We start from the raw sequence: 72089 nt of genomic DNA, 5'->3' as shown, positions 1-72089 counted from the left end.
TGCCTCACAACTCTCTCTCTCTCTCTCTCTCCCTCTCTCTCTTTCTCTTTCTCTCTCTCTCTCTCTCTTTCTCTCTCTCTCTGTCTTATGCTCATGCAAACTGATTTAACAAAACTAAAGTACTGTATTAATATAATTTATTATATTTTTATTATGTATTCAGTATTTATTATATATCAACCCTGTCACAGAAAAAAATAACTTCTAAAAGTATCTCCTTAAAGTATCTCCTAAAGGGCAACTTTACTGAAGAAGGGAAAAAAACTTTCAATGGAAGTCAATGTAAAAAAATTGTGATAGAAAAAATAAGTATTTTGGAGCATTTCTATTGGTCCATTCAGTATGATTTTTTTTACAACTTTTTACAACAATATCAACTGCCAGACTTTACACACATACACACACGTGTATATATATATATATATATATATATATATATATATATATATATATATATATATATATATATATATATAATATAAGGGTGTGACATCTAGATTACAATAATATATATGAAGTAATCAGTAATCCTGTTACTATATATATATATATATATATTACTTTTTTTAACTATATAACACATTAAAGTCTAAATAAATTATATAAATTAATTGAATTTCAGCATCATTCTTTCATTTTCAGTTTGTTACACTCCCCTCCTTTCTGACCCGTACAGAGGTGAACGACAGAGAGAGAGAGAGAGAGAGAGAGAGAGAGAGAGAGAGAGAGAGAGAGAGAGCAGAAGAAGGGAGTCTATTCTTTCTTATAAAGAGTAAACCCGCGCGCCACTAGCCTCCATTTCACTTCAATCAGGGCGAGAGAGGAAAACCGCGGAAGGAAATCACAGCACGCGCACAAAGACACAGGCGCGGTAATTTCAGCACAGACAAACACTGCAATAAAATTACACACATTACACGCGCGCGCGCGCGGACCCCCGAAGCGCCGACGCCGCAGCCGTCGCCGGAGACAGCAGGAGCGCGAGCCGCAAGTGCCCCTCTACCTTTACCAGACACCTGTCTTACAGTGAGGTGAACGCACTGCGGGCCCTTCATCAGGCTGAGCCCCAACACTGCAGTACAGCAGCTGCAACACTGGGCTCATTAACGGAGCCGAGGACCGTCTTCATTATCAGAGTACAGCTAGAAACACCCTTTACTACTTAACATGGCGTTTAGATCTACAATCAGAATGTTAAAAATGAACAAAAAATACTGTTCAAATATATATTTTTACAAATCTAACATGAACTCTACGTACCAAAAGAAAAAAAAAACATGCATTAGAAATAGAAATAGTGGTTAAGAAGAAGAACACCAAAATTACAAATCAGATCAACAGTTTAAAAGAGGGGAAATGTAATCTGGAAAACTACTAAAATAGATACTACAGCCTGTCAGTGAAAACAGCACATTCCCTCAAACATCCAACATCACTTGAGAATAACATGTTCTAAACTTAAACCTGTCTGTCTCATGACTGCAGCTGTCAGTCAGAAGCTCTTTTAAATAACCAATAAACTGAAATTCTGGCAAATCTGTTTCTAAATTCCATCAATTAATGAAACAAATTCCTAGTTAAATTGCTGTCTTAAACTCAATGCACTCAAAGTGTTTCTTTTCAAAGCTATAGACTCAGCCCACACTGTAATAAATACTGTAATACTATAACTGATGCCTATGTTTCAGGTAAAGCCTTCGTTTCTACTGACACCTGAAAAACACATCAACCTGGAAATGTCCAGTTTCCAGTGTATCTGAGGTGATTGAATTTACTGTTTGTTCAGTTTATAAAAATATCTGTGTAGTTCTCTCAACACAGACATCCTCCTGCGCTGCTTCAGAACCCGCAGAGATAGAGATCAGACCGGAACAAAAGAAGATCCTCTTCCCTGAAATGCTATTTGGTAAGATGGCACCGAAGCTGGCGTGGGAATGCTCGCCTCAGGTCCCGATTACTATATGGATTTCAGCTCTAGTAGCCAACAAACAATAGACAACCTCAAAACTGTGCTCGAACTTTTTCAAGATATGAGTGCATGTCAACTTCCAACACAAACTTCTGAAAAGGATTTTGATCTGTAATAGAAACTCAAGGGGTTTCTGCTGTTTTAAAGTTTAAAATAAAAAGTTTCATAGAAATTATTATTTAGTGTTTTGTTTCTTCTTTCCTCCCATCTCATCATTTTTTCTAAAATGATCAGGTACCATTTTTAGGTTGCTTTCTCCATCTTCTGGCCTTAGGTGAGCTCTGGAGAATGAAGGCTAAGATGAACGTAGTATGGAGGCTTCAGAAAGATGAAAAAGCAAAAAAAAAAAAAAAAAAAAGATCAAGGTGGTTCTTTTCAGAATTGTAGCAGGTAAGGCACATATGCTCAGCACAACATTAAAGCCATAAGATAATCACCTCAATGACTCATTCTGCTGCCGTATAATTGTGTTTCTTCCTTGTTAAATGTACCACAAAAAAGGTTAATACAGCATGTTTCGCTTATTTCATGCCAATAAGAGTCTGGAGAAAAAAAAGCTACACTTGAACTTAAAGCGGAGGTGAAACAACTCCATTTCATTTAGCGACTGATGCCTTGGCTCTGAAAGAAGCAGTGAAGATTCCTAAACATTCATTTTCATTATCAAGACTGGAATTAAGCCTTTCTCTCTCCACACGCTGATTTCAGTCAGAGTTGAACCCAGTAAATGAATTACGATATTCTGCACAGGAAGAATAGGTGAAATCCTAAATACGCTTCCCTTCTACTACAAAACAACAAGAAGACAAGGAGGTACAAGATCAAGCCTGGCACCATCCATCACATCCCCCACATCCTTCACCTTCTCAGAAAAAAGAATCGCCTCTTCCCACCCACCCTCAGTCCTGAATCTGTGGGACATGTTCAACATTTCCGTTGTCTATACCTCTTCCTGCTGGGGACCAGGATGTGTTCCAGTCGCCTACAGCAAGAGTGTACAGTAAAGTTTCAATGACAAACCGCACAAAGGAGCAAGCTACAGAAACAGGTTCCACTGACACCATCTCCCCACCCCAGTATCTCATCCAGCTGTCTCACACTGAACAGCCGCTGAAGACTCTAACGGCTCCAGCATGTTCTGAGAGGACACCAAGCTCAGATTAGAGGGATGAGGTTGTACAGTACATGTGTTTGTCTTATTATGCAGTGGTCAGAATGGAGTGTAGCTCACTGCCAGCAGAGACAGTCTGTGTTAAAGGTATAACACATGTAATGTCATATAATTTCACATTTGAAATGTGTTGGTCTGTAAACAGAGTGGTTCATGACTGCAGTGTTGATGTAGGCAGTGGGTCTTACTTTTGATCATGATTTTATAAGAACTGTGTGGCCAGGAATATGTCCAGGTCCAGATATATGAGTAACTTACAGCTCTCTACACTCGTCACATCTATTAATGATGGCTTGAAAGAAGAACCCTAAAAATATGTTCTAGGGAGAAATTAAAATGGGGTTTTAACATGACGGTGCTTTTTGACATCCCAGTCAGTGCTGTGTGGATAGCTTCTAAAACAAAAATATTATATTACACTCTACACTATGGATGTGTTATATGATCAGCCCAGTAAACAATGTATGGATTGGGTTTTCACTTTCCTTCCCATCCCTTAAGGTACATACTATTGGGCATGCTCCCAGAATGTGTGCTTCAGTTCATGGTCTTAGCTGTCTGGTATTCACAATGGCTCTTTCAGCACAGAAATGTACTTTATTTGAACTGTAAGGCATTTCTTACAGCAACACAATGTCCACTCTACTGCTGCAGCAGAAACTGTTAGCTTCAGGATGTGCCCAAATATTTAGTTACGACATCAATAATATACCATAATACTGACAGCGATTTAAAATGATTTAAAATGAATGGTGTATAGTCAATACAAATGGTTTAGGTATTGGGAGGCACAGTTTAGCTTCATTTAATTTATTCTAAAACTTTAATATTTATTTTGTATTAGTGAAAAAGCAGAGATTTGGAAGTAGTTAAGCTGACACACTCATACACATCAAATTGCAATGTATTTATTCCAATGTTGTTTTTGAATAAATAATGCCCAAATAATGAGCTTCATATTTTATTTTTTTAGACGCCTTTTAAAAGAAAACTTGTGCACACATAGTACATTTCTGAGAGTGCAGAGATGTTATGATTATTATTTTATTTTATTTTATTTTTTGCATTCTTCATTTGTTTATTTCTTCATGTTTTTTTTTTCAAAACTCTCTATACCCCCAATTATTACAACATTTTTGGAATTAATTTCTCTGACTGTACATATACAGCATTTAATACCACTATGTTTACATTATTTATTAAATATTTCTTTCCTCCCTACTACTCGACTGCGTACATTTGATATCGCCCAAGCTGTAGTTCACAGTAATATCGTTTATAGCACAGTTAGTGTGTTGTCTAGCGTTAGCTGGGTGTGACAAAGGGGGTGAGTAATTGGATTGTGTGTATGTGAGTGTGTATGTGTGTGTGTGTGTGAGTGTGAGTGTGTGTGAATGTGTGAGTATGTGTGTGTGAACTCATGCCCAAGGCCTCAGTGGCTGGCTGCAGGCTGGGTTTATTTGTTGGGGAGATACTGCAGAGCTGCACTAAGAGAGCTAATCACCAGGAGGGGGAGAGACCATGACACACACTGTGATTGACACACAATAGCCGCGGATTCTCTCGCTCTGCTCATCTCCTCTCGCTCTTTCTAAAGAAAAGGGAGAATGAAGAGACAGCGGAGGGAGGGAGGGAGGGAGGGAGGAAAGGGAGGGAGGGGTGGTGTGATGGAGGGAGGGTGGAAACGATGGAGGGCAGAAGGGTGGAAGAGATGGAGGAAGAGTTGAGATCAGCCAAACCTGTAACTTAACCATGGTATGATACTGATGTCATTGTTGTAAACACATACACACACACAAGCAAACTCAGCAGACTCAAACAAGTGTTCCTAATACTCACACCAACAGAGCAACATCTAAATGAAGGCACTTTCTTGACACAACTACACATTTAAAAAAAAAAAGCTTCCTGAGAGGTTTCAGTTCCCTACAGAACCGCTAAATGTAATGGGTTTTTAAGCTTTTAACCACTAAAAGGTTCTTCAGGGAACCAAAAACTGTTCCTCTATTCCTTTCTTTATTTTTAGCGTTAATTTTTTTTTTTTTTACTGGAAGTTATAAAAGCTAATGGTTTGTGAAAGCTAGAAATCAGAGAAGAGCTTGGCAGCCCTGCTACTTCTCCATCTCTATCACCCCTCAATCTGCGGCAGCACCGACTCCGTGTCAGATCTCTAGCCGAGCTTAAGAAGATCACAGGCCCATCAGAAATGAGCCGGTAATGATATAGGAGAACTCCTCTGGATCTCTCTCATCTTGATCATGCTGTATAAGAGAGGGAGGCTAGAGTCAATCTGATGAAGATTACAGAGTACTTGAACAGGTGCCCCTCATGGTGCCGTATTTCCGAGATGTACTCTAATGCAGGCTAAAAGGTGACCGGACTGAAAGGGGCCCTTCCCACTGTGACCTGAATGACAAGGCTAAAGGCTCTCAGAAACTCAGTGCACTACGGAAACACTGAAATTTAGCAGAGCCAATATCAAGCTCACAGCAAACACACACACACACACACACATATGTCCAGCCATCTACAGTCATGGTGTAAAGTTTCAGTGGTAAACCACACAAAAGTCAGAGCTATAGAAACAGGTTTGACTGTCACCATCTGCACGGTTCTTACAGAAAAGCCACTGCAGGCATGCAGCTCTCACCACAGGGCTATGTATGGGCTGTGAGCACATCAACAGGACTTCCATGCCTTATAGGCAAAACACTTCTTGCTGTTCTGATGGAAAAGCACACAACGTAAATTTACACTTAATATCACCATTTAGTCAAAAAAAAACAAAACAAAAAAAAACACTAAAATTACTTTCAAAATCGGTACAAACACCTAAGCTCAAAATGCACAGAGTGACTTCCTAAACTCACATTGCTGCAACAAAGTGCTCCAAAATATCATCTAATGTGGTTCCCAATCAAATCAGTTATTTCAATGGGAGCTGAAAGTTGCAGGGTTGTAGAGCTCCCCCTGTTGACCAGTTTGACCAGTTTTCATTGCTATCCACACACTTGGTCATTTTGTAAGAAAACACGCAACAATTTGGAGTGCACTAGTAAACACATTTTATAAGCTCAATACTCTTTTTCGGCTCTGAGGTCAAGATTTAATTAGATTCTTGATATTTCAGGTGATCGCCAGAGCTGACATTAATTAGTTTTGACATTATTGGCATTTTTTTTAACTAAATTGTGCAAAACAGTGATCTTACAAATCAAGCAGATGAACTACAAGCAATGCAAGAACAAACAGAATGTACCTAGATGCCTAGATTTGATCAATGTCAGAGGTTTCCAAAAACGTTGGGGGGTCCCTCAGGAAAGACAGAGAGGTTAAGAGGATGTACAGATTTATGTTTTGAAGTTCGGTATTAAGATCATTGAGACCCACCTAATAAATGACCAAAATATGAATACATAAGTAAACAAACAAAAAATGACTGCACTGCCCCAATGTTGGTCTCAAAGCAGGTGGTCTCCTCATCATCCCCACCATCAGGAAAGCCATTATAAAAAACTTACTCTGGAATAAATACAGATGTCCATTTCTTCTCCTTCTAGATTCTCTCTCTCTCTCTCTCTCTCTCTCTCTCTCTCTCTCTCTCTCTCTCTCTCTCTCTCTCTCTCTCTCCCTCTTTCCCCCTCTCTCACTCTTTCTCTCTCTCTCTGAGCTAATTAACCTGGTTGCTCTGTAGTAATGAGTTCTCTCTGGTGGCAGGCTAGCTCTGAAAAGGGAAGGCGCAGGCTAGCGATCCTCTCTGGCCGTATCATCAGGACATTGTCAGGCCAAACAATGGCCTTATCTGCCTGCTTTTCAGACCCCCCTGATTAACGGGGAGGAATGGGGGAGACGGAGAAAAGGGCATGTCCTTGCACAGGCCCAATAAATGTCAGGGAAAAGGCCATGGGACCAGCCATACCCTTATATACATTAAAATTTAGAACAAAGAATCCAGGTCAGGACCAACGAGGGCAATGGCAGGACAAAACATGACCACAGACATACTCCATCAGTTATCAATGAGAATACAGGTTAGGGCACTGGAATCATAAGGCAGACCCAGATATTACCCTGATGTTGCTTATTTATACATAAATACATTAAAACTACTGGAAATATTCAGATATAATAAGCTTGGCTCTTATCATATAAAGGCTGTTATTGAGTCTCTACAAGGCTCTGTATGTGGGCCCACACTTCCATTCCTCTACATAATGTATACATTAGGTCACTGCCACACGAAAAACTTGTAACTGTTTTTTTGTTGTTGTTGTTGTTGTTTTTTAACTAAATTTGAACCTGGTTGTTCTTTATATTGTGTCAAGATGTATGATGAGTGGGCCAATAGAAATGCTTTGAAATGGCTAGGAATAAAACTTACATTGACTTCCATTGAAATTTAAAAAGTTTTTTTCCTCCTGTAAAATTGTAAATGATAAGCTTTGTGGTAGATACCAAATATTATATAATAGTGGAAACTGAATAACACATCTTAAGATTAATAATTGAATAACAAGCCTGTGGTTTATGAGATTGACATCAAATCATTTGCAATAAAAGCTCAAGAGCTTAAAGCCAAACTGCTGAAATATTTAACTGAGAGGAAAACAACCAGGGAGAAACATTTACAAATTGTATTGAAACACTTTTGGTTGAACTTAGCCTCAGACCTCCTCAGGACATAACATCCATCATTCTTTAGAAAATGGGAAAATGAATGAAGAGTGGCTTTTGAACCAAAAGCAGGGGGCACATTCTGAACACAAATGACATCACACTAAATATAGAAAATCATACATTCTCGTCCTTGAAGGACGCGACAGCCCTCTGGATTGGGCACCCTAAATCAATTCTGAATCTTTCTCTCTCTCTCATTCCCTCTTTTTTATTACTAGAGTAAGAATGAAGTAATGAGAGGGCAGGTCAGTGTAAAGAGCCGGAGCTCACCTCACTTCCTTCCTTCTCTACATGAGAGGCCACTTAGCACTGCAATGGGCGGGGGACAGAGGAGGGAGAAAAGAGAGAGAGGGAGAGAGAGAGAGAGAGAGAGAGAGAGAGAGAGAGAGAGAGAGAGAGAAAAGCAGGCACAAGAAAGACAAAAGATGAGAAAGAATGTGTAAGCAAAGTGGAAAGACGAGTGAGAAAACAGAGTGAGGAGTAAAGGGATGAGGGGGAATTTATTTGTGGACAGGTGCCTTTCACTTACAGTCTGGATGGAGGGGGGTGGGGGTGACAGCATTTTAGACAGACCCTCATAACACAGGTCTATTGGAAGGTCTACTAGAGTAGAAGAAAAAGAGAGAGAGAGAGAGTGTGTGGGGGATATGAGTGCAGGGGGTTGTAGTCAGTGAGGGCATGAGGGAGGACAGCCTGTTTAATAGATTCTGTTTATTTCATTATCTGCTTGGAAACAAATGTGTCTTTCTCAGTGCAGCGGGGCCACCCACAGAACCACAAACCAAACAAAGATGCTTCTGTCTGGACCCCCAGGACCCCCTCAAGTGGCTCAAGGCCTGCAAGAAACCTGCAGGTTTCTCCATTCACTCATTCATTCATTTATTCACTCGAACACACACACACATACACCCCAACAAACGCACACACATACAGATTCACAGCACAGCAACACTAATTAATCCTGAGATTACCAAGCCAATTACTATCACACTTGTTCTAATTAGAAATTATTTAAAGCATTTTCCAATTAGCCTGCACATGCTCGTTTGGGTAGACCACCAGGCATAACGTACCGTGGGAGTGTGCATGTGTGTGTGTGTCTGTACAGTCATAGAGGGGGTCATAATCAAGTTGGTTGCAAGTGCTTTATTGAAATCCAATTTCATGCCTGCATTGGCCAGCGCTCTTAAATCCACCAGCCTCTTCCCCAGCAATACATCTGCCCACAATCCACAAATAAGGATAAACAAGTAAACATTTAGCAGAAAATGAGTTTGTTTTGTTGGCCAATGGGATGTGCATAAGGTGTGTGTTTGTGTGTGGGTGTGTTTTCATACTTTTTTGGACAGAAGTGTCCTGACCTTTTTTTAGAAAAGCTAGAGCCAACTTACACCATCGTACACTAATCAGATCAATACTTTACACCAAAGCTACATACTCATTTCTTAAAACTGCAACACACTGCAGTCCTCTCCTTTGAGGTACTGGGAATAAAGTCCCAGGTTTAGGTTTAGGATTAGAATATTTGTATATCAAATAAAGATGCAAATAAATTAAATTAATTAATACATATGAGATGCATGAGACACTAGTTTGCTCTAACAGCAATGATATAAAAAAATACATTTGGACATACAGTCATATGCAAATGTTTGGGCACCTCTGGTCAGAATACCTTTTTTATCTTTAAAGAGAACATAAGTACACATCATCCACAGAGAACACACCCCTGCACTTTTTTACCACACACTACCACACTAATTTAACAAAACAGGTGTAAACAATAAAGAAACAGAAAAACGTGACATGCACAAAGGTGAAGGTCCTGGAACATCTGATCCAAATCCAACGTATTGAGTAAATAAACAGAAATCATGCTGTAAAGGGTGCAGAACAATTGGCTATTTAGGGTCCTGTTTTCTGGACCCTAGGATTTGATCCTAGACCATTATTTGTATTAATGTCATCTGAACAGGGGTGTCCAAACTTTCGCATATGATGGTAATACATTCAGACATCTTTACAACCCAATATCCTCACACTGTATAAAAAAAACAGACCTCTGAATGAGTGTTTCTGTTTGTGTGCGGGTGTGTATGTGTGTGTGTGTGAAGGCCCAAATATTCTCAGTCTAAATGGACGTGTGCCAGACACAACACTAACACTGCAACAATGCCACAGTGAGGCACTAGTAAAGACAAATGCTTAATGTCTTTCAGTCAAAAATAATCTTGTCAAATACTACAGCTTGTGGCTCTGTATCCCTCATCCCACTATCCCTGCCTCTGTTCCTCCCTGCGTCTCCATGACACGCTCTTCGCGTACACACTCACATGCTCTCTCTCTCTTCACCTATTCGAAATTGAGTGTGCCTCTGAGGGATTGCTGTTCAGCGCTTGTCAGGCTAAATTGAAAAGATGATCCACTGAGCCATGGGGTAAACACTGAAGCCTTTTAATCTGAAGAGTCCACAGTTAAATAAATAGCGGCGTGTTCGCTCGCTGCCACCCAGCCCCTCTGGGCTTCATTAGGCTCCAATTACAGGTTCATTCAGCTGTGAAACGCAGAAATGCAACAGCTATATAAACCGCTTATGGAGTAGCAATTTGCCCGCTATCCATAAGACTGATGTTATCAGGCCCTAATACGACATAGCATTTATCATTACATAATGTTAACTGTACTGTCTACAACAATTCAGGTAATTAATTTCAGTTCCTTTCTTTTTTCTTCTCAAGCACTGCTGCACGGATACCTGTTACACTGTTCATGTGAGCAGTGTGTATTTAGACAATCGACAATGTAGATATTCTGTTTACACATATGTGTATATTTGTATATTGTCACTGTTACCCACAACAATTGGGTCTCCAAATGGGTCTCTAAACCTACAAAATGACAACTTTACAGGAGAAGGAAAAACCTTTTTATTTTTTTTTCTATTGGTCTGTTCTTTATGAAATGATTTGACATAATGTAAAGAACAACTGTCAGATTCAGATGCACTGTAGAGCTGTCCCAATCGCTTAAATTACTAAGTGATCCACACTTTGGTTTCAGGAATAAGGTTTAAGTCATTTCAGTTTTGTAAAAAAAAAATAATAATAATAATGAAATAATAAAACTAGACTGAAGTGGCCAAAAAGAATGTGACACTGTTCAGTGATTGCAAATAATTTTACTGGGAAAAAATGTAAAAAAATGAATTTTGTCATTTGGAAAATTAGTGGTATAGATAGTTGTCCAAGTGTCCAAGTTCAGTATACTCAGTATGATCCATACTCAGAATCAGCTGTTTTTAGTGTGGTTATGATGGACACAAGTATCACAATGCAATGTGAAACAGAAAGGGAGGAGCTTCTCACGTCCGGAACAATAATTATAAACAACGGTGGATGGAGAACTTGTAGTGACGTATATTGGCTGAGCAACCCTTCCTCACTTGTTTTAAAGAAAACTGGTTAGTATGTTAATATTTTGTTTACTAACCTGACAAACATACAATATTAACACTAGTCTATAGTCCTTATAGTATAAATAGTATATAGTATTAAACACAATTGGGATGCAGCAAGGTGGCCCTTAGGAGGCCTTTTAAAAAATGTGGCAAAATTTGACCACCAGACAAAGACCAACAGGAAACTAATCACTGCCTTCATCATGAAGATATTTTTTTTAATTATTTATTCATTCTTTTTTATTTATTTCTAATTTTATCCAGGCCAATTACCTAATCCTTCATGTGAACTCCCACCATCACTAGCAGATGTCTGTGCTGACCAACATCACACTGAGAGTGATGTGGGGAGGAAATGCCATCAACCCACCCCTGAGAGAGCAAGGCCAATTGTGCTCTCTCCGACTCTGGCTGCTGATGGCAAGCAGAATGACCCGGGATTTGTACCAGCGATCCTCAGATCATAGTGAAAACACCATAGTCCACTGAACTACTCAGTGCCCTCAACCATTTTTATTTGAACTGAAAAATCACAGTCACCCGGCTGCACGGCACTGTGCATATACACACATATTTTGAGCTTATGTTTTCAATAGGCAACTCTCTGCCTTTGAAATACAGGTGAAGACTATGTACACATACTGTATGTGGAGGGAAATGAAAAGTATTGATCTGCAGAATGAATAGAGAAAGACAAATAGAGAAAGCGCTGAAGGAGGTTTGAAGGACAACATGTAGAAGAGCTGGAACACTGAAGAGGGTTACTCAGAAACTTGTTGAAGACAGTGGGAAGGAGGCAGCAGTGCGTGATGGGGGAGGGGACTCAATGAGGCACCCCCAGTATTTCTCCCCACTTCAAAATGCACAAACGCTAGTATGATTACCATACATACAAACACACACACACGTCCACACACACATCCCCTCGGACTCAGGCATAATGGCTGCATGAAAGTCATCAGCCGCATCCTTCTAAAAAGCGTCCCTCTGCCCCCCCTCTGGAGTCTGTTTCATCATTTTAATTAATTTCTAATCAGGCGACAGTAAACTAATCAGTGGCTGCGTGAAAACAGGGACGGTGGAGCTCAGCTGTGGAAACACCGCCATTCTGACAGAGCACACACTGCGCCCTGTGGTCTGCAGGGACACAAACGCACAACTCTATTCTCTTATTGAGACTTAAGTGCAAATTGCATTATTTCCTATCCCAGGTTTAGAATTACAGGATTGCATTAATTACCTGTTAAAGAATGATCTTCAGGAGTGTACTAACAACACTGTAACAAAGAGACTGCACCATTCCTATAGAGTTGTCACCTTAAATAGCACAATTATTATTAACCTACTAATGTCCATATCTGATATTACATTTCTACTGGTCTTTTGGTGTATCTTTTGCCTGAGCGCAAATCTGAGCATGCTTTTCACATTGAGCCAGTCATATGGCTTTACAGTGAGCTTTTAATCCATATATTATTACTACGTATTCAGTGTTTTGGTCAAACAGAAATACTGATTTGAACAAAATCAAAAAATATAACTAATCCCATTTGTAAGAACAAGGTCCTCTTATGAGCTTATACAGAATTGCATAATTTTAGTCCAATTATATTGTATTTCTATATATATATAATATATTCTATATTTATAATTATTAACAACATTAATAATATGAAGAACATTAAAAATCAACAATCCATATCATGTACTTATACAATATTGTTTTTTTTTATTATAAATGATACCACATTCAAACTGTTCTGAAGTTAAATATAAGCAAGCACTCTACGTATCAGAGCCAGTGTGCTATTGAAGAGGGGTATTTTAGATTGCTCCACATCCAAAGAAAATGTCCTGATCTAGTGGAAATGGCACTGCATCAAATAGTGCCACATGAGATCAACTCTGAACTTCCGGCCTCCATTTACAGTGACCAATGTTCTTAAAAAATACAGATGTTTTTAATTAGTTGTTACCTCAGTAATTGTTATAAATAATACAGTAAACCTTTACGTTTAGTAGGTCAACACTTATACTCAAGTTTCCTACTTCCCAAACATGGCCAGCAGCTGGGGGTTTAGTTCACTACATTACGCTCCATTATGATGTTTCCTAAACTTTCCAAACATAACTTCACTGTCTCAGCTCTCTGTATATCTGTTAATCAGAGGAATTCTTTTCATTTCACAGCACACTTTATGTTGTGAAGTCTGTCAACTATCTGTTTGTATCACACAATGCCAACTGAATGCAATTCCAGGTATTATCAGTGAAGACTATCTATACCTTATGTCCTGCCGCTAAGTGTAAAATGTCAGAGGCAAAATACGAAGCAGAAGAGCTCCTTTCCCTGTAAGGAATAAAGAACAACATGACAAGCAGCACAGGCCCTCCTCTGTTCGAGCCAACCTGAAGGAGGAGGAGAGTGGATTATAAATGAAAATCTCTAATCTCTCTCAGGCCTCTAGGATTATTTTGCTCTCTCTCAGTGTGAGCGGACATGTTTACCCACGGTGAGTATATTTAGACTCTAAATTCCCCTGATGCCTCCTCTTCCCACTAGCTGGCACCGGCAGAAGCAGAGGAAGGACGCCAAGCAGCAGATAATAATGCGGAGAGAGAGAGAGAGAGAGAGAGAGAGAGAGAGAGAGAGAGAGAGAGAGAGAGAGAGAGAGAGAGAGGGACAGAAAGAGGGACAGAGAGGGAGAGAGAATGAGAAAGAGTTAGTTAGTTATTTCCCTGAAGCAAAATGAGAGAGAGAGAGCAAGAGGGGGAGAGAGAGAGAGAGAGAGAGAGAGAGAGAGAGAGAGAGAGAGAAAGGATTAGGCCTCTCATCTCCCTATGGATCATCCACTCTCTCCACTGATGGTGTTCTCTGATATCCAACAGCACAGAGGGATGATCTCATTACACGCCAATAAACAACCCAACGCCAATACACACAAACGCTGCAGTGCACCATTACAACACACAATGCGACAATACACAACCCCTACAGAACTGATTTATAACACACACTACAGTCCACAACGGAACTGCAAACACACTCCGCTGCACAATACCAGCACAGCATTTACACACTACAAGCCCATTCACTTTCATTGCACAGTACTAACCAAACCTTTCACAGTATACACACAAAAAACAAACACACTTCACTAGAAAATAGTTTCATAATTCTGCTGAACTTCATAGTCATGGCATTTACTATAAATGTAATTATATTCAAGGTAATAAATAAATAATACAACATCCATATGAATAAAGATGTTAACATATATGTACACTTCCATTGATTTCAGATATATGACATATATGATACAATTAATTTTGTTAAGCAATTGAGTATTTGTGAAGTAATTATTTTAATAATTTAGTAATTAGATTAAATGGTATGCTTTCAGTAATGGTTTTGACAAAACAAACTTTACTCAGTTGCTTTTGAAACAGTAGGTTTTAGGTGGTTATTAAACCACCATACTGCACTATAAGGCCATACAACAATAAATACACTCAGGGATCCTCAGAGGTCCAATCCAACCAGCAACACACTGGAAAGATCAAACAATGACCAGTTTCAGAAGCACTGATAAAGGCATCTCTGACTTGTAACAACAGTGGCACCCAGTACTGCAGTTCTGGTTAGTGGTTAATCAGCTGAGAAGGTGTGTGTGCAGAATTTGTTGATAACATGCCTGTAAGTCCAACTGTTTGGAAACATTACATGAAAAAAAAATCCACATTGGATTCTATAATATGCATAAGTATGGCAGCATGCTTTTCTAAAGAATTTGTGATGTTAATCAAATAAGCAAAAAAAGAGTAAAAGAGTAACACACAGCACAACCCCTATAACAGCAACATGTGTAACTCTACCTGATCTGTCTCATCTACCATAATACTCACTCTCTGGTGGACCTTCAGGTAACTGCTGACCTTAGACATGAACTTGAGGGGGATCACATATCAGCTTTACACCCATCTGCTAGAGATAAAAGGAAAATACTTGGTTAAGGTGTCTGGTATTGGAAAAAGGGCATCTGTGGCATTCAGAAAGATTCAGAGAAGCCCTAAAATATAGCCAGAACTACCTTGAAAAGACCATCTGTCAAATGTGATGAACTCTGTCAACTCTCATTCTTGTACCTTTTTGAAAACACACAGGTGCATATAGAAACATGGCTATGAAATTCCAATTGTTTATTAGATCAAAATCTACCATGAAAAGTACTGCCCATTTATCTTCAAAAATTAGATCATATGTATAAATGTGATCAACTTCTAAGTTCTAACTTCTATCTAAGGGGTTTAACAAATAATTACATCAACCATTTAGGAATTACAGGATGTATTAGAAATACATTTATACACAATAAACCCAGTTCCACTGGCTGTTCTGCAGTGAACAGCTACATCCAAAGATGATGTGTGAGCTGCCCTGCAATGGTAGCTCCAAATACTGTAATACTGCAAGTTGTACAATGTCTTAACGTGTATAAAGTTCCTTTTTAACAGCCATAACGTTCCCATGATGAAGTTAACGCACTACTCATTTGTATTTTTAAACAGTTCTATTTTAGCAAGCTTTAATTTTATTTTATACATGGTTGCATACACCAGTTACTAGACTGTATGACAGAGAGAGAGAGAGAGAGAGAGAGAGAGAGAGAGAGAGAGAGAGAGAGAGAGAGAACATGTGCAAAAAAAAAATGCTTTTCGTATTCATTTTGAAACTAAACCTAAAAACACTCATTAGATTAAAACCAATTCCCAGCCTGACACAAGCCTAGGACATGTGTGTAAAATTGTCCAGAAACCCATCATTTGGCCCCATTGGCGTCAGATCAGGTAGCAGACCTCTTGTGCAGTCTGAGGCCTGTAGGGCGCTGTTTTACTTCTAAAGACCATCGGCTTCTCAGCGTAATTATGCAGCGAGAAGTCAAGGGTGGTTCTTCTCTGTTTTTCCAGTGTTGAGTGAAGGGGATGCCCTGGGCTACTGTTGCAGCCAGTGGCATGGGGAATATTTCACTGGTAGCGAGAAGAATGGATTGAATTAAATACCAGCATATTCTGTGGGCAAACATCACACTGTCTGTGAAAACTTAAGATGAGGAGGAAAATGAGGACGAAATCTAAGGTGGACAAGAGACGCAAGCTTTCGCCACAGCCCTCACAGTCCTCCTTAAACTTAAACATTGATGAAAATCTATTGACAGACCTCAAAAGGTTCCCATCTCGAATCTTTTTGCCAGGAAGAAAATCCCCCAAACAAAAGCTTGAAGACTATAAAAGAGTTGGTATAAAATAAGTTTACAAGCTATGATTCCTGTCAAAGTGGGTGTTCCTAAATACTCACCATGCAGGGTTCCTAAACACTATTTTGTTCATTTAAAATTGTAAAAGACATCTTGCTTAAAATATTAAAGAAATGTGTCATCTTTAACTTACAGAAACAGTAATTGTGACCAGTGGAAATTATTAGAATTTGTGAAAAGCACTACAGATGTGAGGTAAAAAGTGGAATTAAGAAATGTAATTACACAAATGTATGAAGCTGTAGGATTCTGTAAAGCAATCACAAATTTGTGAAATTCTGATATGTAATTACACAAATATAAATATATACATTGTAAAATTCCAACATCCAATAATACAAGTGTAACTACATTATATAGTTCGTTTTCCATATGCAGAACCATGTAACTTATCTTTATTCAGTAATTAATTAATTGTAATAAGATCTCCTTGGAGCTCCCTGTAATAACAGCATTGCCAAATGGAGTATTGTCATTTTTTTCTCAGGTTTCTGAGCACATAAAATGATCATTATCCAGCAATTTTGATCATATTACACATGACGGTCATTTTGGAGGATTCACAGCTGGAAAAGGGGCTCTTATTCAATATAAAAGTGGATTTGAGAAAAGTGACAAAAAAGAATAAAGCAAACACATACACAGGCTGTTTAACCAGCTGACCACCGGGACCATAGAGAGCTGTGCTATTCCCTGTACAAAGGGGAAAGTGGAAATTCTGAGGCGGAAAATGATGGCAGGCCACACTGGAATCCCTGAATGTCTAAATGGAAAATGAAGCTGCTGGTTGAAAAAGTGATAAATGTAGGCTGTTGATGTGTGTTAGAGGGTGTTGCGTCGGAAGGCTTTGGGAAGGGGGTGCATCTTGTAACCAACATGTGGGGGCAGAATTTGGACACCCCTAATCATGCCTCCAGCAGTGTGGAGAGACAGAGGGAGAGGAAGAGAAGCAGAGATATGGGAAGCTGACCAAGGAAATCCTGTTCTTGAGATTGGCAAGCGTAGAATCGGCATTGGATAAAAAAAAAAATCTTAAGGGATTTGGGTTTTTACCAAAAACAGCAAACCCAGGAGGAAGAGTATTTGTATTTTTTTTCCATTCTTTTAAATAATTTTCTTGTGCTTTTGCACTGAGGGGAGCCTGCGGGGCTGTGTATCTGCTAGAGGTGAGCATGTCACAGATTCAGTTCAGAGGAAGAAACAGTGAGCCACAGGAGACAGCACCCAAACGATTTTACAGTCTGAGTCCAAAGAAAGCGCAGCTCAAAGAACAGTCATGCATTGATTCGGGATCAAACAACCTTAATTATTTTTCATATTCACTATAACATCCTTTACAATACCCTCACCACTAAATATATCAGTTCCTCAGGCCAAGATTACATGTTGCTTGCAGTGTACCACCACATTACCTAATAAAGACGTGTGATATAAAACAAAAACGGCTCCTCATAAGCTTAGATAAATGACAAATTAATTAAAAATTAGCAATGCGACAGAGTGAAATTTGTCAATGGCTGAGTCACTCGTGTGCGCTATAACAACATAATTGCAAATTATTGCATCAAATCTCCTGTTTTGCCAGCATCATCAAGCATATAAGCCATTTAAGGTCAAACGGGTTGCCAAGTTATTTAAGGCTCTAAGCGTTTTAATGGAAGCAACAAATGGAAGAAACTTATTTCACACCCACACTCATCAAGATCAGTTGACCTCATTCCCTAATTACATACTTACACACACACACAGACAAACAACACAGAGCACTGAAAAGGATTGTATTCCACCCTCATTCTAACCCAAAATGGAGAAGAGATGAGGGGATCATGGACCACCTCAGAAGAAATGACTCAAGCTTGATCACAACTACAATTCCAACTCAGCTTGAAGAAAATACTGAGCAAATTTACAGCACATTTTCCATCAAATACACACTGTCTCTGCAGCATGATGCCACTTGGTTTATCTGAGTAGCCAATTTCAGCTTCTTTGGTGAGGTTCAGCATCAGCCCAGCAGATGAGTCTTGGTCTCTGTAAAGCCAAAATGAAAAAGAGCAGAAGATTCTCGCTTATTTCTTTGAGCAGTTTTGCTCATTTACTTTTGTATGCTTCTCTATCAGCTTCATTAATGAGAGAAATTAATTAAGTGCTACTTGCTTTATTGAGCTACATGGCATGAATCTCTAGCGAATTTCCATAGAAATAATACAGCTATAAAGTGGCTCTAATAAAAGCTTATTCAAGTAGTTCATCTCACATATTCATTTTTGGATTTAGTGCATGCATTGTGTTGGTATCAGCACTTTCTCTGCGTATTATGTCTATACTCAAATCATTAGAATAATCTTAATAAAATATTACAGCATTTGCTTGCATAATGCCTTCACTGCCATTTCAATTATGTTATTTCAATTATGGTCAGCGTTAGAGGGGACCTATTCATTCAAGATGGAGCAAAATAACTTTTTTTTCTCAACCCCGTTAAGAAATCCGGTCATGGAAGTAGGATGCTGCACTTCAGCATTCAGGGTTCTGTTATTGTGTGTGTTCAGAATGTTGACTGTCTTATGTGATTAAAAAACTACTGCTGATTTTTTGTCCTAAATCTGTTAGGAGGATCAAATTCATTTGCAACAATTGTTTAGAACAACAAAGTATGAATCTGTCAATCTAGCTTAAGAGTCATCACGCTAATTAAGGACTAATGCCTCTATAGCCATTACTGATAAACATATCTACATAGAAACACAAAGAGCAAAATGTGAGCGGTGATAGTATTTCAACAACCCATCCATGGTATCCATGTTGGAAAGCACCTTTGGCCATCTATTGCACCAATCCACCAGTTTACACACTATATTCTAACCTTGGCACTATTGAATAGTAGACATGCTGATAGTTAATCATATGGCGTGATATTTTACAAACCTAATATTGTTATTGTGGCTGATCTGAAATACTGTCCCTGTGTTTTAATCACAAGTTGTATTTAGATACACAGCCAAACAAAAATGTCATAAATAATTTAAACAATATAGGAATCCAGAAGACAGTTAATGTAAACTGCTGTATCATTTTACAAAGTACCATAATTAATGTTTTTTTTTTTATAGAAAGCCTTCAAATATATATCCACCAGTATATGATTCCAATAAAAAAATGTATTATGTATGTACATGCATTTTCTCTTACATGCTGGATTTTACCTAAAACAACAAACAGAAGATCTCTTAAACCCTGATAAATGCCCAGGTAATTATCATGATATTCAATTATCTATTCAATTCTATATTGGCACACATACTGCATACTTCACACACAATCTGACAACTGGAAACTCACTCTAAACAAAAAAGGGTTCCGCTGTTGTTAAAGTCAAATAATAACCTCTTATGGATCCTATAAGAACCTTTTAAAGAACTAAAAGTGTACAACAATAAATTCTGAACATTTGCACAAAGATATTTCTCTTATGAATCACGCTACAGCTCCCCGTCCACTGGTGGTGCTGTTTTGCCAAATGCACCCAAGCTGTCTGTTTAATGGATGGAAAAAGTCTAAGTTAAGTTAGATTAAGGTAGGTTAGGCTTAAGTTGAGGTGTAGGTTCAGGAAACACATTACATGGGTTAGGGTAAGGAATAGGTTAAGTTTAGGTTAGATTCAGGTTAGAATTAGTTTTAGGTGAAGTTGGTAATATAATTACTATAATTAATAATATAATTACAGGGGTTAGGGTAAGAGATTTAACTTTAGGTGTGGCAGGTTAGGTTTAGATTTAGGTTCATGTAAGAATTAAGTTTAGGTTTAGTAGGTTTAGGTTTAGATTTAGGTTGAGGTTAGAATTAGGTTTAGGTGTAGTAGGTTTAGGTTTAGATGTAGGTTGAGGTTAAAATTAGGTTTAGGTGTAGTAGGTTTAGGGTTAGATGTAGGTTGAAGTTAGAATTAGGTTTAGGTGCAGTAGGTTAGGTTTAGGTTTAGATTTAGGTTGAGGTTAGGTTTATGTTGAGGTTAGAATTAGGTTTAGGTGTTGTAGTTTAGGTTTATATGTAGGTTGAGGTTAGAATTAGGTTAACTTTAGGTTGAGGTGTAGGCTCAGGTAATAATTTATTTCTGATTGCTGACTAACATTCTCTGATCAAACTGTTGGATTTCTGCGTGTCTGGGTTGTGTCTGTAATTTGTGTACATGTATAAGGAAGGTTTGATCTATATTTAATTCACATTGTACGAATCCCAAAATAGGATTTTAATCACGTGTCCATTCCTCTTGACACCAGGTAGACACCAGAACCATTGTTGCACAAGGGTTGTCCATTTACAGAGACTCAATCCCAAGTAAGAATTATTATCAAAGTATATGTGCTATTTGGTTCCTTGAGGACTAAAATAGGGTTCTCAGACTTATAACTATAGGGGAACCCATTTTGGTGCTATATAGAAGTGTTAAAAAAAAAAAAAAAAAAAAATATATATATATATATATATATATATATATATATATATATATATAAATATGTATGTATATTACATATAATATACAAGTTTAACCAGGTAAAGAACCCTATAAGCATCCAAATGGTTATTCTGGTTGTCCTGGTTCTATATGTGGTTCTATACTGAATCATTGCCCTTACCAAAGAACTCATTAAAAACCTTTTTAAGAGTTGTTTAGACTGTCATGCAGTGACAAATGGCTGTCAGTGGCATTTTGTAAAGACAAAAAAGACAAAAATATGTAAAGACAATTCTCTTTTTTCTCTTAAATTCTGAGATCATCTGGCTTGAAAAGGTGGTACAGATCAGGTTCAAAAGTGCTAAATGTGAATCAACACCTCTGTCAAATAAACCTCACACATGCACAATTCTATGCACAATTCTATAAGGATTAGAACATTTCAGATCATCCTTCAGCTCTGTGTGATCCTCTTTTTAAGGCACGGCCCTACTGGCCTTTTCTTTATGAAGTAGACATACATACCCCACTTCCACTGCTGTGTGGCGGCGAGCCTCAGAGATATCACAGAGGAAGCTCCTCGCCACCTGTCAATCTTCCATCTACCTCCCCCTGGACTACCCACCCATCACTGCTAAATTGCAGTTTAAAAGATGGGGGAGTGGGAGAGTGAGTGTGTGTGTATGCCTGTGCGTGTGTGTTAGAGGGGCTCGAGGGACAGCACACAAAAGAGCGGAGAGCTGACCAGCGCTCAGGTGAAATTGAATTGGAAATCTTCCACGACTCGTTAGCATAAGAAAGGAGCGTGTGGCTTTAGACAAAGACTCCTTTTCTCATGCAGAAAATCAATCTCTCCTGGGGCCCGGCTATTGTTCGCCGCCACAGTACAGGTGTCCCTTCAATGGTCCTTAATCAAAAGTGTCAAAACAAAGTTAGAAGTTATCTCACCACTGCTGTCTTTGAGCGTGTGCGGTGTGCGTTCACGTGCCTATACGTGCCTGTGAGAGGAAAAGTTTCCACACAGGCAGGAATGGCAGGGTACGAGCTCCAGGTCTGCATGCTACACTGTCTCTGATCACACACACAGCAAGTAACTTCATAACTTCTCTAAAATCTTCATAAAAGTCGCTGTATCTTAAGGCTGGCACAGCATAATAGAGCCAGACGTGGAAGCGGAAGTGTGCTCTCGCACAATAAACCCAAGGTCCTTCAGAAACAGCTTCAGCACAATGCCACTGCTGCATTCAGCCTCACACACACCTTAAAAAAACACACTGATGGTGGACTTAATCATTTCTCTCATATTGATCTTTCTCAATAAGCCCATGTAAGGAGTCAGCTGTGCTGTTTCAATCATATACAGTGACCTTTGTTTGTGCAATACAACCTCTTTTAGTAAAAAATACACCTTTCCTATTGGCTCCTGGCATATTTTATTAGCATTTTGGGCATATTCTCCCCCCTCATTCACAGTAAGTATGTAGTCATTCCCCCATGCTACATTCTCTTAGGTATTCAGTTATATTTTATGGCTGCTTGGCCTCAGTATTGTGGGCTGCAGCGCAATACTGGTGTGTGGGAATAACTTGTGGCTGTGTATATTCAATATGTATTTTATATTCAGTCAGTGGCTTCAAATTGCAATGTAAAGAACCCCCATGCCCCCTCTATCAGTAGCAGTGCTGGTGTTGTAACAGATAATAAAGTGCATTGTTGCTGTCCAATGAAAAACATGTATCTACAAAATGGCGACTTTACAGAAGAAGCCAGAAACAGTCTTATTAACTCTGAATGGACGTCAAAGTAAAATGAGATTTAATTCCGAACAATTTAGAGCATTTCTATTGGTCAATTTGTCCAGAATTATTCACATAGTGTACAGAGCAGCTACAGGGCTTAAACCATGTAGAAAACTAAAAATGTACAAAAATGGAGATACATGTTTTGTTTTGTTTTTTGGACAGCAGCAATATCTAAAATGCTTGCTAACTGTGATACTGTGAACTGACTGATGTTTTCAAATATTGCCTTAAAGAAATGAACACAATAAACTGTGCCTCAAAATAACTCCAGCATCACTGTTTTGGCGAATAATAAAGAAATGACATCACAGGGGTGTATATTGAGCACAGAGCTTAAACAAGAAAGCATGTGGCCAGTATGACTGGCAAATGTATGTTAAGTAATGTTTTCCTGTGCTTTAGGGACGTGCTGTGTGCTGGAGAGAAGCAGGTTAAATGAACTAGTGGAATTATCTAGTGGAATTGAGGTAGGTGACATAAACATATTGCAAACTCTGATTGGTTCTTTAGCTGAGCTAATGCCAGATGAGCCAAATTTAGTCCTTCCCAACTTAAATGCAACAGAGCCATAGATAACAGAACTAGATCATAGAACCATCGCAACCATGTATAATAACTAGGAGAGAATCATGCAAATGAGTAGACAGGGGCTTAATGGTAAACCAGCTCACTACTGCTGGCAAACTCACAAGGAGGAGATTAACCCACCAATACTATAAGCGAACTCATGATTATGCTCTCAACCAGCAAGTCACTTCAGTCATGGCCTGGCAATCTTTTCTAATAAATCACTCTACTAACACCACTCTGATGTTACTAGGAGAATCAAGGAATTGTGACTGATCAACAGTCATTTTAATACTGGAATATAAACCACCAGAAAACGTAAAAAAAAAAAATACTGCCTAGCCCTTTCTGATGCTGAAAATATAGAAGTCGTGTTTGTAGTAATTTAGTTGAGATAGTCTAACAATTCAACATTAAACATTTTTTAGGTAGACCTAGTATATCATATATATATATATATATATATATATATATATATATATTTTTTTTTTTTTTTTTTTTTTTTTTTTATAGAATGTAGGAGCTTCTGATATACATATCTGATCGTCTCTGAGCGGGTGGGGCATGTGGGCTTGGTCAGCTGAGTGTATTCAGGCTGCGACACAATAGAGTGAGACGAAAAAGCGATGACCCTCATCTCCTCTCACTCTCACCCACATGCCTACACACACAAACACACACACAGGCACTTGACAGTGCCTGCCTGTGTGTTTAACTACTGTCGATTTGAAAAAAAAAAGAAATACAGCAACCTTCTCTTTGACACAGAGCTCATGTTTGTCTCTCTAAGGTCATTGTGTGCATGTGAGAATAGCATCCATCCACCTTTCAAGGTCTTTCAAGAGTAGAAACCTACCAGACATCAACCAGTGCTCTGACCCTGTCCTTCCAAACAGAGCATTGTTGAATTTAACATCAACTGTACTTGAACTAAAGCTCAACTCCTTTTTATGTTTTATGGTTTAGCTGAGATTAGCTTTTATAGGCTGGTCTATAAATGTACTCTATCTGTTTGTGGACACCCCTTCTAATAATTGCAGTCAGCTACTTCACCATTACTGACACAGATGTGCAAATGCACACAAAGAAGTACTGAAGGGAAGTACTGCCAATAGAATAGGACTCTCTGGAGCAGATAAACATGAACCTATAGGCATCATGCCTAATGCCAGGCATAGAGTAGAGGGGTAGAAGCTCCCCAGCATTTGAGCTGTAGAGCAGTGACTTCTGACTCCTGGCATCCTCTGTTGTTGTGTTAGTCATTTTTTCTTGTTTTACTTACCCCTTTCAAGTTGTAACATCTCTTATGCCATTTTGTTTGCTCTATATTCAAGGTACTCCGCTGTGGTATGTTACATTCTGCAACTTAACAAAACTACATAGTTCTACTTTAAACTGGTGACTTGTTTTGTTTGTTCTAGTCACAACTGAACCTAACTATACCAAGATGAATGTAAGAGTAATGCACAAAATCAAACTGGGCCCAATTTCCCAAGAGCATCTTTTTTTAAGCTTTAGCTTAGCTTAGAAAGAGCGTTCAGTGTGATACTTGCTCATTCGTTTAAAAACCATCTTTGTGCCAAGATGCTTTTGGAAAACACAGCCCAGCCCAGTTTATTACAATTTACTCAAATCCCTGTGGTGTGCTTCACTTGAATTCATTAAGTGTATATTGCTTAATCAAGCTGCTTAGCATTTGTGTGGAACCACTTGGACACATTTTCTTTTTTTTTTTTGGTGTGGAACTGCTTTATAGCATTAATGTCATAACACAAGTTCATAACTTTAAAATTGTTTGTTTTTATAATAAAAAAACAGCATGGTGTGCTGATAGAAAAGGCTGGGAAGAAAAACGCATTACAGTACTTTACATCAAAGCTAGAAACGGTTCCCCCGTCTTGAGAATTTTAAAGATTTAAGGTAAGTCCTTATTTTCATAGTAAATATTCATTTCAACATGAAACCTTAAGCTTTTGAACAAGGTCTACTGCCATTTTCAGACTGTTTCAAATGTTAAAAAAACAGCAACAGCTATACCTTGCTCTCCACCACAAGCCTGAGTAAACCCCTCCTCCAACAGGCAACAGCGTCTCAAACATAGCCCCCCAACCCAATCCCCAGGGCCATCCCAATGCAAACAGAGGGTTGATTAAATATGACTTAGCAGGCCAGAGAAACAAGTCGTCTCATCTGCTCAACAGCCCCGTACGGAAGCCCAGAGGACATCAGTGCAAAACAACCCAGCAATTTAACAGATTATGCAGATATACCATTCAGTGTTTAAGCAACAGATCCTTCAGCTCCTCTGCTATGGACTGTTCTGCAGAAAAACTGAAATATGTCTCACATATAGATAGAATAGAGAGTACCAGTCTGACTGTTCAGTGTTTCAACAGTGCAATTCAAAAGTCTGCAAGAGCAACAGAAATGTCCCTAAATGACTTTAAATAAAATATTTTATCTTTTAATAAGGGTTTTCAAGGTTTTTCGAGGCTGAATGCATCAAGTTCTGCCCCAATTTGGCACTGCTGACCAGGTCAGACAACTGCAATGAGTGTAGAACACACTTCAGTTATATATAATACGGTATACAGAGCAGCTAAAGTTAAAGACACCGGCTCTGTTTACAGCAATCAGCAGTGTCCTCGTTCATCACTTGGCAGCGTTTGATAAGCATAGCTTTCAAAGCTCACAACTACAAGGCAGAAATGGATGAGCATATCTTATTGTAAGTGCTGACTACTGTTTAGCTTGCAAATAGTGCTAGATAAATAGAAAATAGAGTTCCTTTAGCACTAGGGGTGGGAGAAATTGATTCTTAGAAGCATCTCGATGCAGACTTGGATGAATCTAAATCAATTAACAAAATGTGAAAAATCAAAAATGTTAATTGAAAACAATGTTGATGGAATGCTAAAGCCAGAACTCAGAAGTGCGGAAGTGATGGATAGCGATGAGCTTCCACTCAACATTTTATTGCCAAAGATTTACGTCTGCATTCAGTCATTGAAATCCAGATATGGCTGAGCTGTTAAATAATGTAGTAGAGAAATGGCAGATCTCTAAGAAAGATTTAGCGCTAGGTACTGATGACGCTCCAACATGGTTGTTGCTGCCTACACACTAAAACTGGACTCTCAGCGAGCACTCAGTGTTGCCCACAGTGTCAGTGCTGCTAGGGAGGTGTAAGACATATTATCCATCGCAGCCTTACTGCAAAACCATCGAGTTAACACGCTACATCACTTGCATTTGTTTTATGAATAAGAGATATTTGAAGTAAATTCATTATGGATCATACAAAATACATTGATGCATGGATAATCATTTTATAATCACATCACAGCTCTCTGGATTATATCTAATTGTGAGATGCCTAGTAATTCCTACTACTTTTCCTCAGTTCTTGTTCGTGTTTAGTGAGTGTTTTATCTACACACTTTTGACTCTCAGAAGTCCTGCAATTGTTTGTTCACTGTCCAATATTAGACTAGTGCCATGCTAACGGTGGTGCTAAAGCAGCTGGACTCAGACATTTAGAGCTATTAACAGGGACATTTAAAGCTAATTAAAGCTCCTAAAAGACATTAATGTAGGATACTTCTTTCATTTCATATATTTTACAAAAAATGTAAATAATCTTGTCATGTTCAGTTTATGTTGTAGTCGATAAAAAAATGTGCATTGCTTGTTTGGAGTGAGACAGCCCAGTTACCAGTTTCATCCCAAGTGTGACGCTAGTGTGTGAAAGCTATTGATTTTGACCAACCAACACTGCCCTGGTTCCTGTCATTGTAAAGAAAGAGTCGGAAAGCTTCTTTACAATTCATTATTTCACACATATATATGTGTATATATATATATATATATATATATGTGTGTGTGTGTGTGTGTGTGTGTGTGTGTGTTTTTTTTAAATGTACCGGAGATTTTTATATATAACTCAAACCTAAAATCATCCGAAATGGACGAATGGGAACTGAATTAAATTAAGTGAGACAAAGTTGACCTCATAAGGGACGGATAAGGAGAATGCCTTGGCTTAGTGACGAGCAGCCATCAGCCTGTGATGGCTGAGACAGGTGGGGACACAACCATGCAGCTGGGGATGACAGGGAGGGACATGATGTCACTCTAAGGGCTTAGGCCCGTCACTTCCAGCTGGCAAAGCTGGACAACATCCAACAACACCCATCTCAGAGCAAAGAGTGATCACACACACACATACACACACACACACACACAGGCAGATTGTGTCTTCTTTATGATATATTATTATTATTATTATTATATAAATATTATTACTATACTCTCCAAATCAAATTCTATATTTAAGCCAAATAAAGAAGCTTTTATTTTTAACACTCAAACTTCCATGCTTACAAGACCACTAAAGGTCTGCCTCCTGCAGGAGGACAAAACAACAAGAAGTCTTAGATATTGGTTATTAAACATTCTGGTGCACTTATATGGGATATGTGCAGTTAACTTCACAAACAGCAGCAAGTATTTATTAATAATGTAAAGTAATACATTCAGACATAATTAATGCATGGTTTATTATGTTACGCTTATATAGTACTAGACATATCACAAGGCAACATCTTTATGAAGACCATAAAGCCTGAACACAGATCTCAGCCTTTTACCAAGAAGTCTAAATGTGGAGGAAAAAAAGTAAGTTAACAGTTGTTGCACTAGTTCCAAGCTCTGCCTCTGGAGTATCCCCAGTAAAGCTTAAAGTAAAGTAAAGCTTAGGGTTTCCTGCTCTAATACAACCACTTTAACTCAAGACTTTAACTTCTTTTTGTTTTAATTGTTGCTTTATTTCAACCATTACCAAATACTTACAGAATACTTCAGTTAATGACTACTTGGCTTAATGATTTTAATTTTAATATTATGTTTGTATTTAAAGATGTATTAATGATTAACTGAGACATTACTTAAACATTTAGTTATGCTTAATAATGTCTCAATTAGCAAAAAGTTGAGGCATTACTTACCAATTTAGTAATGTTTGTTACTGACATAAGTACTGTTAATTATTGTGCCCTTATTGTAATGTTACCAACCCTACCATTACAAATCTCCATAAGCCAAATGGTGTCAAAAATGGCAAAAAATGAATTTTCAGAATTTTCCAATATGAAGATTTGTGTTTTTGTTACAGTGTGAAAACACAGTAGAATAGTGTTCTGCATCCGCCATCTAAGCTTTGTATTATGTGAGGGTTCTTCAAAATGAAATGGCTCCCCACTGATGCACATCACATTTATGCTTATAATGATTCTTAAAAGAATGGTCAACTGAAAGGTTATGAAACCAAAAGATGCATCTCTGTGGCAGGGTTCTTTATTTATTCCCAGACCTGGAGGGCTATTGTAGAGCGCAGTTTGATAATATCCCTGCTCCTTACACCTTATACTCACTTCATCTGTTTATTATTACCAGATGTGGTAGTTGAGTAATGAAGGAAAGAATCTTTTTTTGAATGAATGTAAATTCCTACATTGTGCTACACTTGTGATACAGCATAACCGTCCTTAATTCTCCCAGTGTGGGGAACTTGACAGTAAGCAAGGGAACAGCTCCCAAAATGCAACTTCTCTAAGTTAAAATGCTGAGGTGTGGGAGGAAACATGTGTGGCAGATTAGGAGGTATATTGTAAACCATTCAATGAGGCCTGTTTAAACAGTTCTTAGAAACAAGGTCACTCTATAATATGCCAATGTTTTCAGCTGATTGATTCAATGGCCTTTGCCTGGCCCAGTCAGGAGTTATTGGTGATTTAGCTGCCATCAATCAGTGGATTCTGCAGCCAAGTTTAGAGTGTTAATATCAATAAAAGCGTGATCCGTTTTCCTTTACTCTCAGACATCTGACACGAGGCTCTGGGGGACACTTCAGAACAAAAAAAGGATCAAGGAGGCATGACAAAACCAAAGCCTGACAATAATCCCCTATGCAGCCATACTGGACAGGCTCTAAGCTGTGTTTGAAGATGAAGAGTCTACTGTAGCTCAGAAAGACTCTGTATGTCACCTTCCACCTCTGTCCCCACAGCCTAGAGGGCCGTCTCTCAACTCTCTTTGAGTGAAACTGACCCTAGTCTAGTAATTGCATGGTATGGCAGCACAGTAATCTAAGTGAGAAGGCCACCTTTTGTATGTGTCAGATAGCCTACCCCTCACGTTATCAAAGCCCATTAGAGATGATCTGGAGTCAGCCTCTTTGTCATTCTGTCAATGATGCACTGATTTCTAGCTTATTAGACTACCAAGAGCAGCCAAAATGGACAGCACTCTAAAAGTGCAGCTTGTGGAGAGGTGGCAATCTTCCTAATTTGGCCAATTCTGTGGCTGGACAGGAGAGTGGACAAGGATAACATGAGAGTCCAAAGTATACACACACTTGGCTTGGGCGCAGGCATTTGTCTTGCCACTGCCTTGTACAGGTAATGAGAAGAATGGAAGAACAGAAAGACAGACAGTAAAACTGACTTGCTCTGGCAACAAGGCCAGACACACTAAATGGGATAATTATATATCATTACAGAGCATCTAACTCTGCAGCATGAGATGAATTTTTAAAAAGACAGGGAGGAGAAGCATGGCAAAAAAAAAAACAGCTAATGCTTGTGAAGGGGGATACACATACATGCACTCTTAAAAATAAAGGTTCCTGAATGATTCTTGGCTTATATTTACAGTTCACTACAAAATGGCTATAGAACCTTTACAGTTTGTGGAGATTCTTGAAACTTAAAAAGAAACATCACATATTTAAAAACATTCTCAAAAACTATCCTGTGAAAGCTTCTTTAGAGATGCAAGTGGTTCTTTTCTTGTTCTTCAAAGAACTCTTTGTGGAGCTTATATTTTCATGAGTGTACTGTCCAGATTTAGGACAGTACATCCACCAATCGTGTTGTAATTGTCAGCACGAAGAAATGCTTCACCAGTTTACATAAGTTAGATCTGATGTATTCCTGAAGTTTGTCGCTCAGTCTGGTATCTCTTCGCTGCCAAGACAGCCACTACCACTGAAGCAGGAAAAGAGGCACTGAGCTAAAAGCAGCCAAGCACTCCCCGCTGTAGAGTACAGCAGAGGAGTGGAACAGAACTTCATAGCCGGTTTGCCTGGGCTGATTATCCTCATGTCATAATGACATCTGAAATGACAACTTCACTGGTTGACATAGATAGACAGCCAGCTCTGACAGCACTACAACATTCAACAGACACCGAGTCCCCCCAGTCCTTTCAGACCAACATGACTGACAGGCAACAAGTAACAGTGTGTTGTTCCATTCACAGAGCTCACAAAGGAACATGAACAATGGAATAAAATTGACAGAGCGCAAAAAAATGGAAAAAAACACACAGGAAAACATCTCGGGGTAGTAACCAAGGTAGCAAATGAGCGAAGGCAACAGCACATTTCGACAAGACGACTGTAAGTGTTGATTATCTGTCCGCGGGCAGGACACTTTCCAGTTAAAGATTTGCAGCACAGCATAAGGAGCCTTAAAGGACGGCCATTAGAGGCCCGCTGACCCCTAGCTGACCTGTATTTCTCGAGACTGAGCATTGATGTGGTCAACATAAACACGACTCTCCTGAGCGAGAGCTGAAGGTGATAAAAAAAAGCTTCTTGTGAGCAAGGCGCACTGCTATGATGGGGAAAGAGAAAGAGAGAGAAAGTCTCCTGTATGTCAGAGGACAAGGTCATCAGCACATAAGAACACTCACAGGGGTCAGCCCAAAAAAAAAAACGGTTAGGCCAACATACAGTCTTAAAAATAATGGTGTTTGTGTGGGGGCTCCGAGTAGATCGGTGGTATAATGGCTTGGGAATTGCAAGTTCAAATCCCATGGTCATCGCTCTTAAAGCAGTGGCGTTGGCTGGCACAGGTGTCTGTTAGCTGGTGCAGTGCAGCTGGGGGCATCAGTACATTCCACTGAGCATCTCAGATGTCCAGCAGTGGCCGGCTTTCCACGTGTTCGAGGAGACGTGTTAAGTCCTTACCCTTTCGAGTATCAAGGGGCATTGCTAGTGCTAAGTGGAGCTACAAATGGGTGGGTTTCTTGAAAGTACCAAATTGGTAGAAAAAGGGGGGGAAAGAACCATGTTTGTGTAGAGATGTGAGTGTGAAGAACCTGTTAAAGGTCTAAAGGTTTACCAACCATGGTGTTTCATGGAACCCAAAGCGGTTCTTCTATTGCATCGCTCATAGAGCCATTAGTAGGATCTTTGTTTTTAAGAGTGTACTGTTTGAGGGGATTGATGGGGCACAATAGGAACAGTATTAGCACAATAGCAAAAAAGGGTAAAAGAAAGCTGTGTGTGATGGATTGGATGACATGAGAAAGAGCAAAAGTCTTCAGAACGATGAAAAACGGAACGTCAAAGACGACTGAGGAGAGTGGGTGGCGGTACAGAGGACAAGAAGGCCGATACAATGAATGAACTTCAGAGAAGAATAGACAGGTGTGTTGGGGAAAACAGAACTCAGTATGAAGGTGAAATCGCCATGGAGCGGCAGAGGGGGGGAAGAGATGGATAAAAGAGAGAGCGATGTGGGATTGAGAGATAGGGGCTGATTTAAATGAAGATGGCCACGACTGTAAATGAGAGGCTCCTCTTGGGATTCTAACTAATTAAAGCGTCCTCTCTCTGAGAGAGGGAGATCACATTGACAGGCAGCTGTTGGTAAATGCTCAGTGTCAGAGGAAACATCCCACAATGCACCGCTTCCTGAGAGCCTCCGATCAGACCACTAATTACAGTCTGGCCCTGTCAATGTCATTCAGATTTGCTGTCACAAACACCAATGTGGCATCAGAAACACAGTCGCACATACACGGACATGAAGACACACACACACGCACACAAAAACACACACACAGTTCCAAACACAGACACATACACAGCGGCGTACACTGTGTGTATACAAGCGTTGTTCTCCGTGTTATGATTCTTCATCTTATTTTGTTGACCTTTGCATGGAGTGGGTTCAAAAGGACCTGCACACAATCTAGCCTAATCTAGCGCTGCTGCAGCCTGGGGGAATTGAATCACCCCTGTGCTGACCCTACCACAGTGACGCCCCGCTCTCTGTGCCCTCTGGTGTTGGGGTGAGCATTCAGGACGTCCAATTCTGACCCCACATTTCACCCCGCTCTCTCGCCGCTACCGGCTGCATCTCCATAACCCCTGTCACCATCCGTCTCTTTCTCACACTCACACAGATGATAGACCACCTCCACAACTCTCTACTAAAAAACAAAACATCCAGACACACACACACACACACACACACAAGACTTGTATATTTACATAAATGTATATACAGGATAATTACTGGTTTACTGTTAAACATCTAGCATGATCTCTCTTAACATTAGCATTGCTCCATTCCCTTTACCTTTCAGTGCTAACAGTTAGAAGTCAGCACGTACTCAGAGTAATTCAAAACTGTAGTTTCATTCAGATGAGGTTTGCCACTTATTTATAAATCTGCACAGCAGTAACATTAAGCTAGGCTTCTAAACAAAACCATCTAAGCAATCCTTTAACCCCGAAAATCATTCACTAACAAACTAAATCAATCTTCACTAAAGTCCACTAAGTTCCTTCATTTTAGGACTATCCAAAACAAGTACATGCACTGTATGTCCAAATGTATGTGGACACCCCTCCTAATGAATTTGTTCAGCTTCTTTAAGTTGTACCAATTGCAGACACAAATATGCAAATACACACACAGCTTGTCGAGAGGCATTGCTAATAGAATAGGACACTCTAGAGGAGATGGTGATGGTGATCATTAAACATCCTGACTTAACTAACAATTTTGTTAACAAATGCAATCAAATTTTCACAGCAGTGCTCCAAAATTTTGTAAATAGTCAAGTCAAGTCAAATTTATTTGTATAGCGCTTTTTACAACTGTTGTCGTAACAAAGCAGCTTTACATAATTAGTACTTAATAAAGGACAGAGACAGAGAAGAAAGAAGAAATAACATGAAGGGTCAAAGACCCCCGTGAGCAAGCCAACGACGACAGTGGCAAGGAAAAACTCCCTCAGAGCTGGAGGAAGAAACCTTGGGAGGAACCAAGACTCACAAGGGGGACCCATCCTCCTCTGGCCAGACTATTTAAACATAAATAATGTCCTTGGACAGTAGAGGCATTTTCTGTTTTATAATTTTTAAAAATGTATTTAAATCTGATAATGCCAGATGTTTTTAGCTTGTCCTGCAACACTTACCTTTTCAGAATAATTAGGTTTCTACAGTGTCTATAGGCTATGAGGCAGTGAATTTTGAACTGATCTGAAGATGAACTGATCTCCAAAAGTCCACATTTTATGCAAGATCAGTATGCAAATTTTGTTTTATCCACTTTTAGAGTGGAAAGAAGTGAAATGTCGGGCACCCCAAGAGATATGAGCTCTCGGATAATGGCTGTGTCTAAAATGAACAACAGCTGCCTCAATGCCTTGCACCTTAGAAGGAAGCATCTTGGTGACAGAACTGAATTGTGTTTGAGACACATTACAAAGGCAGCAACACATCATGATATTGCCGATAATTGTAATCTGTATACATAAAAGCCAAAATTATGCTATTCCACTGACATTTTCATCCTCAGAAATAAAGAATTTTGGAAAATAATCACAAAATAACTTACATTTCTTTAGATTGCTGCTTGTTTCCACCATATTGTTTATTCTCTTAAGACAAGCCGGCGCTAAACCCAGTGGACCATGGGATACGTAAAGGCAGTGAAAAATACATCTACACTGCTTTCACAAATCGGCAAGATGATAGTCCCTTAGCAGGCAGCATTTACATAAACATTCAATTTGGACATGACTCAATATCTTTTAGCCTTCAGATACTTTAAGCAGCTGACTAGTACTCTGAATATTAAAATAAATAATGTGCAGAAAGCAGGAGAAGGTTACAAGAAGATAATAAAGCATCTTGAGGCAGGCATTTCTTCAATTCATTATGTAATTAAAAAATGGCAATTTACAACAATGAAAGGTCAGGTTGAGATTTCAAAGGCCAAGAAAATGTTTGAACAGTTCGAACTGTTCGTGTAATTGCTAGAAAAGCAAATCAAAATCCCTGTTTGACTGCAAGAGACCTTCAGAAACATTATGCAGACTCTGAAGTGGTGGTGCACTTTTCTACAGTGTGGCAATACTTGCACAAAAATTACCTTATTGGAAGATTCATCAAAAGAACTTCTGCATTCACAAACTCAGCATCAAGTTTTTAAAGAAATTTCTAAACAAGCCTGATGCAGAATAGAAAGACCCTGGCTGGCTACAAAAAGCACTTAAAAGCTGCGAAGAGTTATTAAATACAGGCCAAACGTTTACTTTGGTCCCTTTTTTTTTTTAGCTTTTTCTACATTTTTAACTTCAAAATAAGGCTATTTGCAATAACATGAGTTTTGACCACATGTGCCCAAACTTTTGCATGCCATAGAAATAAGCAGGTCAGGGGTTTTTTTTGTGCAAAGATTGCTGTAGTGCATTACTGAAGTCATGGCAGTGTCCATGCTGAGTTGTTCATGCTCAGAGCATGAAGGAAGAGATGGCAGATCACACACTCCTTGCTCAGCTTTCACTCAGACTCAGAGTGAAATCCCCATTCCCCCGCAATGGCCACCAACAGTACAATTTAGTCACACAAGCACACACATGCACACACACACACACACACAGCAATAACTCTGTCCTACATATTCTTTTTTTAATATTCATGATGAATAGCAGGAGGAGAATAAAAAGAAAGGTGCAATACAGAGCAATACAGTAACCTTGGGGGTCAAAAGACTGCTCTGTTCTATATACACAACAGACTTTGCAGAGAGAGCGAGAGAGAGAGAGAGAGAGAGAGGAAGAGAGAGAGAGGGAGGGAGGGGAGGACAAAAAGACACATCTTGAGTTCAGTATTCATTTAAACGCCCCTGCCTTTGAATACAAGCTATTGCGCAGAAATACGGATCATCTCAAAAAGGCCCAGCCAAAACTAATTCCATTTTAAAAACAATTACACATCTGAATCCGTGTCCCATATCTGAGGTCATAACTGCTGTTCACCTCTCCATGGTTACTGTTGGGCTGTGTGCTGGGGTAATTATGGGCCGTTTAGGCGAGCCCCTCGTGTTTGTGTAGCAGGCCTCAGTCTCCGCATCTGCATGTTACCACGGCTACCCCTGCGGCTTTGTCTTACCATGACCTGTATAATGAGTGTCACATTAGCAACACAACAAATCAAAACCCACAGCTGTCAGCCATATTGTGCCATCCGATTTTAATTAATATGATAAGTAATGCTTATTAGACCAGTCTGCTCCTCTATCGCTTTTCAATTTGCAAAAATTTAGGCAGGGATAAAAAAGGCTAAGCGGGAGTTTATATGAATGAACATGAATATGAACTGATGTTTCACACCATCCATTAAGCTTCATAAATAAAGCACATGCGCCAACATTAGCTCACATTCAGACCTTCCTGTCATCTGAATCCTTCCCGTTTCCTGTAAAGTGGGGAATTCTTCACGGAGCAGGAAAAAGTTAGCAGGCGCTAATCGCTGCTCATTTTTCTGGATGACATCCTGACATCTTTGAAGCGACGGAAACGCAATCATTGGCCTGTTTCACCTCCACACTGTCACCCAAACCTTGCCCTCTCAGAGGAGAGCAGCGAGTGAGCCCCTGCTGACTGGAGCTTATGAGCTTATGACACTCTGTGATTAAGCTAACACTGCTAATCAATGGAACATTCAGTGGGCTTCCTGCACCACTTCTCATTCCCTGCTAGGCCTTAATTGGCCTATTCTCTGCTAAGTAAGATGAGTTCACATTCCACTTCAGCAATTGCCAAAATCATGCATATTGCACACACACACACATACACAGACACATACAAAAAACATACATACGTAGCATGTGCTCCATCGTCTACATGTGCGCACACATAGATGGATACACACACACGCACACCCCAACAGAAGCGAAAAGAACCAGAGGCAGAGAAAGAAAAAACGAGAGTGAAAGGAGAAGGGTTGGGGGGGGGGGGTTTACAGAAAAAAAAGTGCATTGCTTCTTTCACATCCAAATTGAATTTGATTCACTTAAAAAAATTGAGGACCAGTGGAAATAACTACATCTGCACAAACAATAGGGAGAAAATATGATCCGAGGTAAGGACAAAAAAACCTGACTGAAATTAAGGCCTCCTCAAAATTAGATTTCAGTTGGTTGAGGGTTAGATTATGTTCTATAATGGAGTGAATTGTAAATGCTTTTCAAGCTCAAGTGAATAGCCAAAGCGCCACCTATACACAAAAAAGAGAACTGCCACAGAGGTTTACTTCCACGGCCATATTCGCTGGACTTCCCCTGCCAACGAGAAGTACGGTGATGAATTTAGAACCCTGAGGCCAGGCAGGGATCAAGGCAGTGACCTATGGTCCCCAGGTCTATAGTCTGATATGACCAGGATGAAGCTGATGTTGATTTGTCAATTGAAAAAGTGAATAGAGTGAAACAGTGCTGAGGAACACTGTCAGACCTCTGCTGCTACACTTCAGCATGTTTTAATAAAATTTATTTGACTGTAAGAAGACCAGTTATCCTCAAACGGTGATGTTTCAGACCTTACATATTCAATTAAATCCAAAATAACATTCCCGAAGGACCCAAAGCCCATAAATCAGGCTGACCATGTTCTGATGACGCTGATGATGACACATTAGTAAGTGTCACTCAATTGAAGAGAGCAGCACTTCTGCCGAAATAGACGCCATTACCAGCCTCTCCATGTAGCACTATTGACTTGGAGCGTCCTCTCTGACAGGTTGGTGTGTTTGTGAGTGTGTGTGTATGCGTGTGTATGTATTCTCTCTGACAGGTAGAGTGATAGCAGCACACACCTCCACTCCCTCTGTCAACAACACTCAGCGCTCAAGAGCACACTAAAACACCACTGCAGATAAAGTACATAAATATTAGTGCAGTGTAGTGTGTGTATGTGTGTGTGTGTGTGTGTATGTGGGTCTGTCTGTCTGTATACATGTGTGGGTGCTTTAAAGTGTAATCTGGAGTCGAAACAAAGTAAATTTGGTAAAAATCAGGAAAAGCTCATTCAGCATGCAGTGCCTTTTTCAAACATCTCTCTTTCTGGGACAAACCAGTGGGCTTTTGCATCAATAACTGGTCACATCAGGCAAAACCAACATACCAAGCAAATTCCCATTCCTAATTTTTGAGGCTTATTAGGGAAGAAAAATCTGAATAAAAAATTAGTAGTAGTAAAAAATTATTACCAGTAGCAATAAGAATACCCTTGTCACCAAACATAGGTTTGATTTGATTCATTTACCTGATGTTATTAAAAAATAATTTTGGGTAAAGCTTGCCCTTGAATGAATAATAGAAATATATTTCAATATTTCAACAAAGCACAATTTGTACAATTAATATCAGAGCAAGAAACCAAAGAATAGCTACCGTCAGCATCACTTGAGGACGTATAGATGCAGGAAAATTAGTGGATGTATTTGGAGAATAAAAGGAAGAGAATAAAAGGCTGGCATATCTGTGCATATCAGTGTGGTATGTAGAGAATGGACAGGTAACACCTGTCAGAGTATGAAACATGACTACAAAAAGAGGAAGAATATAATAACACAAATGGCAAAACCTCCAGCAGTGAAACCTAACTAATGCTAAATGAATACATAAATAAATAAATAAATAACATCAAAGTCTGAGGTTAGAAAATGGTAGCAGTACCTGTACCTACCACAGAAGAAAGACTTGATGTGTCAATATAGGGATAAAGGATGAGGGAGTATAAATACTTAAGATGATTACTACTATTATGAGAAAGCCTAACATATAGCCTAAGAGCTGAAGAGTGGAGAATGTAGGTATAGTAGTATGAATACACAGACGAAAGATAAATGTTTGACAGATGTAGCTTGAAAAAAGTACAAAAAGGGTTTTTTGAGTAAGTCTTATAGGAAACCTAGAGTCAGACAGTAAGTAGTTTCCATGAATTTCAGCCTCATCCACTCCCTTCCATTTTTGAAAATATGTCCATCTACACAGAGATGAAAATGCTTGCATGAACATGCTAGCTCTATATGAGACGATACTAGCCTATAAAGAGACATCAAAACACCACAAAGAAGGAAGAAAACACAGGGGTTTAACCCCAAAATGATATTCTATTCCCTATGTAGTGAACTATGAAATTTGAAATGATAAAATTACAGATTCTAAATCTAAATAGAGCATTATATATATTTATAATAGAACAGTATTGACAGTTATTCATATGTCGAAACCTAAAATCTTTGTGCTCTCTGCATGTAGACGTGTAGTTTTCTGACTTGCGTAGTTCACTGTATAAGGAGTAATTAAGTATTTGAGACTTATCCAGAAAAATGCAAGCATTGTTATGCCAGTGTTTTCATATATCTCAGTTTTGCAAGCTTTCAGTGACCAAAAACTGCATTTGCGTGTGGATGGGAGGCCAAAACGCAGACAAAAAATGTATCTGGATACGTGTGGATAGGGCCTTAGTTACATTAAGATTCCGTTTTTTTCTGAATAAGTGAAGGGATATTTTCACTTCTACTCACGTCAACATGGTGTGCTTTTTCCTTTTAAATTTTCTTTTAATTTATTAACTAATTCTTTGTGTGTGTGTGTGTGTGTGTTTAATTTCCTTCTGTTTTGTTGGTGTGCAATACAAAGCATTTGCACTGCACTGTGACCAGTCATCTCTCTGGCATATATTCATCATTTTACTTTATCCCAAAAGGAGAATCAGAGTTCCCATGCTGATAGATACTGGATGAACTGATTTGCAGTTCTATGGAGAAGTCAACACTAGTTTTTGACCTCAAATACTCAAATAGTTTTTTGGTGAGCTAGTTTTGGTTTTATCTGAATCTGAATACTTTTAGCTACTCTACTCTAAAGAGGATAAAAAGATAAAAATTATGAATTTGGAAAAAAATTATGTGAACTGAAAAAAAGTGTTTTTTTAAACTGAAAAGTCCCTACTAAAAGAGCAAAGTGGAAGATAAAAAATATGTATATTAGCCTTCCAGTAATTCAATACCATGTTCTAGTCACCCTATACTTTGATTTGGCCTAATATAATTTGATTGGGGCTCTGCAGGTCAGGATTACAATAGATATACATCCCTTTACGTTATCAGATTCATTGATCGGTTTCAACGATCATTAGCATCATCGGGAATAATTAATTAGCTGTGATTTAAACATACTGGTCCTAAAGGAGGTCAATCAATAGCGATTGCCACAGTTGGGGAAATTAATTATGGCCTAAATATGCTGTTTATAGCTGAGTACGATAATTTTTTATTCTTTTTTGTAAATGTATTTTATGCAGTTTAGTAAAGAAACAAAAAAGTTTACCAAAAAAAAGACGGGTACATCCTAAATGATTCTATCCTAAATCTCACCCCATCAACACATTCATTATCTGTATTCCCTCTGTCCCCTCAGTACTTTCTATCTTTCTATTATGGGCATTTCCCAGAGGGAGAACACATTATGACAGTGAAAAATAGCATGAATGAAGCAGGAAAACATTAGCAATTTTCACACCTCCTTGTGAGCTCTTACACTGTTACTGTCCTTGAAAAAGATGATGACAATACAAAAGGCGAGTGCCATTCAAAACTCCAAGGCAGGTGTGCTAGTTTTGGTCTGTTTCTTTGATAGACTGCTTTAATACTGCTAAATATATTTACATGTCATAAATATACAGAATAAAATGCTTGGCTGTTGAACTTGGATGCGTTTGCCCAGCGGTACTTGATAATGCTAAAGAGAACAATTGAATTTGTGCTGTGAAAAATACATAAGATTATGTATCTCACAGCAGCACAACATAATTTATCCTCCACATTCAACCCAGTAAACGGCAGCAAAAACACACACACACACTGATTAATTGGGCAGAAAGCACAGACACCTAGAGCAATGGGCAGCCATCTCAGTGCCCTGGGAGTTGGTGGTTAGGTGCCTTGCTCAATGGTACCTCAGTCAATAATACTGAGGTAGGAGAAATCACTGTTCCTTCACACCCCACTCACACTTCCTGCCAGTTCAGGGAATCAAACCAGCGACCATCTTGATCCTTCTCTCACTGATTGTCTCCAGCTTGTCAGGCTGAAATCTACTTGCTGTGTGGGACAAAATATGCAAATTTGTCTTAAAGAGACTGATGTGTTTACACTGCTATAACGTGGCTCATATGCTCAAATGCTCAAATGTGTGGCTCAAGAATGCATGACCACAGATGTGTAATGTTGCTGTCCAATAAAAAACATGTATCTCCAAAATGACTTAACAGGAGAGGGCAATAATGTTCAGAACTTTGAATGGAAGTCAATGTAAAATAAATAGTTTATTCAACGTAATTTAGAGCATTTCTATTGGTCTATTGATCCAGAATTACTTACACTTTGTACAGAGTAGCTACAGGATCAAACCATGGAGAAATGGGCAAAAAAGAGTTTAGAATAATCTTTATTTTAATCTCTAAATAGACATGATTTTCATTGGACAGTATTGATATGCAGTACTCTACCTTACCGACACAGCCAAGAAAGTCACCCCAAACAACACTCCAACACTCACATCAGCTCACTATACACCAGCACATCAGCAGATTCCTGCATTGTCTGTAATTCAAACAAGCACCGATACACATCAATATTCTCACATTAAGATTATAAGCAATGTTTCACACAAAACCACACGCAGATTACAGCGCTGTGGTGAACACACCATAACATACACACACTCACACCCACACAAATGCAAGGAAAAAGGACTGTAGGTCTTGGCACTAATCACTAGCATTAGATAAAACAACGGAGGTTAATGGTCCACATGGCCCTGCAGCACATGAAGGATCTAGATAAGAGCTAGGGCTCTGTATCATGGCCCTCAATAGAGCCATTACTCTCTCCTTCTAAGAACGAGAACAGAAGGGAATCGCAAAGGGACAATCGATGCGTGAGGGAAACACTCCCTCACAGTCAGATGCTGCAAAACTTATTGTAAAGTCGAAAGCAGAAAGGGGCGGGGGTCTCGCCCTAAAACACAACCTTTTGTCCCCCCGTCACCTTCCTCCCTGATGTATAATGGCCTATTACAAAAGTGTGAGGCCAAGCCCTATTCAATTAGCCTATCAAATTCTTTATGGGCAGATCATGAATGGGTTATCAAAGATGAAGATAAAAAGAATTTATAACCCTAATAATCGTCCACAACAAAAGGATTTGTGCATGCTGTACAATACTGTTTTACTTACATTTCCCTTCATTTATAATCTGCTTTTTTATGTGCAAACGTCTGAGAAAGCCAAGAAAATGTGTTAGAAACAATAGGGGTGAGTTTTTACCTGCAAAACAAAACTGTTAGCTTTTAGCATAGCACCAGTACCCTAGCACCTGAAAAATATGCTGGCCAGAGGAAGCACTGCTGTCACTGTCTTCAGCTCTGCAGCCACAGCTGTGCTTAATCTGGGTGGCCTACAACAGCGCTTGAGATTCATGTCACGCCACAGTACATCACTACCTAACTCTCATTATTCGACTATGCTAAGGTAGCCAGCACTAAATATCTTCAATTGTAGGACATTAAGAAAAGGGATGGTTCTTCTCTGTTATGAAAAACATTTTTCATATGCCCTTCCTAAAATGGTTTAGCACATACCACCAAAGAGGTTATTAGTCAAAGAACCAGTAATGTGCTGTCAGTACAGTTTCTAGGCACTGAATAGTACGTGTAAATACTGGTCTTTCTTGAAGAGAGGTTTGGGCATAGTTAAGCTAACACACTTACACATTTAAAATTACAAAATATTGTTTAAATGTATTTTTAATGATGGAGTTTATATGAAATAAACACGTACTGCCTAGATAATAATAATTGTAAATAAATGTACAGCCCAAAATACCAAAGATGGCTACTGACTACAGGTGCATACTCTGTCGAAAGTCTTTTTGACTCTAGTTAACATGGGTTGCGTTCAAAAAACTAAACATGCTTCGGGCTGCAAACATGCATTATGCTAATTTTGTCTTTGACTGGACTAAGATCAAGATTCCACATTCAGTAAAACACATTTCAGAAATAATCTCTGTCTCATAAAAACTCAGAGACCTCCAGGAATGCATTCTCTTTGAGTACTCACGAAGTAAGAACATGGCAGAATTTTGAATAACTCTCCAAACTGCAAATTCAAGCTATGTATCACATCACACAAGCAATGCAGGCACACAAATGGACACTGGTATGCAAGCAAGCATACAAACACTAACCTTACAATTCATATTTAAACCGCAGGAGTGGACGTCCAAATGCTAAATGACAAATAGACTGTGACGACTAGAAAATAGCACTCAATTTCCTTTTCACTAAGGCAACCAATACAATGTCCCAAGGATCAATACAAATGCACTGTGAGACTCTGACCATTACTCTGATTGAATCTCTGCTGTGATGCCCTCATATGGCAGAAACTCGGGTGCAGCACTCTACTCGACCTGAGCAGATGGATTAATAGAGTCTTTAAGATGAACCTGATGGTCTGCCATCTCTGCCATCGGCCTCCACACAGATGGCCTGTCGCTGGTAATGCATATCACTTATAGAACAGCATTAGATAAGTAAATGCATAAGAAGGCCATCAGGCCTGAGGCGAAGAGTCAAAGCAAAACACACACAAAAACACACACACACACACATGCACACACACATGCACAGAAACTGTGTATTGGTCCTCCTATCGGAAAGGTTGAAGTAAAAATACACAAATGTGTTATCTGCACAACTGCTTACCTGGGGGTGACATCTGGAATCCTGTCAATCAAGTACTCAATAACTGAACCTGAGAGAGGGCAAGGGGATGTTGTCGTCATGGATACAGCTGGAGTAAAAGCACAGCTTGCTGGCTTGCTGCTTAAAATGAAAGGAAAAGGCCCTGCTTCCCTATTCAGACCGCTGTGCGAGGTGTGATGGCCAGCCAGTGCTGCTCTGACGGTAAAGTGCAAAACCAGGTAGAAAGAGAAAAGGGCAGCTGCTCAAAATCTTTACTTCCTAACTGACTGCTCCTTCCTCTTCAATCATGTGTACGATGTTTTTTTGAGCTGCATTGATCTGTTTGTTCAAGTGCATGTCGGTGCGTTTGTACCAGTGACTGGATGCAGTCATATTATTGGCATCTTTTGTGAGTCATTTAATCCAGCAAGTTTTGCTCATGCTAATAGAAGGGGCCAATAGTTACGAAGGCCACTGAATGTCAATAGAAGTCGAACCTAAAAACACAAAATAACAGAATGTAAAGCTTCCTTTAGATATGGTTCCTTAAAGGTTTCTTTAGTAAAGGCATTGTATGTTTATAGTTGTGCATTAAATGAGTCTTTGCATAGTCAAACTCTTTATTAAGGAAAAGAGTTTGGTACTAAAAGGGGCTCCACTGATTTTAGTCAACCTTCATTGTAGCCTCAGATTTTAGAGGGTTACCTACTTCGGCTCCAGAGTTTGGCTCATGTCTGAAATTAGTGTCAGTTCAGGGGACAAGCTGGTATCATATTGCTCTCAGACTTGTGCCACAATGACACATTAGCTAAGTGCCCAATTAAGTGGTTCTCATGTGCCAAATATGAAGACAAAAGTAGCAGTGAACAGTGACATTTATTTAAAAAATAATAATGAGCCTCGGGAAACCTTTGTTTGTTCGATTGCAAAGTGATTTGTCGTGTTTACATGTGCCTCTGTCTTCGTGTTATTATCCACAGTTTTTTTTTTGTTTTTTTTTTTGTTTTTTTTAAAGGCGTCCTCAGATAACAGTACAGTTCACTTCTGGAGGATGTACTGTGGGGTAGCCTGTGCCCCGAAAGCGCTTCAAGAGCGCCATCTAGAGGCTGAATGCAGTTAATGAATTCGAGCCAAATTTATGCAAGCTCGACTTCACGTTTTTATTTCAATAATTATTTTATCTTTTTATTAGCATTTAGAAGGAACCCAAATTTGGATTAAACATTCAATAGCATCCAAGTTTTACCTAATAGTCTATAGACTATTGTCACTAAAACCTCGTCATGATTTTAATCCAAGCCATTTTGGACCTTTTCTGTTGGTCCATTCATTGGTAAATTGGTCAAATTGTTACAGTGTAAACAGCAACTGCTAGTGTATTAAAAAAAAAAAAAAGATACAAAAGTGACATCGACGACAAAAAAACCTAAATTTGTCCTCATGTTTTGCTCCGTTTTCAGTCGTTCCTATTTTCCCCCAGAGCAACACTGCCCTCTGTTGTCCAGATCCTACACCACATCAATACTCTGTGCCTCAGAACCACAGCTCTGTATTCAACCATTCAAAAGTAGTCATTTTAATAGCACATAATCCATTACTTTAAAAAATCACGTAATAACATTTAACATTTCGAGTCTTCTCTCAATAAATAGAAAACATTGAATTTCTTTTTATATCCCACTGGGTCTACCTCTGTATTTCTATTATATTTTCTAACTTTAGCAGTAAGAAAATCAGGTTTTCTCACAATTACACATTTTTAAACACATCCTATTCTAGTGGTCTTCCGGGCTTATTTTAGCAGCTAGGCTTCAATCACGGTGCTCACAAGCCCAAGCCTCTCTCTCCCTCCCTCCACACCCGTCCCTCCCTCCACATGAGGCTAAAGGGGTATAAAGCCCCCAGCCACTGAGCTGTGGAGCAGTGGAACGGTGTTCTCTGGAGTGAAGGAGCTTCATCCAGTACCCTTAAATAAGTAGGAGTGGCATTTGTGAACCTGAACGAATCCTCCAACATCAACACATGATCTCACTCGTAACAGTGTGGCTGCATGTCATTAAACCCTCATGCCAATGTTAAGTTAAAAGTGTAAACCTTCCTAGAAGAGTAGTGGCTGCAAGTCCCTGTAAGTCATATTATGTCACATTATGTCACGTTATGATGGGCATGGTGGTACTGGTGCAGCACACATGCACATGTTCTGCACAACAAACAAAATATACCACTAGAGGAAAAGCCCTACTTAGGGGGTTTGGTCCTAATGGTTCACCATCAGCAGTATAGTCTGAGAAATGACTGTTTTGGGTTTTTTTTTGTTTTTGTTTTTTTTACATCCAGCAGTGCTACATCAATGCAGAACAGCTATACACTCCTCTCATAACGCCCTGGATCTGTCTGAAAAATCAGTTGCTTCCAATGACTCCTAGTGACAAATAACTGTCAGTGATATATGAAGTTATTTTGCATTAATCTGCTTGTTGTATTCTAACTACCCAGGTCTTACAAAAATAATGAAAATTATTATGCTGGACATAACAAAAGGAACCTCTACAAAAAACAAAAAAAAAAAAAAAATCTGCCAAAGCAACAATTAGCAACTATTATCAACAGTAACTCATGTCAGACTCTGTATATTTAACGAAAAACTTACTTGCAGGCGTCTATGTTTTTTGGTGACGTGTGCCGGCTCCAACATTAGACAGTAGATTTGTTTGACTAAAGTCTTCTCAGCTTCTATCTTCCTTATGAAGTGGGCTGACCTTAAAGACCGAACTTGTAGCTGATGCAGCACTTACTGTCAGCTGACTTGACACCACAAGCACAGAGATGATGATATTCAGAAAGAAATCTGACTAATCATAATTCCCAGGGGTGATATTAAAAGAGATACAGAGAGAACCTGCTGTGTTACCTCCTTCAGTGGGTTCCACAAGGATACTGGAAAAGTTGGAAAGTTTCCCAATGCTCCTCTTTAGGTGACAGGAACAGGACACAGATAGATCCAGAGTTGCAGACTCCAAAAATTAGCTGAAGGAAAAGGCTGTAAGATTTTGCTCAGATGAGTCAGGTTTTGAAGATGATGGTTGCTGGTTACTCCAGTATGTCTTCCACAGAAGCCACATGTCCTCCAATAAAAGATACATTTCCTTAAGTTTAAGACCCTCTTCTAAAATGTATTCCGGTTGCAGAGGTAACAGTATCCTTCCCCTCTCTGAGTTCCCCCACACTGCCCCTTTCCTCCATTCCCCCTGCTCTGTGATGACAGATGACATCAAATAATCCCTCAGTTTGCAATCACTCTGTCCAACCGCGCAATCCTATTAGTCCATTAGTTTTCCCAGGGGAGGATGGACAGAGACTGAAGAGCGAGTCCAGCACTGTGTCTAACTTCCTCTGGAGTAAAGAACAGATGTGCTGGTCCAAAAGAAGGTCCAAAATCCCTCCAGAGAAAGATTTTGCAAGGGAAAGAAAGTGGGCTAGAAAATATCAGATGAGAGATTGTAAGAGAGAGAAAAGGAAGAATAAGAAACCCAAAAATGTGCAAATATGCCAGAGAGAGTGCAAGGCAGAAAGGTAAGGAGAGGAGAGAAGCACTCGCTGAGCTGAGGCTGCTTCTAAAGAGTCCAGAGGCAATCCACCCCTCTTCATCCACACAGCCATAGCACTGCCTTCTAGTCTCTCCACAGCATGAATATATTACTATGCACACAATGACGCTGCTTATTGTTTATGAATTACTGGCCTCCCTGCCAACAAAGGCTATTTTCATAAGAAAACTCTAATTCATTTCAGTTCCTATTTGATTAGAGGCAGAAGAAAAGAAGCCCTTCGGTCAAAGCCCCAGAGGACTGTTTTTATTCAATCCTTTTCAATAGGGCTTTATTGCTATTCTTTTCAAAAGCTGACGGGGAAAAGCTTTTAGAGTTAAACATTGACGAAAAATTATTGGGCGGCTGTTTTTTTTTGTGCAATAACAAACCCCTTCAAAAGGACACTGAGCTCTTATCCATCCATCCATCCCTCACTCTCCTTTCTCTTTCTTTTTGGCAAATTGTAAAGCCTGGAAATTAATGACAGACAGTAGCAAAAGAGGGAGAGAGAGCAAAAGAGAAAGAGGGAGACAAGCTCAGCCACAATGCATGTCAAATCTAAATGATCACAGGCTACTGAATAGACCCAGGGTAAGAAAGGAAAAGACAGGGTCTTAGAAGAGTGTGTGCGTGTGTATGTGTGTCTGTGTATAGGTTGGTCAAAAGCTAATTGATTCAATGTCCACAGAGTCCTGCTGTCCCTTTCACTCGGGCCTTCAAAGACAGCTATTATACTTCACTGTCAGTAACAGTGGAGGAGGTATTAATACCTGGCTTGACACTTGGAGTCAAACAGAGGACCATTACACTCTACAGGTGTGATTAGCTTTGTCCCAAACTGTCTACGTCCCTGATGACTCGGCCCTGAGCCCCAGAAAACCAGGGGGATAGGAAACGATCCAAAGACCAGAGAAGGATGGAAACAAGGGTGTGTTATTCAACTGTTCAGAGCATGAGAGTCTGCATATTGTTAGCATTTTTTTATGATATTCAACTCTTTTTGGAGATGCAGGCAGTTATCTTTTACATTATGTCAGTATCACCAATGAAAGCGCCTCTGCTGTCTTCTAAACTCAAAAAGGCGAGGGGGGGGGAGGTAACAGGGGAAGAATAGAAGTGCGCAAAAATGAAAAGGCCAGCCTGGCATTTATCTGCAGGTTTTATCTATACGCTAAAGGATAAATTGGGATAAATCAGGGCTTCCTTTTATCAGGAGGTCATTATGCCCCTTTGTATTTATGCAGGAATATTTAACAGGAGACAAAAGGTGACTTTCTCCTTATTCATCCGCGAACAAGGCAATGCTGGCATTCTGAAAAGGCTGACATTTGAGCTTTTTGCCAACACCAGCAAAATTATATCCTTTCCATTGTAAATCAATGAAGTAGAATCATCGCCCACAAAGGGCCTAGATTGCCTTGTCACTGTAATAGGTCCTGGTGCATGCGCAACCTTCATCCAGCACTGCCGTATGGGAAAGAAAGACAAGGGCACAAAGTCATCCTCATCGTTGGCCTCCACTTCAGGAACTAAGGGTTGAAATTCTTCCGACTTACAATTTAGTATCACTTTGACATTGTGCAGCTCGCAATGTTACACTGTTCATTAGATCTACAGATCTTCAACACAATAACGGTGTATTCTAGAGTACATATAGTAAACATATAGATTCTTTGAGGGAGAAAAAATAATTTACATAATAATATAACATAATAAGCAGAGATCTTTATTTACAGAATTAATTTAGGGTAACATCCGTGCAGACAGTCGTCTGGAGGTCAAAGAGACTCCTAAATAAATATTTTCTTTGAGTTCTGAGGTTATTCTTGTAGAAAAGCATTCAGAACCACATCACAGTACCCAGTGAGCATTTGCAGAAGCATCAGTCCATAAATAAGGATTTGGCATTTGTCTAGTCTTCACAGACAATAAGTGCAGCTACAGTACAAACAACATAGCATGGCAAAACCCATAAGGCAGTCATACAATAAAAAAAAAAAAAAAAAACATTTTCACAGGTTAAAAATAGGACAAGGTGAAGCTCTATCAGGTCAGCATAAAGACTCAAAACTTTCGGAGGATTACTGTTCTGTTAGAACATTCACCATGGCTGCTGATCTGTATTCATATTGTAATTGTGTGCAAGACTTGCACTGAAACTTATGAAACTTACTAATTATATATGAATTTCAACCTAAACTGTAAATGAAGAATTGGACCAAAATGCTTAAGACCATCTCTGTGGTATTTACAATTTACATATTTCTGTACAACACTTGTACCTTAGTGGTATTTCTGAGTAAAAGCGCACAATTAAAACAATATACCTTTGCAAAATATAAAGACTTCTAACAGAGTTCTCCTGTTTCATTTCAGAAGCTAAACTCAAGCAGAGATCATTCATTTATGCTCTTCACTGCCCCATCCCAAGGCAGATCTAAAGACTGAAGAACAATCATTTCTATCCCAGAGTAACTTGGTCACGTCAGTTTTGAGGTTGTGTGGCCTTTTGGATCATTACAGGCACACTAGCAACTGACCACATCGCTGACAAGTTACAGGATCCTACAAAATCTACTTATTCTGGAACCCATTACAACAGTTGAGAAAAAAAAAAAAAAACATGTGAAATCTACCCAATTTAATGACTAATTAATTTTCCTTGGAATTCCTTTTATAAAATAACTACACATTCCAATAACTTCCAATAATTTTAATTAAAAGTTAAATGGAAATTATGGATATTTTATTAATGTGCCTATTTGAACATCACCGAAAGACACAGAGGCAACAATTAATTTGGAATGTGACAATAATGGCAATTACATAGCTTTCCCAGAAATAAATAAATAATGTTGGAGCATAGCATTATCATAAGACTGGTAAAATGTCATGCTAGAAGGTTTTAGTTTCTTCTCAAATTGTCCAAAAAAAAAAAAAAAAGATCATAATGTAATCGCACCTTCTTGGTGCAGAGCACATGCATCTCATGTAAGCACTCATTTAATGAGGATTATTACAGGCAGAATCATCTCCCACGGTGGTTGGAATTTACGGAAATCAAGCACCACAAACGCCACAAGCAAAAAAGGACCACCCGTCATTTTAACTCGCATCGCCAGTCACAAAGATAACTGTGTACATATATAAAAATAAGGTCATACTGATCTCATAGATTGGTCTCATCCCAGGAGGGGTCATTCATATTCTTTAAAACCTTCCGTACTATCCTCTCCAGGTCTTTGCGAGCTCGTTGCTCCTCTTCCAGAGATCGTTTCATTTTCTTATTGTCCTGTTCATAGATGAAATCATGAGAACAGTGAATAAAGTTAAAAGAAATAAAATATACCATATTCAGAAGTGCACAGAAACAGGCAGAAAAGTCCAGTGAGGTACTTTACAGTACTCACCTGTTTAAGTTCCTGGACCTGATCTCTCAGAGCGTAAACAACATCTACCAAACTCCTGCAACATGAATTAAACAGAGCAAGACAGATAGTTATATGCTGTAAAAACACAGGAGTGTATTAATAACACATGAAACAGAGCGGGTTTACTAAGATCACTCAATTAAGTGTGTTCTCACTTCTCCTGCATAACTGTCTGCCCATTGCTCTTCTTCTCCTCCACTATCATTTTCTCCTTGGTTGGTACTATCAGTGCTGGAGCAGTGTCTCTCCGCTGTCCTGTTCCGAAAGAAAAGCCAAAGCCCTGCAGTTTGGTTTCTGCACATCTCCATGTGTAGCAGGAGTGACTGGTAAGATCAGTTAAAGAGACGTACATGCTCAGAAACAGTGATTTCACAGTGCTCAGACTTCCAAAGAACTGTGCATGAGACAGGAGTGAGACAAGTTAGTCATGCAGAGAGGGGACATCCAAGAAAAGAGAGAGAAAAGGAGGAAGAGAAAAAGAGAGAGAGAGCAACAAAGGTTTCCCAGAGGATTACAGCTTACAACAGGCAAACCCATTTAAAGATACAACCAAAAAGGCCAATGTCACCTTATTTATAGAGATGTCAATTAAATATTCCCTTTAAAGGAAGTAAGCACTGGCCCAAAAAGAACAAAATATTGTACAGAAAAATCTAACAAAGTCAAGATTTATTGAAAATGTATATTACAATGACTGATTTGTGGCATATTTGAATCGGTGTGTGTAATTATATATATATATATATATATATATATATATATATATATATATATATATATATATATATATATATATATATAATCAAACACATCAGTAATATCTTCATTTCAAACCACGTAAACATCACTGACTTCTGATTTTCTTACAGAGAGTTGGAATACCTGCACAGTACAACAGACAAGGGCAGTAAGTTTGTCCACTTCATTCATGTTTTCTTGCCTATTTTTTTTTTTTGTTTAACCACAGAATAGAACTTGAGAACTTGGTCACAAGGAATACTACACAACATGAAGAGTTAGAGTCCTTTTTTTTTTTGTTCAGATACTAGACGGATTTCTGATTTCTCTTTTGTCTGGTAAACACCTCATACATAAACGAGGAAAAGGTCCATCTTTACTTAAAATACTACAGGTATTCCGGAGCTTCATATGAGTAGCACAGAAGCCTTCAATAACAATCACATACCTGGTTTAAACTCATCAAAGAAATGTATGAGCCAACATTAAAATTCAACATCTTTTGGTAGACATTCATACCATATGCAGACACTATTATGAACATACATGTTACAATACAAGCTTTTAAATGTCCAAAATAATTCAGAATGCATGTTCTGTACAACCTAAAAATAAATACATAAATATAAAGACAGAGATACAGAATAATCCACTAATACTGTCTAAAGTAACAACTCAAGATCTACTTTTTCACCAAAGGTTTTTTTTTTTATCCATGACATTCAACTCTTCTATTGTCTTGCATCCTTAAAACACTGAAACTGGAGTTCTTGTGCCCGATGCGCGTCCTAAGTATACAAAGCCAATTTCAGTAATACTTCACATCTCCAATAAATGACAATACTACAATATTTACAAAGTTTTAGACAGTTTTTACAGTTTCTAGCAGGACGAGATCCAGAGCACATTGCTTCAAAAGTCCACAAATTACTTTCTGTATTCTTCATGATGAAATACTAGTTAGCATAGAGGGAGAGAAAGGCATGTTCCCCATCTATTACATAAGGGGACACCAAAAACACAGGCAAAAAAGGGCTTGAAGTTGGCAAGGCAACAAGGAACTGCTTTGGATAAGTGCACAAAAAAGGGCAAAGGAAACTGAGCAAGGAGTGAGGTTTAAATACAGGCATGTGAATGAACAAACAAAAATAAATAAATACAATAAATAGAAAATATAAATAAATATATAAAAAATGAATAAATAAAATCAACAGAAAGAAAGAAACGGTAAATAGCAGGGTTGGTGGGGGAAGAGTTTAGTTCTGGTGGGAGATGTAGGAGCTGCAGCTCTTACGGGAAACGGAGCCCATTCTGTAAGAATGAGCTGTCCATATACTGTCATAGTCCGAGTCTTCTGATAGATCCGACGTGGCTTCAGGCCGCGAGATGCTGCTGCGGCGGCCCAGAGAGTCCACGCTGGACTGATCCAACACGTGGTTATGCATCAGGTCGGTGCCCTGCCATGCTGATATGGTGTAAAGTGGACGGCAGGCCAGCCACAACAGGAGATGACCGTCCCATCATGTGAATGAACGGTGGGACATTTCCCAATAAGACATGGAGGAGTGTGTGCAGGACGTCAAACAAAGCGGGAGAAATTTATGGAAATGGTTTAAAGGAAATGGGGGGGGGGGGCAGGTTATGCGTGAATGTGCAGCGATGAAAGCACCCAAATGAGGATTAGATAAATGAGCAGGGGATTAATGATGAATAAAAACAAAAATGAGTGAAGTGGAAAGAAAGAGAGAGAGAGAGAGAGAGAGAGAGAGAGAGAGAGAGGATATTGTTACCAGAGCCCCAAGAACGCCTTTGTTAAGATCAAACAGACCCAGGTTTACAGGTTTATGCAGACATGGAATCATAAGAGGAATACAGAAAGTACATCTAGCAAGAAAGCAGGTTAGGTAATTTCTGGGAAAGCTTACTTGAGTTAAGCGTCTGTCTGGTTTTGGCACTCGTACAGTAGGCCTCGATCACTTTCAGGATCTGAGCGTCCTCCTCCAAAGCTACGGTACCTGTTTCAGTAACAGATTCAGATGTTGAGATTTTCAGATTTTTAATTCATTTCTTTTAAATCTATTTTTTTTCCTCCCACTAACAAACCCACAGTAGGAGAGGGAAGACTCTCTCTCCACCGATACATCTCTCTCCACCGATACAGGTGAAGCCAGCCACCGCCTCTTTTCAAACTGCTGCCAATGCGGCATTATCAGGCAACGGTCATGCTTAGAGGAAATTTGTAAAGCACCTTTACATGGACCTCCTTAAACCTTAAATATTTTGTTAAAAAAATAAAAAAATAAAAATATTCTTCTTGGAACCAAAAATGGTTCTTCTTTGGAACTGCTCCAATAACCATTTGTAGCAACTTTTATTTTAATTTAATTTCAGTTAATTTTGTAGTCATTTTAATATCAACTTACTCTTCCTCAATGCAAACTCTTCATCAGAGGGCTTCCTCTCGGGTTTCCGCTTAGGCAGCAGCTTCTTCATACTTTTAGGGCTTTTACTGAGGTCCTGAAACAGTGTTGGAAAATGAGAGAAAGGTAGAAAAAGAGAAATTCAGACTGAAGTAGGGTGATTAAAGCAGTGGTTCTCAACCCTGGTTCTGTAGGCTTGCGTACAATGTTCGCATTACAACACTTCACATTATGTCACAAAAGTTATCTTTCTAACAAGTAAGACGTTATTTATTTGTCCTCTATTTGAAATGTAAGGCAGTTGTTCAGTGTTCTGGGAGCACTGACAATATTCATAAAATTCTACCTACCTACTACCTAATGCCATGCTCTGCGAGAAAGATTTAAGGTACACTGGTTTCAGAACACCAGGAGCTGAATGTACACTGACCTCTTTATAACAGAGTGCAGCTGATGGTCTGAGTGGGGGCGCAGGCCGCAGGCAGCTAAGGCTCCAAGGCTTCTGGGTTTTGGGTGGCTCCAGGGGGCCCCACATCATGGTGCTGTGTGGGGCTCCATGAGAGGAGGGGTGTGGAAGGGTGTGATAAGCAGGAGCCACAGTCAGGCCTCGGCTCTCTGCATGTCTGGACGGCGTAAGAGGGTGGGATGGGAGCTGGAGGATTACAGGGAGAATGAACGAGAGAGAGAGAGAGAGAGAGAGAGAGAGAGTGAGAGAGAGTGAGAGAGAGTGAGAGAGAGAGTATTACTACAAGCACAGGAGCAACAGTTTTATTTATTTTATATATATATATATATATATATATATATATATGATTATGTGGGAAGGCAGTAGGTAGAAGCCATCAGATTGTCACTTGAGGTCTCCCACATAAGGCTTAGTACAGTTGCAAAAACTTTAGACAAAATCAATCTGACTACACTACTGTTTGTGCATTTTATTGAGCACATTAAGTAACTGATCCCCAGTGCAAGCTAAAAAAGGTAAGTGTTAATGACTAACATAATTGGCATAATGTGTTTTTTTAATTCATGAGGATTCCGCTGGGTTTTATAGGGGCTTTGCCAATTAAATAAAAGCACACAAAAGGTTGCTTACAAATATTGCAAGGAAGACTGGTTAGTGTGAACCATGCCTCTATAAAAGCAACTTTCAGAAGACCACCTGTTTTTTCCCACGGTGCTTCTGGGAAAATGTTTCATGGACAGGTGGCAAAAAAGTGAAAACTGTAGCATAAATGCACAATGCAATGTTTGGATTATAGAAAGAAAAAAAAATAACTAAATAAATAAACCCAAAACAGAACACGGCACACCAAAACTGAAACCTCATGCCCACTCTGGAATGCAAACTGTTATGCTAGCTCCACCATGCTTCAAGTACTTTGTGGAACTGCGACACATTTACAGGAAGAACTGTCCAGAATTCCTCTTGAACACTGTGCAAATATTATTTGCAGCAACAATAATTTGATGGAGGTTAATCGACAGGTTATTAAATCCGAGAGTTTACTTACTTTGTCTAGCCTGCACTGCTGATGTTTCCTCAACGTGCTCAATAAAAGACATGAAAAGTACAACTGTTTGTGTTTTTAGTTAGATTGTCTTTGTCTATAATTGTGACTTAGATAATGATCAGACCACATTGTATTAGTGATCATGTAGAAATCCAGGTTCCTCCAAAGGGTTCACTCACTTTTTCTTGCAACTCAACACCTGAGTATAATAAATCGTGTTGATAATTTATTAAAATGTTTCATACAGCCACTCAGCACCAGCAAATGCCCATCAAAGCCCTTTAGAGAATTTGTCCTCTAAACACCTACCGTGTGGCAGGGCACTGTGAGTGGCTTCATGCTGGGGGCCGTCATGGTGGTGTGTTTCGTCTGTCGGTTCAGGTGCTCCAGCAGGTCCTGCTGGTCCTGCTTGTTGAAGCAGACAACCTGCAGCCTTTCAAACATGCTGCCTGCAGAGATGAATCAAACACTAAATAAACCACTAGACTTCCTGCATTCACCTCAGGTCATATAAACACATATTATTAGAAAGCTACCTGCTGGCTTAACTTAAAATAAAGGATATAGTGCAGGTTTCTTACCCGAGAGCTCAAAAGCATTTTTGTGGCTTTCACAGTCCTCTAATGGAGTTACTGTCATGCCGCTCAAAGGTAACTTTCCCTGAAAAGATAAGGTGGGGGGGGCGCAAACAAACAAACATCTTTATACAAAGGCAAGACCTAATGTCTACTATGAATAGAGTGTGTGTGTGTGGGGGGGGGGGGGTGGGGGGGGGGGTCATGCAGTAGTAGTTTTTATGGTTCCTATATTCTGACCTGGTAGATGAAGCCGCTCATCCTTGGGCTGGCAGAGAGTATAAGTAGGACATGTGGGAAGAGCATGAGATAACGTTCGTTCCTCTCCTAAAAAAAACAGAAGTCATCATTAGAGTTTGCCAGACATGAATCACTTAGAACATACGCTTACATTTTACAATACTTTTGAGCCGGTAAAAATGAAAAGATTGTGTATAAAGGTTAAATGCAATATAAAGTAAACCCCTTAATGTACAGTCTTACGCAAATGTTTTGGCACCCCTGGTCAAACAATACATCTGGTTGACTGTCCAAGTGAAAATAAGTAAACAAACTCTCAACAGGAAACCAACGTAAAACCTTTCTGCACATTTCAGAACACGATTACTGCTTATATTTTGTAAACATAATATAAATATGTTCACAATATAAAAGTAAGGTCAATGGAAAAGATTCATCTTGCACATTTTGAGGTAGTCATCTGGGTAGTCATCTGAAAACCACAGGAAAGGTTTTCTCCAGATGAGAATTCAAGGTCATACTTGTGTGCACACCTCTCCAGAGCTAAATCGTCCTGAAGGCTTTTTGCATTACTATTAGTCAACTATCAACTTAATCTTGCATGTAAAACTTGAGTGAACACATTTACATTTAATCAATGTTTTAAAATGTATTGATCAATAAATAAAGATTATGATGAGTTTGTTTTAATGTTTTAATATTTTCAATTGTATTTTTGTTCATTATCCATCCTTAAAAGGTAATGTACATGTACAAGGGAAGATGAAAGACAAAAGCTTGTCAAAGCTTTCAGAAATACTCTCAAAATGATTTACAAAAATACTACCATGGCTAAAAATAACCATATGCACTGTTAGGGCAATAAAAAGAAGCTGGAGACATAATGAGCCTTTTCAGCAAAAAATGTGTTTTAAAGCAACTCCATGAACTGGAAAAACTTCAACTGCAACAGCAGTCCCAATATACTGTCTCCAATACTATGGTAAGAAATCACATGCATGCCATTAAGGTCAGACCACTACTGCATCAAGAGTCAAATAACAGTCACTTGAACTTTTAACTCAGAAGTTAAAAGGAAGAAGGAAGGACCAATGGCTTTAAAAGATATGGAGGGATCTTCCTAAAAGTTTTCACACCACATCAAACAAGACTCAGTGCAGTTATCTGGATATGTACAGTGTTAGTAAACAATGCTAAAACAATGAGAATATAAGCATCTCAGAGCATGGACCATATAAAATACCAGATAACCAATAATGGCACTTCCAGTTTTATATATAGTCACTGTCTCACCTCACAGCCATGGTTCTGAACCATGGCCTGGTTCATGTAGAGCACAGAGCCTAGAGTCTTGATGTCCTCCCCCTCCCACAGCCGAATGGACTCAGTAAGAATCTGAAGCTCCAGCTCCTTACGCTTCCGCACCTCCTGACACTGCCCCTGTAACCATGGAAACACAGTGTGAAAAACAGACTGGTTGCTATGGAAATGGACCACACCTGACAAGGCAAGACAGAGCACCGGGACATCAGTGTGTGAGGAGATATGAGGAGCACTATGCAGCATATTAACAAGGAGTTCATAGCAAAAGCTACACCACAGAGGCCACTCATTTATACAAATGTAAGAACCTTAAACTGAACTCACAGAGAGATTCTTGAACGCAGTCATGCACCTCTGAATTTCTGTCCGATCCGGGTGACCTTCCTGTGGAGAACAAATTCAAGAACACAACAATGTAACAGACAATTGTTGTAATTTGGTCTTTTTTATAATACGTGGTTAATTCTTATATTTGGATGTATACAAGTCTGGAACCCATTAACCTCTACAAAGTTTCCTCCCCTGAGATGCTTTGCCAGGCCTTCACTGCAGCCGACTTCGTCACTTTTGCAACATTTGTTCGAATCCGAAGAATGATTTGACTGATTCAGATTGTTTAATTTTATAGACTTCAGAATCAATCCTGCTACTTCTTTCAGGAGTCACATCATTAATAAACACCAGTGACCCAGTTTTATTGGCAGCTATACATGCCTGTGCCATAACAGCGGAAGATGATGTGGTGTGCTTTGGATAATCAAGTTAATCTTGGTGTCATCTGTCCATCTTGTTCCAGAACAGACATTTTTAGACGGTTTCTATCAGTCTATTGCAATGACTGTAGAAAACATGGACGCCATGGGTCATTTCCTTGCGTTCTATACAAATGAAGCAATTGTCCGCCATGTTGATGAATTTGCAACCAGTCAGTGCAGAGACCAGAGGCAGGTTGACCTGCCCCCTTCTCCCAGACCGTCTTTATTGAGCTACAGTGCAGAAACAGCAAGAAGCAATTTTTTTTTTTTTTTTAACACTAAATACTATTTTTTGTTTTTTCACTACTTTAATAAACAGAAAGACCTTCTAACACCTTCTGGGAGAAAATTTATATATTAGTCAATATTAGCACAGGGAAAACTATTTAGACACTGGAGATGTAAAGACAGTTTAGAAAGAAAAATGTGATGAAAAATGGGCCATTTTGTCTTTTTTTTTGTCATTGGAACATATGGGGAAGGGCGGAGCTACACGTCATAATGCAACCAGCCAGCAGAGGTGCTACACGTGCAGTTGCTTCACTATTGAGAGATGTGCTGTCCATGTGTTCTATAGTCAGTGGTGTAATCTGGCCTTCTGAGAGCAACTGTCATTTGTATCTTGATTCAAAATCTCTATTTAAATTAACTAAGGTGTGTCTTGACATTATACTCTGACAACCTGGAGGGTTTTTTTTCCTGTGGCTTGACTAGATCTTCACCAAAGAAAGAATTCTGCAACCATCTACTTTAGTTGTCTTGTGTGGTTTTTTAGGCTTTTGGTGTTGCTGGCTTTCACAGTACCTTCTTTTTAAGAACGTACCAATTGATTTGGACACTTCTATGGTTTCTGCTCTCGCTCTCTCCGGGTTTGATTTGTTTTCTTTGTTTGCAGCCTAATGATGGCCTCTTCCACTTGTGTCATACAGCTCCTTAGGCTGCATATTCAAAGTTCTCTAAAAGAACAACAACTACCAAACACAAATATAACTTTTGGAATCAAATCCTGACCTTTTATCTTAATTCATTTAACACTGAGAGAACAGGTCACACATGGCCCTGAAACCACCTGGCTTCTCAGTTCTCAGCTCACTTTTGAGCCTGTACAAAGGGGAAAAACTTCTTTCTTACCTCCATGTGTCTCTCTAGCTCTTTCAGCAGTGTAGGGTATTTGTCTAGTCTCATGAAAGGTTTGCTAAGACCTGTGGTCAGAGTGAGGATGCCTGGAGAACTTGCCCCTCGTCCCTCCATAAACTCTCCAAGGTCCTCACTACGGGACAAAACACACACACACACACACACACACAATGCAATTTCATGACTTCCGTTGAGATTTATAATCGTACAAGTAAGGTAGACTGTAGCCTCATACCTGTGATCAGTCAAAATGTTGACAGCTGATGGATGGTTGGAGCAGTAACCCATGTACAGAGCTCTCATTTTGGGCATGAGGTTCAGAAAGAAGCCCCCTACTTTCTGCTGCAGCTCTGGAAGTCTGAACACAGAGAGAAAATGTTCAATTTCACTGTCATCACTAAAACGCTGCTAGTCATTTTCCTCAGATATGAAGGTCCCACACAATAAGTACCATCCTACAAAGGTGTCAACATCCACAGTGACATCTACAACACCATTTCAACAGAGTACAGCAACAGAAAAAGACAGGTAAATTGTTCTTTACTAATTCTCTGGCCATTTAAAATACGAGAAAAAAATATGCTTGCATTTTTTTGCAACTTTTGTCCAATTAGTAGTGAAGTGTTGAGGACTAACATAGTAGTTTATGATGAAAACGTTTAACATATGCAAAGCATTTTCCAACATATGTATGTATGAAATAAAACTGTATTAAATTATGTGTATAATTAAATGAGGTTTATGTATCTTTGATACATTGTCAGAAGCCTGTTTTCCCAGTCTGGCTAGAGTGTCCCTTTGAGAACACAGACACAGCAGAGTCCCAAACCTACTGGTCCTGTTATCCTGTAGAGGTCAGTCTAAGTACAACAAAGCTTTCAGGATTTGCCAGCCAGTTTTATCAGTGGTACCCACTTGGTGCAGTCTTCCAGCGACTGGACAAGGGTTTGTTGGAAGGTGCTGATTTCCTCCAAGTTCCCCAAGATGACACTGGCATCAGCTGGACTAAGTCTAAGAAGGAAAGCAGGGTTCACAAGAGTGAAAGACAGAGGGAGACAGAGAGGGAGACAGAGAGGACATAGGAGTTACAGATAGTTGTGGGTAAACCAATTATAAGATGATAATCCAGGATTACACAAGATTGGTAATAAACACAACAGAGCTATTATTTGTGTCTGCTCTAGCTAAGCTCTAATTAACAGCCATCTGCCATTCTATAATCAGCTGTTATATAATGTCATGTAAACCATGTAAACTCAGAGAATATTCAAATGCAATCTCCACATATTAATTAACTGTAATTAAAGATCACAGTACAAACAGTGATAAAGGGTATCAGACACTCCTATAGAGGCAACCCTACAGCATTCATGGATGAGGGACCTTTCAGTTCATACTAAAACACTGTAAAAAGAGGGGAGATAACATCCCTTTATCTTTCAGAGACAGCGACGGCTTACTTTTCTGTGTTCTGTAGTGGTCTCAGGTAGTTTGACAGAAGATTCTGAAGGTCCTTTGAGTACTCAGTTTCTGTTTCTAAAATGTTCTGTAGCACCTGTTAACAGACATAAAAAGATATTTTAAAAATATCTGCAGGCTTAGCACTGTCTTAAACCAAACAACATGAACAAGCCTTTCCAGAAACTGAGATTTAGGGCTGCACAATATGAATATAAAGTTAAATCAGAGGAAATGTTGGAGGCAACAATTTCAGTGCATGCTTTGCTATGTAATTAAACCTTTACTATATGGACAAAATATTGGGACACCTACAGGACCTTTTAGGACATCCCATTCTAAATTCATAGACATTAATATGGAGTTGGTCCCCACATTGCAGTTCCAAAAGCAGGTTTGGAGCGCTACAGTTATTGAGTCAGTAGATGTTACTACTAGTAGATGTCCATATGCTATATACAAAATGTCAAAATGTACTGAAACCATGGGCCACTGGTTTTATTTTCACTGTCCTTTGCAATTAACTTGGCTTTATTGCAGAAAATAACATCACAATGATAAAAATTTGCTAATTCAAGTAGCCCTACTGGAAGTCTACATCAAACCTGGCATCACAAGAAATCATGTAAAATCATCTAGCTAAAAGGTAAGAAAAACGAAGTATATTCACTTACATTCTTGTACTGAAGAGGACAGATTGCATGACTACACATTTTTAATATCTACTTCCCAAAGTGAAGAGCTAGCACTTTCTTCTCTCAATAACCAGAAGCAAAGGCAGACATTAAAAAGAAACTCTGACAGAACTAGGACAAGCTTACATAAATGTCCACCAGAGCCCTTAGGCAAGTGAAACTTCACTATTAGAACAGTCAGTGACGACTGCTATAATGGCCTCCTACATATCCCAAACACTACTTTTCAAAAGTCTTTATTTATTCTGGCTTTATCCATCATGAGAGTACTTTATTACATTCATTAAATGGTTCATAATGCAGATAATAGTGCAAATTAAATAATAGATAATAATAGTGTAAACATTTCTCACCAGGTTGTAGTAGGTTTTGCTCAGAGCAGACGTATCAAAGCCTTTAGGGGGGCTTTTAAGTGTTCCAGATTTGGGGGACACTTGTTTGTCTGTGACAGAGGACAGAACACAAGTCATACACTGAAAATAAGTTTGTAAGTTTCCATAAATGCATAATAGTGAATCAATCAATCGTTCAAGGACAATAAAATGTCTTCAAAGTAGATGCTGTTGTTTTCACATGACTGACACTTGCCACAACCTTTGACCTCTCTGACGTAGTTGCTTGGAAACCATCCTGTCTTTCCATTGAGGTTGCCCTCCCACCATCCCCCCTCCTCTGTGCGGGTGACGCTAATGATGTCACCCTTGTTGAAGGAGAGCTCATCCTCATTGGTCTGCTGGAAGTTGAAGCGAGCTTTCACCACCAACTGGGCGTTGCTGTTCTCAGTCATATCCTAAAGCAAGACAAACCTTGCCATTAATATTTTCAGGACTCAGGAACCAGAACCAGCTTGATAAATGGATCTTTAGACAATCACAGGCAAACTGAATTAAGGAAGTCATAAACTCTTATTATCAAAATATCACAAGTCAGTTTCACTCCCACATCTAACAGACTTCTGTCCTTCCAGGATTATCTAATAAGGCTGCTCCATCATTGTAAATCGCCGTTACCTTTACCACAAAGTGTACAGGTGCTTTAAGATGCAGTTCTGTTGATAATGATACCAAAGCTTTATCCTGACTTCTGCTACCCACCAGGCTTCGGAACTGGTTATGGAGCAGTTTGGATGATCGGCCCAGCGAAGTCTGGGAGACCAGAGATTCGAAGGACTTGATGCGGTGGGCGGAAGAGTGGCGCGTGCATACAGAGTCACTGCCAATGCCGATATCTGTTCCAGTGCAAAAGGAAAAAAAAAAGAGAAAAAAAAATGCTCAGACACAGTGATATCATATGCCGTGAATGAACAGTGAATGAGACCACTATTCCACAACTAGTACTGTGTTAGTAGTAGGTTAAGTAATAATAAATCCATTACCATTTTTAAAGATAATTACCTTTTTTAGTATATTTTTTATAAATAAGATGCAAATACATAGAAGAAATTTTTGCAAATACTGGAGTTATGGAGGTACTGGAGGTATTTTCCAGTATAAGGATGCTTAAGGTGCTACCCTGTAATCTAGCGATCACTCAAGTACACACCCAAGTAAACATCAGAGTTTTATTCAGTAAACTATTAAATATGTAAACAGTAAACGTTCACATCTCTATCCTGGAAGAGTGCTTGCAAATCTATCCAGCTCACCTGCAGTCACTTTGTTGAGTGCTACCAGTGTAGTGAGGACTTTGCTGAAGTTCTGGCCTTGGAGCAGGTCACTAGGTTCAAAAGGCTACAGAGAAAGGACAAATATTACTATTTATATGAGCCATGGAACATTCATTCACAACCATAAACAACATGTCCACACAATACTTTAACTCAATTCATACAGAACATTCAAACTTGATCAGGACTGTGAGGACAGACAGAGGGCAGACAGTAATGTAGCCTCAGCTAGTAAGCAACTCTACAGCAGGAGGCTTATTTTAAGCCTTGCCTTTTTGCCATAGTTTCAGTGCATATATCTTTTTATAATTATACAGATCATTATACATTGTTGCAATTTAGTTCTGGTTTGCATAGTGCTCATACTGACATGCTGGATAGTGAAACAAAAGATGTATGTAGACCAAATGACTGGGACATATTTCTTGATGTGCATTTGGTGGAAACAACTGTAATGACCTTTATCAAACTTTCTGAACCAATCTGTAGACTAGCCTCACTGAGCTTGTAGGTTACATTTTTATGTTTTCCATTCTTGTGATTCTCCAAATCTGTCAGAAGAAGCTTTGCGTTATCATGGGTTTCCCTAGATGCCAAGTGGAGTGGATGTAACACATGGCCTCAAGAGGGTTACTGCTTTCTAAAAACTTTCTGAAAAGTGTAAAAATGAATGTAATAACTGATTACTTTAAAATGTTTACATAACTACAAAACATGTCTCAGATTCTTTAAAACTAAAATGTCTGTTCCATACATATCAAATTCAGAGCTCATGAACAAACGATTCAATACCCATGCGTCACAAAGTATTTTGATTAGACAACTTTAGTTCTTGTTTCACTCAAATTTCAATTGAACCGCACCAGTTTGCATTAAAACAACACTTTTCCCCACTTTTTCTACAAGCTGGTAGACATAAAAAGTTAAATCTTGACATTTACTTCCACTGAAAGTAAAGAAGATTGTCTCTTCAAGGGTTTGCATATGAGCAACAAACTTTTAACCAAGCCTGTAAGGTCTGAACACATCTTCAATCAGTGTGATGCATCAAAGGCAGGGATAGGTTTAACTTGGAGCAACCTGTGGAGGCAAGTATTACTGGCTAACACAACTAGGAATTCGGTCAACCGCCCAAACATGGTTAGCATTTGCTAAATTAAAGCACTCTGGCTTATATATGCAACCAATCTGTTGATTGGAAAAAGCACTGGCTCATTCTGCCCAGAGTTCTGATATCCAATCACAACAGAGAGACAAAGAGAAAACTCAAGAGGCTGCTCTCCAAAGCCCAACTGGACCTGATCATTCAGAATCTGTCTTTCAATATAGTCCACTCACATAAATTTAATAGCAGAAAAAAGTAAACAAATTAATTAATAAAACCCATTTCAATTAATGCATTCAGCTATTTCACCGGACATGGGTGCAAGTGCAAACACATAGCTTGTCTAGTTCCTGTAAAGAAGAACTGCCAACTGAATAGTACTCTCCAGAGCAGGTAAACATGAACCTACTGACACCATGCCTAACGCCAGGAGTGGGCTAGAGGGGTATCAAGAACCCCAGCATTGAGCTGTGGAGCAGTGTAATTGCATTCAGTGACGAGTGTTATTGAGGTCAGGATGTTCCACTGAGGCCACACAATCAAATCCTCAAAGCAATTCTCCAAAATCTAGTAGTAAGCTTTCACTGGACAGTAGAGACAGTTACCCCCAACAAAAACAGGATAAACTATTTTTAATTACCTTTGATTTCAAAAGAAACAATGAATACGCAGCTGTCCCAATACGTTTCTACACATATAGTGCATGGCCTACTGATCTCTCTCTCTGTATATAAGTAAATATCACTTACTGTGTAGTTACTTCAGCTAAACATGAATGAACAAAATGAGGAATGTGGACTTAAGCAGCAAGTAGGTTAGGCTGTCTCATCATTAACCAGTCGGCCCACTCACTGTCTGCTGTGGTTATTTCTGTGCTCCTACCAGCAGATTTCTTTTACTCACATTCATAACAAACTGAAGAGCCATGTTGGCTAAGTTGCATGTTAATCATTGATATTACTGATGCAATGACTCCACCACTGATCTTTTAAATTCAATAACTGCATTTCCTGCATTATAGGCAGTTTATCATTAGTAGTAAATCTAATGGAAACTCTTTCAGACTTTATGTCTGAAACTTTAGGCCTGAGTTCACAAAGCTAGCGGTCAAAAGAGACAATTGATACTTCTGTCTGTTTGCCAGTATTAACTGATGATTTGATAGACAGTAATGACTACTTTTTCATGGGCCACGGACAAGTCCCACCGCGCTTCCCTTTCACTTTCCGCTCTGATTACAGATATGCCCTAGGAGAATGAGAGAGCAATGCGCGTGTTTTTGTGTGTGTGTGTGTGTGTGTGTGTGTGTGTGTGTGTGTGTGTGTGTACACATATATCTGTATTACCAGTCAGCGCTTCTGCCAGTCTGTGTGTCTAAGCATTGTTGTTGTCCTAGTTACTCAGCTACATTAAATTAGCATCTAACTTAACATCCTGTGGTCATTCTGGCCTGCAGAATCAGTTGAAAAATCACTCAACATATTGCACCAAACACACAATGACTCGATCTGAACCTGCACTGCAGAATGCGACCAATAGCAGGGACACACAATAGAGAAACACAAAAAGAACAAATAGATTTACTCTAGTATTTAACAAAGTATGAACCATCAGTTAAATGGCTAAATAAAACAGCAAACCCAAGTGCTCATGTTGCTGAATCAGAAAGGCTACATTGTGTGTCAAGTAGAGTAACTGCTGTTTGTACTGCTGCAGATTAGTATGATGTCCTGGATAAATGAAAAAAAATTTTTTTCACTGAATAAGCAGCTTTTGGCATTAGAGCACGCAGTAGTCATGTGTATACGACGAATGAGTTCATAACACAGCAACAACGACAGGAATACTGTCATACATAAGTGATGTCAGGGCCAAATGAATAAAGAAAGCAATGAGCCGTGCCAGATTCCCAACCTGAGGACCAATGTAGAACTATGTTACACTTAGTGTTTAGAGAGATAATCTCAGATAAAACTAGAACTACAGCTTTTGCCGACAGAGACAGACCATGGCAGTGGCTGCAGCAGGAGTTTTCACTAGCCAGACTGTTACTGTGTTTATCTGTGATCGAACACAACAGCAATCATGCAGAGGCCAATGCACTACTAGCCCCTCAAATACGGTCTTCAGAATGGACAAAGAGGGGCTTGTGCAGACATGTCCCAGCTGGACATGGGCACTGCCAGGGCATCTCTGGGTGCAATCTACTGTAGTATATGAGGAGAGTGCTGCAGTAGTAGTCTGATAAGACATGAAAAATATATGTTGTATACACAGAAATAACCCATCACAGCCATGCAAAATCCTTGTATCTTATTTTGGCTAATGTAAATCTGGCAGCCGTTATTTACATTGTGTCAGATGTTAATGATGAACGAACCAATAGAAATGCCCCAATTCTTTGTCCATCAAAAGTTATGGTTTTTTTTTCCATAACAGCAAAAAATTCTTAGAAAGCTTACATTTTTTTATTCATTGTTTCTGTATCAGCATCTGTATCGTCAGGTTCATACAACAACAAAGACAGACAAATGCCAACAATTGCCATGTGGGTGCATCTCAAAAATAAAGTGGCAATGTAAATACACAGTGAACAGAAGTCATCCCAATCCATGACCACAGACCAGACCTCTTCTCCTCCCAGTACACTTGAGTATACATGGGCTTTATCCGAAACCATCTGGCTCCATAATAAATGCGCATAATTCAGCATGCTCCAATCTGGCCTTTTGTATTTCACAATGAAACGTATAGGCTCCTTATATCCAAACAAACTCTAGAGCTTTCCATCTACCAGATGACTTGCATAATTCTCAATATTAAACTACATAAGGGTCTGTGTAGTGACGCTGAGTTATTCATATATATGTAACTATGGCCAGATAGGTGAACAAACCATAGATCAGCCAATGTCTGAAGCAGCCTTCAATAACGTACGGAGATGATTTGAGATGGGAAAAAACAACATCAAATGAAGTCTCAAGTTTTACGATGGGCTATTTTGAGTGCAAATGAGAAAAATACAAATAAATAAATAATAAATAAACAAACACACAGAAATGACAGAGAAAGCTGACTGAGTGGCAAACAGACTAACGCTGACAAGACCTCTGATTATTATCTGCTATTGTACCACAAATCACAACTGCAGAAGCATGTTGAGGTAAAGTTAGTTTTACCAGAACTTGTTTACAGACCACATCAGTACATCTAGATCATGTCAAACCTGCACCAGAGTGACGAAGCATCGCATGAATGAACAAAGCCAGGCTGTTCACCAAGACATGTTTACAGAGACAAATAATCAAACATCTCACTAAATGTAACAGCGTTTCACCAAACTAATGACTGGACGTATGGTTTATGACCCCCCCCCTAATAAAACTGACCAATCACCTCTGCTCCTGGAACATTAGTTTTTGCAGTTACTTTTCGGGGCTATACGCTACGCCGGTCGGCTGTTGTGCCCCTGGTCCGTCCAGTCTTCACGCCTCCTTTGTTGATTGTTTTTCTACGCGGTGCCGTTTTTACACCCCTAGCACTAGGTGGTGAAAGCGGGTCGAACTGACCCCAAAACACAGCTGCAGCTGAGCTTCTAGTGTTAAACAGAGCATCAACTTACCTCGACTCGAAACGCAGCACAGCCCTTCAGAAACTCCTTAATGTTACTGAGACACTCGCTGTCGTTCTTGGGGTCGTGAAAAACCTGAGAGAGAGAGACCACAGCACATCGAGATGAGTGAACCGGGGGTCGCGCTTTTCTCCTTCCTAAACTTCTGGAAATGATGGGGCAGAATGAGGGTCTGAACACTGGGCATGAGTGTAAAGGGGCGAACAGCCCGAAGCCTGTCCAGCAGCGCCAGCTTCAACCAACCAACCAAACACACACACACACACACATACACTCTCCGGGAACAGAGAGCAGCACACACCGGAAATGACGACAGAGAATGGGCGCAGAACAGTGCATTGATCTCTGGCGGGGTTAATAAAACTGTTAGGATTTCTCTGGCCAGTCATTCGTCTCAGATAACGAGGTGTGCAGACATTGTGTTCAGTTAATTAACTCAGGTTTACGTTCTTAAATCCACTAATGGTGGTCTTCGCACGGCTGAGTTCGGGGGACGGCTGAGAGGTGGTGGATGATTGATTGAGTGAATACCAAGATCAGCTGATGTATCAGCTAAACACAACTAGATTAGACTTTTACACTTTTTATTTGTATGTGCACCATTTAAATGAAATGACCAAATATTAGTAAAATATTACACCTGGTAGACGGCCAGGACACTATATTCTATCCATCTTCTTATCCACTTCTTTCTGGTCAGTATTGCAGTGGGTCCGGAGCCTCTCCAGAATCATTGATCACAAGGCAGGAATACCCTCTGGACAGGGCGCCAGTTGCAGTGTCCAACACAACCATTCACTTACAAACTTACACCTAGGGGCAATTAAGAATAGCCAACTCACCTACCACATGCTTTTCTGAAACTGGAGCACTGGAGAAACGGGGAGAACACACTAAACTAAGAAAGCAATCCCAGGTGCCCGGGTGCTGTACGCCACACGCACTCCCTGCAGCCCCACTGTGTCTCCATATTTGTTTAAAATGAAACGGACGATTTTCTTAAAGAGACACAAAACCATATGTGTATATATTTCAAAATATGGGATAGAAAAGGTTGCTATTAAGCAAAAACATTGTATCCACAAAATGGCAACCTTACAGGAGAAGTAACAAAACCTTCTAACCGTTTAATGTAAGTCAATGTAAATATATAATAAATAAATAAATAAATAAATAAATAATAATATATATATGTTGATGTGGCACAACAGATAAAACCACTAGCAGCTAGTGAGCTATTACACCATGTGGGAGACCAGGGTTCGATTCCCAGTCTGGGTGACTATCCTGTGCTACACCAATAAGAGTCCTTGGGCAAGACTCCTAACACTACATTGGCCCACCTCTGTAATACGAGTTACCTTGTAAGTCGCTCTGGATAAGAGCGTCTGCTAAATGCCATAAATGTAAATATATATATATATATATATATATATATATATATATATATATATATATATATATATATATATATTCTAAGTCATTTGGATCATGTTAATGCTACATTTATTAAATCTTGACACAATGTGAAACTGCCTGATTCAAATTATGTCAATGTGAAAACTGTAAAAATAAAGATACAAGGTTTTTGCAGGACAGCAGCAATATGAATCCAACATACATTACATACATAATACATCCATGTACTATGCATATGACACATACATATATGTCATCCTTTATGATGAATGTGCATATATGATAATATATCAGGTTTTTGTATCGGCCTGTAAAACTAATCATGTAGTTGTACTGCAGGACGACTTCTTTTCACAAGGGTAGAACGTCTGAAATCAGACCCCTGTAAGGTGGTGCATTTTGTTTTTGAAAAAAGGTATTGTATAGTGGGCAAATCATTTAGAAGTTGCTAATGGATGGTTTCTGTTTCCAGAGCACTGTCTGTGAATTCACTAAAGACGACCAAGTCTCTGATTGTTTTTTTTAACAACAACAAATCTAAAATACAAGCATCACTACATTAAGACTGAGCTGGGGAAAAGCTTGTGTTCTTGTGATTTTAAACATGTAATGCTGTCTTCTTAGTCTTAGTCATCTTCTGCCATCAATACCATTGATAATTCAACCTAAGCTTGCTTCTCCAGCAGTGAGGTGTGTAAAACGCTAAACGCCAGGGATGGGGGCATTTTTCTTTCTAACAGGGATCTAAAAATCCAGATATAGACACTGTAGGTTATTTATATTTCTAATCCAGCATGATAAGATCGCCCTACTGTTTGTTTAAATACTATTTCATTTCTTTCGCAATTTGGCAAAATAAAATCACAACTCTTATACACAAGGCTCTTTCTTGCAATAAGCAGCTGCTTAGGTCCCTGAGGCCCAGCGTCCCCACAAGTGGCTTTTCTAGTGGTGATGATGATGAGGATAATGATGATGATTGTTGTTGTTTATCGTTTGTGTAAGCATTAATACTGGCCTACTGTCACAAACATATCTTGTTTGATTCACCATTCATGATCATGGTCAAAGAGAAAGAGTGTGTGTGTGGGGGGGGGGGGTAAGGATCCCCAGATGTTCAGCCGGTCAGTGGTCAGTGGTCCATTCAGATCCACGGTGTTTCTGTTGAGGAGTACATTAGCTACACCACTGGAATACAAGCATTAAATTCCCACAGGGTTCCTGAAATGAGCTTTCAGTAGCGACACGGCTAGCACACAGCTTCTGATACAGCACGCAGACGTTTTTATTGGCAGTAAATAGCTGCACATGTTCCGTTTGGTCGCTTTACCGACGAGACGTGGGATAAATAACCACGATCATCTGTAACAGATGTCCGCTGTGTCCATAATACGATTAGCAGGTCGTCGTGCTTCCATATCTAGACATGATGATAATGTAGGTTAATCTATCGCTTCACAACCGGCCTACCTGTCGATCTGTTCACAGAGGCCTGTTTCTTCTCAGAACAAGGATGTAAGGACAAGCAGACGGGCCTACAGGACATGACTGGATTGAACAGTGTGTGTTTCCACCGCTGCTGCTGCTGCTGCTGCTGTTGCTGCTAATACAGCGCTAATAGCGGGCGCATAAGACATGATGAACAGGCGCGCGCTGCAGCTTTATGGTCCAAATGTACGGGGGATTAACCGCTGAAATGACCCATAAAGGTTCCAGCACACTAGGCCAGATGAGAGATGCATGTTACTGGCGCTTCGCGTTGTCTTAAGAGAAGCGCACACACGCACACACTCACAGAGAGAGGGAGAAAGATGGAGAGGCGCTTACTTTCTCGGTGGAGCCCGGGCGCAGGCGCTCCAGCAGCCGGCACAGCACAACCCCGTCCTTCAGCGCGCTCTGCAGAAAGCCGTCAGGGTCGGACACCGTCTTTTTGGGCGACTCCATGACCCCGAGCGTGATGAGCCATGTCACTGTCTGCTCCGCTGGATTCATCCTCGCGCTTGTCGATTGCAGCTCCTCCAGCCGCGCGCGTCTGTGTTTTTGTTTTTCCTATGGAAAATGGGAGCAGCGGTGGATCAGCCAGTAGCCGTAGAATGAAGCACCATTTTCTTCCTCCATCAGCGAGAACGTGCTGCCAGATCAGCGGGCTGTCGCCAGTAGCCTCTTTCTGCCGTCTTTAAAGCAGATTAAAGATGCTGCCGTCCTCGCTGTTGTCAGTCCGCCGCTCACGGGAAGCCCACCACCGCTGCACTGCACTCGACCTGCATCGTCTGCCACTTCGCATCTTCCGGCAGATGACATCACTCCCACAGACCGGCCCGCTCGGCCACTCCGCTCTGGATGCACGTCTGCATGCTCGCTGCCTCACTGGACAGGATTTCACACTCTCAGACTATGCACATGACAAAGACAGACGAGGCAAGTCTCGTCCCAACACGACATGAAGAGCCTGCAAGCGTGCGCTGAAGAGAACACCTTAGATCACAGGCTCGCAGTGTGTTTATGATCACCTCATTGACACCTACAGCAGCTCATGTGCAACACTGGTCCTATTGTTCTCAAATGCAGACCATACAATTATAGGCCTAACAGAATAAGCAGGATCACTCCTCCCACTCCTAAAATATAGACCTGTTTTGATTCTTTTTCTTGCACCATGCACTTCTGCAGATGTCCGCAAGGAGGTGCTGTCTGACCTACTATTAGGTATTAGGCCGTTAGATCCTGGAGAGGCAGGTTTAAATATTAATCCAGTTAGCCTCGTTTAGTAAGCAGCAAAATTACCTAGAGCTAAGAGTGTATTGAATGTAACTGCATGAATGTGTGCCTGTCCAAATAATCACAGTGCTGTGAGTCTACAGGCCAACACCAGAATTTGGCTAATAATATGTATAATATGAATAATGTGTAAAGAGTCATTGAAAGCAATGAGACGTAAAAAGCTCCTTTTTACAGAAACATGGACAATTGTTCAGTGGTGATGGAAACCAGACATCCTTTAAACAGCTCCGAGATTGTATTGCCCTATAAAAGCTAAATCACTGAAAGTCATTAATAGATGGTTATGTTGCCTGCTG

The 72089-nt window shown here is 39.5% G+C and overlaps 1 protein-coding gene across 6 annotated transcripts; it reads right to left on the bottom strand.

Annotated features, from left to right (window-relative positions):
* Positions 1–48618: 48618 nt before the first annotated feature.
* arhgef7a (Rho guanine nucleotide exchange factor (GEF) 7a) lies at positions 48619–71650 on the bottom strand. Of its 6 annotated transcripts, XM_072686057.1 has the most exons (22): positions 70840–71649; positions 67585–67668; positions 62837–62921; positions 62286–62419; positions 61780–61981; positions 61545–61633; positions 60499–60593; positions 59954–60049; positions 59274–59396; positions 59033–59171; positions 57471–57530; positions 57117–57263; positions 55824–55910; positions 55590–55668; positions 55318–55457; positions 53925–54146; positions 53498–53591; positions 53000–53089; positions 52369–52539; positions 50492–50591; positions 50316–50370; positions 48619–50197 (listed from the first exon to the last, which is right to left on the bottom strand). In XM_072686057.1, the coding sequence occupies exons 1-22, from the start codon at positions 71002–71004 to the stop codon at positions 50075–50077; spliced, it is 2580 nt and encodes an 859-aa protein (XP_072542158.1). In that variant the 5' UTR covers positions 71005–71649; the 3' UTR covers positions 48619–50074. The 6 variants fall into 6 exon arrangements, 5 of the variants coding, with proteins under 5 accessions (XP_072542158.1, XP_072542154.1, XP_072542153.1 ...); XM_072686053.1 differs by lacking the exon at positions 52369–52539 and having other exon boundaries at positions 61786–61981; positions 62202–62419; positions 70840–71650; XM_072686052.1 differs by lacking the exon at positions 52369–52539 and having other exon boundaries at positions 62202–62419.
* Positions 71651–72089: the final 439 nt, after the last annotated feature.

This window comes from Salminus brasiliensis, chromosome 8, assembly GCF_030463535.1.
Source record: "Salminus brasiliensis chromosome 8, fSalBra1.hap2, whole genome shotgun sequence".
Taxonomy (NCBI): domain Eukaryota; kingdom Metazoa; phylum Chordata; class Actinopteri; order Characiformes; family Bryconidae; genus Salminus; species Salminus brasiliensis.
This window is presented reverse-complemented; position numbering and strand designations above follow the sequence as displayed.

Excerpts from the sequence above, each read along its gene's own strand:
- arhgef7a (XM_072686057.1), bottom strand. The coding sequence starts at position 71,004 with ATGAATCCAGCGGAGCAGACAGTGACATGGCTCATCACGCTCGGGGTC. Across the intron at positions 62,922-67,584 it reads GTGCTGCGTTTCGAGTCGAG|CCTTTTGAACCTAGTGACCT; the intron begins GTAAGTTGATGC and ends CTTTCTCTGTAG. Across the intron at positions 62,420-62,836 it reads ACTCAACAAAGTGACTGCAG|ATATCGGCATTGGCAGTGAC; the intron begins GTGAGCTGGATA and ends GCACTGGAACAG.